We start from the raw sequence: 72,089 nt of genomic DNA on the forward strand, positions 1-72,089 counted from the left end.
TTTTTCAAAACAGGATTTGCAAAAAGACATCAAAGTGCATGTTAGAGATCTAATTACTGGCCAGTGGAGTGGACCATGTGAATTATTAACCTGGGGCAGGGGTTATGCTTGTGTCTCTACAGATGCCGGCCCTCGCTGGGTTCCTGCTCGGTGTGTTCGGCCTGTGCTGGAACCTGCATCAGGCTGAAGGATGGGTAGTTCCACAACCCAAACAGAATGTCTGGGTGACTCTGCATTGAAAAAACTAACAAAGTTGGGATGTTGGCTTAGCAAACAGACTAACGCTACTTCTTTAGCTTTAAGTGGTCTTTTAACTGATGTTGATAGTGTTAGACATGCTACTTTACAGAACAGGGCTGCAATTGACTTTTTGCTTTTAGCGCAAGGACATGGATGTGAAGATTTTGAAGGAATGTGTTGCATGAATTTGTCTGACCACTCAGAATCTATTTTTAAAAGTATACAGCAGCTGAAGGATGGTGTGAGGCGTCTAACAGAAGAGGACGGATTGGATTGGCTTACAAGGATGTTTAAAGGATGGGGACTTTCTGGATGGTTGATATCTCTGGTCAAAACTGTGGGGGTCATGATCTTGGTAATTGTGACTGTGCTTTTGATGTTGCCATGTCTTGTCAGTCTTCTGCAAAGGGCCCTGCAGAAGACTGTTTCTGCAATATTTCTAGCACAAATACAAAAAGGGGGAATTGTCGGGGGAGGCAGCGGGTCTGCCTCTAGCCTAACTGAAGAAGAATTTAACCTTGAAGAAATTCCAGTGTATCCATGAGAGGCGAGAAAGTCCTGAGAAGTGCCATGGAAACAAGATTAGAGAACTAAGATAAGAAGAACTGTCCTGACGATTCAGGCGAGAAACTATCACCCAATCGTGAACTGTTAGTTACTAAAGTAAACCAATCCTGTATGAACACCTACTTTGAAGAAGGTTATAAAAAAGCTTGTTAAAACAATAAAGGGGCTTTTGCAGCCATTTTGGTCGCTTTCACACAATCTGATGTTTGTCGTGTCCGTCTCAACTGCGACAATGGAAGAACTGAATGATTGGTGGATCAGGCTCACTTTGTCACTTTCAAGTTAGAAAGAATAAAATATCAATCTTTCTTTGTTGAAGAGTATAGGGGTACAACTCCATTTTACAGCCATGAAACTAGAGAAAAGACAGTATGAGAATCTGATCTTACAAGTCAGGATCTACAGAACTGAACTATGCATTATCCTTATGAAAAGACATTTCATGCTCAGACAATCTACTGGATAACAGCAGAGAAAACCATGTCAGAATTTGTTGCCACTGAACTGACTCACAGCACATTTAAGTTACAGTCACATAAAGAGGAAAGGAAAACTACTTCTACTAAAGAAATACTAATGACCATTTTTACGTTGATTTGCATTTTTAAAGGTATCACATTTGTTAAAACAAAACTGCAACAGGTATTCAAAGTCCCTTTTTTTCCCTCTCAAGAAAAACAACTTTAATCTCATGTTCAAGTCAATCTGATTCTTTTTGTCTTCAATCAAACAAAAGACAACAGAGAGCAGCAGTCCAAGAAAACAAACAGAAAACCCCACTTATAACTTAAATCATGGAATCATTTCAAAAGGACAGTAAAGTTGCAGCTGTACTATCAAAAATAAGCAGCACTTATCTGGCTGTATGAGCAAACTATCACTGCCTCTACAGACCAACTGGTTGTTGCTGATGAACCAGTATGGCTTGGAAGGAGGGAACAAAAAAAAAAATAAATCTCAGACTCAATGTTGACAGAGAATTTCTGAAAAATTTTTGTGGTCAAGACAATACCAAACCTCAAAATGCAATCCTGTAGACAAGATATTCTTCCTGTGGTGCTATACACGTGCAAAACAGACTGATAAGGAGTTCTTTAAACAAAGGCATCATAGAATCATATAGATGATGGGTGACAGACCAAAATAATCCAATAGTCCACGTAAAAACAGTGTTGTATGGTTGGCATTAATTCAAGAAAATAAAAATAAGAAAGCTGCATGAGCAACAAGTTAGAGTACCTGATCACTTACTGGGATTGTCTTGTTCCATCCATGCCAACAGCAGGTCCTTGTCAATGTAATTTCAGCTCTTTCTGAAAGGTGATCAGGACTGTTCCTCAAACAGTGCAAAATCCTATGAAATACAGTCACTGCCCGTGACTTAGGTAAATGCTACATTGGTGAAACCAAAAGGGTTTTAAATGTTTACTCAGTCACTGATTATAAGCTGAAACCTTACTACATATAGCTGTTCTAGTTGAGCAGAACTGGATGGTTGGAATAAAACGTCAAATGTCTGAGAGTGGGTCACTTTAATAGCAGATTATAATTATCTATGGATATTATAATCCCCAAAGAAATAATATTGCGCTTATAAATTCCTTTAGAAGAGTAAATAAAAGACAGTTAAACCACACCAGTGATAAAAAGCATATTTCTCCACATAGTGCCAATTCCTTTTTTTGTCACTTCACAGAATTTATTGCATACTCATATTTTTTTCATTAAAAGTTATGGTTGGTATATTGGCCAGCTGAAAAAAACAACTTAAACCATTCCACACAGGCATAGTTCTTACTGCACAATGGATAAATTATGAACACTTCCAGAGACACCATTCCTAAAAAAAAAATATTCAGACACAAACTTCTTGAACAGTATTTCAACTTTAATGGAATCAGAACAGTAACCCATCAGAACAATTCTATACATCTCTATAAACACTTTGGAGCATGACTAAGTACCTATTACTTCCTATATACAATCACCTGAAACAATACACTGTAAATATGCCTTAACTAAGAAAATACAAACATGCTTTTGCAAGATTATTTAGCTCTTTTTGAGCGTAGCTGTCGCTTGATGATTAGCTGATCGCTTTCCTTCTCTTTTTTTCTATAAAGACCTGAAAAAGATGATATTTCAAGAGTTACTCAGCATTTCTTCAGTGACAAATGACATGTACTTCTAGACCCATGTAACCAACAACATGTTTTTTCCCAGAAGCTGTTTTCAGAACGAATTTTGCCTATTATCTTCTAGTCAGAGGTCTCCAGAACAGAGACACCATTTTAGTGCATCATAATAAGCAAAAAATACTGGGAACATATGAAATCCCTTTTTTTGCTGAAACAAATATCAAAGTCCAAAGAAAACAGTGATCTGAAAGCAGCTCTCACTTCTTATCTCTAATACTCATTTTGTGAAACAAGAAGCGTTCAGAAAACATATTTTTAGCTTAAATTTCTTTAGCTTTCTGACTTTCCCAGGATTCAGTCTTTAACTTTTTCTTCCACTTCCAAGCTCCTTAGCTTCTTTTGCCCTGCCTTCCTGTCATTTCCTTCAGCCTCCTGTGGACAGCATTTTGGTTACTGCTGCATCTATTCATACAGTTTACAGAAAAGTCAACAGAATAACTCAGTATGGGCAAATGCTCACCAGAGCGAATGAAAAAGGACTGAACAGAATGAAGAGATGTACTTCTAACAGCCAGAGCACGCTCAGCACTTTAGTTACTGACAAAACCATAAAGCTGGATTTCAGAAACAGTCCATCAAGCCCTGGCCTATAAGACTCTCTATAGGCTGGTTTAGACAGGGCAACGCAATTTAAGCACACGCAGAAGACTACTGAAACTGTGCTTTGAAAAGCATGGGTGTATCCAAATCCTAAAGTAACCCTAATAGCAGCTGGGCAGAAAAGGAATCGGAAATTACCTCAGATGCTCACTTGCCCTGCAAAGTTAATCGTACATGCAGACCTTTCTCTTCAGTGTTTCAATCATGCTATTCCAAATCTATGGATTCCTTAATGGTCTCTATTTCTGTTATCCCTTCATGCTACTCTTAAATGAACACCAACTACTGGAAAAACAAATTAAGACTCAACTGCTGTACTAGAGGAAAAAGTAACACTCCACATACCACAGCTAAGGTATCTAAGACTCCAAATGTGAAGATATCGCCATGACTGCTATATAGGTGATACAACAAGTCAGCAGTCACACACAGAGAAGATAAGCGAGAAAACAGAGAAAATTAAAGTAACACATCAGGAAGAAAAGACCAAAAGAAATAAGTCAGTACTTTCAAATCTCTTCTGCAACTTGACTCAATCAGGTTTGTTCTGTCCCCCCAATAGCTTATTTTAAGCCCAGATTACAGAAATAGATTACAGCGGACAGAACACTAACCCGTAATCACTTACCGAAGAATCAGGGATATCTAGAGGGCAAGAACTGTCCGTTGAACACAGCTTTCTCTTAGATCGTTTTGGCTTGAGCTCCTTTCCTTTGACATTTTCTGGTTCTGCAGACTTGGGAGAGCTTATTGTTGCCATCAGCTTCTTTGCTACAAGAAAAAATTTATTGTAAATCAATGTCTTATTGGTTTTATGAGCCTCAAAATTAATGAATAAAGGTTTAATGAATAAAGGTTTATTAAAATCAGTTTAAAAATGAAACAGATGTAGTCTGAAATTTAAACATAAAAATTCAGACGTGGTATGTATTTGACTACCACAGTCTTCTATATCCTGAAACAGTTTTCTATAGCTTCAAATGCAAAAGCTTAAAGGACACATTTAAATAGCACCAAAAAAATCAATTGGGATTCAGATTTCACTGGATGTTAAATACAACAGGAATTGAAAACCAGGCTTAACTTCTTTGTACTGACAGAAGCACAAGGTTGAGTCAATTTTCTCTATGTACTTGTATAGTTTTATCAAACTAGTACCAGCTCTATGAAGAGATGAGTGTGTGCATCTTATGAGCTAGAAGGAAAGAAGAGATCCCAATCAATACTAAGTTATGCAAAGGAGGGAAAAAATACAGGACATGGTAATAAAGGTTACAAATTAGACCTCATTTGCTCAAATAAAGTATTTCCAGGGTGAAATTTTGATTACTCTGAATTTGGCTTCCATTGATAATGACATGTTGTCCTCATGGAACCACTCTGACAAATGTGAAAAATGTTAGAAATCCCACTATCTTAACTGTGCATCGTGAATAATGACTAACCTTGTTTTAACCAGCCAAATAGTAGTGTCTTTTAGAATTTAACACTGGTGATTCTTTGTGCCCTCTGCTAATTTTAATCTTTTTTTTTAAAAAAAACCCAGTAACTCAGAAATCATGTCTTACTGTAGGAAAGAATAAAAATATATTCTTCAATGGAAGGTCCTAGCAGTTAATTTTCCCAAGGCTATACTTAAACTTGAAATCCATTAACTGCTTCAGAGCTAGTTTATTGAACTCTTCCACATATTTTCTGGAGATACTGGCTTTCAGATTCTGTAGAACTAATCTTCCTCTCCTACATACATACTTCAAAAAACATTAATACAATTTCCACAGAAACAAAACAGGAAGTGGGGGGGAGATTGCTTATAGAACAAGGTCAGATCTGGGTTTGAATTCAACTCTTGATTTTTTTAGATCAACAGGTCAAGTTTCTGAAATTGCCTTTAACTGTTTTACTGTAAGCAAGAACAAAGTAACTCAGACATTTTGAGCTTATCATTGCTTTTATGATAAATTTATATGCACATAGTCCACACTGCATCCTTTCGCTCTACCTGGCTTACCTTTCACACTTAACCTAAACTTTAGAACCATGTGGTCCTTGTAATCCAGTCGGCCTCTTCTACTCTGCAAGATTCAGCAGAGCAGGCCCCAGCTCAGACTCCATTGTTTCATAAATGAAAGAACAACTGGATGCAGCAGACGTGGCCTTTAACAGCACATACATTAACAGATTACAGTAGAAAAAAGCTATTCTACAATACCCAGATAACATGGAATAAGCCTTATTTATTCTGTACAAACCTTTAGAGTGAAAAATAACAGGAGAACTTTGGAAAAAATCTCCAATTTTTTGTAGTGTTCCATCTTTCTTTTTAGCTGACTTTTTACGTGAAGTAGATTCTTGCTTTAAGGGGTATTCTTTTCTTTTCTTCTGTGTAGAAGACATCTGTACAGAAATACACAGTCATTGTTTAAGTCAAAAAGTTGACTTATCTTCAAGTTTAATTCCATTTTGTTTGGCTTCAATGTTATTTTCAAGCTGACATTTTGAGCTTTGCTACCGAAACCTCTGCTCATTAATGATACTGCCGCAGCAAGCAATGTAGACAACCTTATTTTATACCCAAAAGAAAAAAAATTGTCAGTTTCACAGAATACATCTAAGGGCATGAGTAATATAGGAAACAAATAGTTTCTTTTAAAAAAGTAGATTCAAAGTTTTAGAGTATTTCATTAGACTAGCTGTTCTAGTTATAAAACAGAAGAAAACTGATGGTGAAAATAAATCTTCTGTCCACCCTTTGAGCCTGCCCAGGTTACTACTAAGGCCTAAAATCATATTTTTATAGTTGTCATGCATATAGATGACACAAACCTTAGTTTTACTTCAAAAGGAATTGCCTATAACATGACATATGCTAAGAGTATGCTCAAACTAGTCTTCATAACTACTCAGCATGCAACATCCTTCCCTGGGAATCCCTGTACGCTGCAGCCAGTACACGTTCTGGGCAAATACAGACTGACTCTCCTTGGTTAGCTTAGAAAGTTTAGTAGGAAGACAACGTACGTGTTTAAGAATCCTATTAAAATACATAGATAAGGATTAAGATACTGCTGCATAAGAATGTTTGCTCCTTTCACAAGTCCACCTTTACAGAAAAGGTGGACTTATGAAAGGAGAAACTAACTTCAAAATTGAACAAAACCAAACTATTTTCTTGTTGCTTGTAGAAGGTGAATTAGTCATAGCAGGTTTTGCATTTTCTTGTTCTCACTTTTCACAAAATCCTAAGAAAATAAACATGACAAATTTTAACTAGGATTCTTCCGGAAAGAATAATGATTACCTATATTACAGAAGCAGCCACTATTTAAATGCTATGACTAACAGTAGGGAGGCATTGACTACTGCTGGATAGAGGTAACTATTCAAACGTGAAATAAACACTAAACAAACTTGTGGAAGGGAACTAGAAATGCCTGTAGTCAAACCATTCTGACATTTACTATTTTCTTCTCTCTGTTATTTCCTATACTTTTGACTTTAAGAGATTTGACAAGCCAACACCCAAATTGAAATTAATAAATCTAAGTGTAAATTTGGATTTATGGTGACAAGTATATAAAAAACAGGTTGGTAGCACAGTGCCATTGTTAAGCTGTCTTTTAATGACATCTTCTATCTTGTGAAGTGGTGCTGAGAGATTTCAGATAACCGACAGCCATACCAACTGATAACAGCATCAGAAAATGGAAAGAGGATTTTGTTCTTTAATTAGAAGGGAGCCTCTGAAAAAGATTTGGTTTTGTTTGTTTCTAAAACACCAGGGAGTTTGTTTCATTTTTAAAAAAATTTGACATGAGCAGTATGTGGTTATTTTAGCACTACAGGTTTCCCCTCAGTTTTAGTTTTCACAATGCTTTTCAGTTTTAGGAAATTTAAAAAAACAAACTGTGTCTTCAGTAGACTTGTAACAGTTAAAGTTACTGAATCATTTTATAATCTGTTTGGCATATGTAACATGAAGATAAATATTTAAATATTTAAATATGGGTACAGAAGGCCCCATATGCAGACCGGACCCGCTTCATAGGGAAGTCTGCTGCCTCCCTGGGGGCCGCGTCAATGACCTCAAGGCAAAACTCCCCACTCTAGTGAGACCCAAGGACTACTACCCTCTCCTGGTTTTTCAGGTAGGTAGTGACGACATTACTAGGAGAAGTCCTAAAGCAATGAAGAGAGATTTCAGGTCCTTGGGGAAAGTGATTAAGGGGTCGGGGGCACAAATTGTGTTCTCCTCCATCCCTTCAGTTGGAGGGATGGATGAAGAAGAACACAGGAGAACTCAACAGATGAGCTTGTGGCTCCAAGACTGGTGTTACAGTCAGGGCTTTGGATTTTTCAATCATGGGTTGGTATACAGGGCACCAGACCTTTTGGCATTAGATGGAATGCACCTGTCCCAGAGGGGGAAGAGGATCATGGGACAGGAGTTAGCTGGGCTCATTGACAGAGCTTTAAACTAGATTTGAAGGGGGAAGGGGGAAAACATCAGCCCATCTGAAGTACATGTATACCAATGCACACAGTATGGGTAACAAACAGGAGGAGCTTGAAGCCATGATGAAACAGGAAAATTATGATGTTGTGGCTATTACAGAAACATGGTGGGATGTCTCCCATGACTGGAGTGCGCCTGTTGATGGCTACAAGCTCTTTAGAAGGGACAGACAAGGAAGGAGAGGTGGTGGGGTGGCGCTGTATGTTAGGGACTGTTATGATTGCCTTGAGCACAAGTGTAGCGAAGACAGGGTAGAGTGTCTTTGCGTTAGAATCAGGGGGAAGGCCAACAGGGCAGATGTTGTAGTAGGAGTCTACTAGAGGCCACCCACCCAGGACAGAGAGGTGGATGAAATATTCTATAAGTATTTAGAAGAAATCTCATGATCGCTTGCCCTTGTTCTTGTGGGAGACTTCAACTTCCCAGACATCTGCTGGAAGTACAGTACAGCAGAGCGAGACCAGTCCCGGAGATTCCTGGAATGTGTGGGAGACAACTTCCTGACGCAACTGGTGAGAGAACCAACCAGAGAAGGTGCCCTGCTGGATCTCCTCTTTGTGAACAGAGAAGGACTGGTGGACAATGTGGCAGCTGGAGGCCGACTAGGGCACAGTGATCATGAAATAATAGAGTTCTCTATTCTTAGAGAGGCCAGGAGAGGGCTAAGCAGAACTGACATCCTGGACTTCAAAAGGGCTGACTTTGTATTGATTAGGCACCTGCTTGAAAGGATCCCTTGGGAGACAATCCTGAACAGTATAGGGGTCCAGGAAGGCTGGGCACTCTTTAAGAAGGAAGTGTTAATGGCTCAGGAACAGGCAGTCCCCAGGTGCTGTAAGAGAAGCCAGCGACAGAGAAGACCAACCTGGCTGAACAGGGAGCTTTGGCTGCAACTCAGGGAGAAAAGGAAAGTTTACAGCCTTTGGATGAAGGGACTAGCCACTCACAGTGATTACAAAGACACAGTGAGGCTATGCAGGGCAGAAATCAGGAGGTCTAAAGCCCAGCTGGAAATTACCCTGGCTTCAGCAATCAAGGATAACAAGAAATGTTTCTATAAGTATGTCAACAGCAAAAGAAAGACCAGGGAGAGTCTCCATCCCCTGCTGGATGCGGGGGGAAACATGGTAACAAGTGATGAGGAGAAGGCTGAGGTCCTTAATGCCTTCTTTGCCTCAGTCTTTAATAACAAGACTAGTTGGACTGAGGGAATCCAGCCTCCTCAGCCAGAGGACAGAGACTGGGAGAACGACCCCCCTGCAATCCAGGAGACAGTCAGTGACCTACTGCATCACATAGACACACACAAGTCTATGGGACCTGATGGGATACACCCGAGGGTGCTGAAGGAGCTGGCTGGGGTGCTCGCCAAGCCACTTTCCATCATTATCAGCAGTCCTGGCTGACCGGGGAGGTCCCGACAGATTGGAAACTGGCCAATGTGACGCCCATCTATAAGAAGAGTCGGAAGGATGATCCAGGAAATTACAGGCCTGTCAGCTTGACTTCAGTGCCCGGGAAGCTGATGGAGCACCTCATCCAGAGTACCATCACACAACACATGCAGGACAACCAGATGATCAGGCCCAGTCAGCATGGGTTTATGAAAGGCAGGTCCTGCTTGACAAACCTGATCTCCTTCTATGACAGGGTTGACCTGCTTATTGGATGAGGGAAAGGCTGTGGATGTAGTTTACCTCGACTTGAGTAGGGTCTTTGACACCGTTTCCCACAGCATTCTCCTGGTGAAATTGGCTGCTCGAGGCTTGGATGGTCGCACACGCTTTGCTGGGTAAAAAACTGGCTGGATGGCCAGGCCCAAAGAGTTGTGGTGCATGGAGTTAAATCCACTTGGTGGCTGGTCACGAGTGGTGTCCCCCAGGGCTCGGTTTTGGGGCCACTACTGTTTAAGATCTTTATTGATGATCTAGACGAGGGGATCGAGTGCACCCTCAGTAAGTCTGCAGATGACACCAAGTTGGGTGGGAGTGTTGATCTGCTCGAGGGTAGGGAGGCTCTGCAGAGAGATCTGGACAGGCTGGAGCGATGGGCTAAGGCCAACTGTATGAGCTTCAATAAGGCCAAATGCCGGGTGCTGCACTTGGGTCACAACAACCCCCAGCAACGCTACAGGCTTGGGGAGGAGTGGCTGGAGAGCTGCCAGTCAGAGAGGGACCTGGGGGTGTTGATTGACAGCCGGATAAACATGAGCCAGCAGTGTGCCCAGGTGGCCAAGAAGGCCAATGGTATCCTGGCTTGTATCAGAAATAGCGTGGCCAGCAGGGCCAGGGAAGTGATCTTGCCCCTGTACTTGGCACTGGTAAGGCCGCACCTCGATTACTGTGTTCAGTTTTGGGCCCCTCACTACAAAAAGGACATTGAATTATTCGAGTATGTCCAGAGAAGGGCAACGAAGCTGGTGAAGGGTCTGGAGCACATGTCGTACGAGAAATGGCTGAGGGAACTGGGGTTGTTTAGTTTGGAGAAGAGGAGGCTGAGGGGAGACCTCATCGCCCTCTACAACTACCTGAAAGGAGGGTGCAGAGAGCTGGGGATGAGTCTCTTTAACCAAGTAATAAGTGATAGGACAAGAGGTAATGGCCTCAAGTTGCACCAGGGAAGGTTTAGACTGGATATTAGGAAGTATTTCTTTCCAGAACGGGTTGTTGGGCGTTGGAATGGGCTGCCCAGGGAAGTGGTGGAGTCCCCATCCCTGGAGGTGTTTAAGAGTAGGGTCAACATAGCACTGGGGGATACGGTGTAGTTGGAAACTGCCAGTGCTAGGTTAACGGTTGGACTAGATGATCTTCAAGGTCCTTTCCAACCTAGATGATTCTGTGATTTAAGAGTAACATTCAGGTGAATAAAACAGCAATAAGATACTTCTAAAATTAGTTCCATGTTATTGAAAAATTACTTAGCTAAATGTTATCCCATCAGGATATGAACATCTACGCTATGAAAGGATTTATAAATGGATTGGTAAAACAGTCTTCTCAAAACATGGATAACTATGTTAGATGAAATATATTCATCTGTAGATAAGGTTCAGTACTTTTCCAGTGCCTTCAGAAGGATGGTTATTTTTACACTTACTTTTCCAGCAGCCTAAGAGAATACTCCTCTCAAAGAAAATTGGTTCAAGACATAGGAAGTTTAAATCAAATCTGGACATTATTCCAGAATGAAGCGTTCAATTCCAGATGAATTAACTTACACAACTTTTAACAGTTACTTTTGCAATCCAAGTTTAACAAAATGAGTTTATTGAAGTACTGTTGAACACTAATCACTGAAGTGACCGTTTCTCTTAACTATTTTACTAAGAGATTAAAAAAACATCACTTGAGAACACTTGAATGAGAATGCTAGAAAACCATCAGACACTTCACTCTCCAGCTGAGACAAACTCAGAGTGATCACTTGCCACTTATGCAAATGACCCACAGGTCATCTCCCTATACTCACCTGTCAGCTTCAGAAGTCCTTAGAAGTACAGAGATTCATAAGCCCCACAAGTAGGATTACAAGTAAGTACCACCACAATGAGGTATTAGGGTTTCATAGTCTTTGTGTCTTAGAAATAGCTCTGTTCATGCTAATGTTGATAAAAGTCAGAGGAAAGAAATGTGCGGTTCAAGTAGGAGCAGTGAAGATTTTTACCACCCTGAACTGCTGTGAAGCCTTAGTCTCGCACATAAACACCACAGCACACTAAGAACGCTGGCACATATAACCTAGCACAACTGAAGGAATTAAAGAGGAATTAAGTTCTACAGAAAACAGGGAGGTTCAGGTGCTCGTGCAATTAGTTCTGTATATTCCCTTTAAATACAAAAAGATCAAAGAAAACACAGACTGGACAAAAAGTCAAAGGAAGTGGTCTTGAAACTCTGAAATGCAATGATTAAGCCCAGAGGCTTAACTTTTAATTGCCTATTAGAAGAGGTTATAGTTGATACCAATGATTGCTTAAACCAAAAGAAGCAGTTCTATTGAACTGGTCTCTAATCCTGCAGATCACAGCTACAGACAGAAGCAAATAGTAAGAGCAAGGAGAGAGAAATGTAAAAGGTGAAGAGGAAGTACATATCAGGGACAAGCGTCCAGAGTCTGGATAAATTGAAATCTATGACTTTATTCAACATAGGCCAGAGATCCACACCTTGGCAGGAGGTGGGGGGTGGGGGGGAAAGAGGTTTAAATATTCTCTGTATATATCCTTAGGATCTCAGTGAGAATCAAAAGGATAGGATTTTAACAAATGATCAGAGTAATAAATTGAAAGACTACACAACACATTTTGTCAGTTGGTCTAGGTCATACCTCATCCCTCTCTTCACTTGTCCTTTTCTTTCTTGGCTTGAGCACTTTAACTGTAGCTGGTAAGGTGCTGCCCTGGTGTTTCACCTCCATCTTATCGGGTTCCAGAGGTGTGAACTGAATTTCCATCTCTGGTTTTGGGAACCGACTAGTATTTCCACTTTCTGTGGACACTTCTGAAGAGTCAAGGACAATTTCTGAATGCTCCTGCAAATACATGGAAATTTTAAGAACACAAGTTTTAAAATAACTGAGTTAAAAAACCCATAATACACATCTTTCCCCAATGGATTGCAAAGTAAGCATTCCATTTCCCAGCTTTCACTTTCAGAACACTTCTAATTGAAGGAATCTACTTCAACCATAGCAGAGTTTAACCCTTACTTTCTAAAACTTTTTTGTTACATTTTAAAAAGTTAACGTTTCTATCTACAGTGACAGAACTTGAACTCAGCCTGATACTTTGTTTCCAAGTCATTTTGCTCAAGGGCAGAGACAGTCACAGTTTTCACAAGTAGCAGTAGTAGAATGGACATGACTTTCATCTTAACTCTGCTGCTCCTTAGGAGCTAGGCAGTGATAGCAGCTTTTGAGAGAAAAGTATAACCTTTCTCTAGCCTATCTTTAAGGAATTTTCCCTTCCCCTTCTACACCAGAGAAGTTGTGTAAGTAACAAGGTCCAACTAGCAAGCTACAAGCCAAATTCAACCTATGAGAGGCTTCTACATCACTACCTGTTCTCTGGAGGAAGAGCAGGCATTAAGGCAGCCCGCAGCCCACAAGCTGAAAACCTTGTCTTGTACCTGCTTACAGCCAAACTGCAAGAACTGCACAGTGAGGGTGGGATGGAAAAATCAGTTTGACAATTCTTCTTCCTCAGCAGCACTTACCTTCCACCATCCACCCAACCTGTTTTTCTTAGCAAAACCAGCAAGTGAGAGCTGTGGTCCTCCCAGCTCCTGCATCTCTGTGGCAGCAGTTCAGCTGCTGGCTAGCATACAGGAATGGATTCAGCAGCTGTTTGAATGAAACCTGAAAGACAGGCTGCTGGGGTGGTTGGTGCTTAGAAACTGCAGGTGGCTGCTACTACTGCTGCTGGTGGGGTCCCAAACAGAGCAGCTGCTGTGGCTTCTCGAAGGGCACTCTCCTCCTCTCAAAAAGGAAAGTGATCAAAGCTCATGGAAAGCCCAGAGATAGTCACATTCTGCAACAGGCTCTGCTGGGATTCTGAGTAAGAATACAAGCACCACTGCATTCCCAAGAATGGAGTCGGCTAATAGAAACATTTTTCTTTATAACTGCTATTTCATGAGAGTTAGCCATCAAAAAGTTACACAGGAATGGCTAGTGTCATTAGCTAACACAGCTACACACAAGAATCCTGTAGTGGAAGAAAGCAAATCCAATTTGCCCTGCTACTGCTCATCCATTTAAAAGGGTTTATATATTTGTTTCAAGTGACTTATCTAATAATCAGCCACTTCATAAGCATTGGTGAGAGGTAGGATTTCAAGAGCATGCAGCTGAAGTCAGATATAGCTATTCACATGATTATGTTATACATCTTTTATTTCTACCAAAAGCCACTAAAATGAGGTGATCTGATCGCCAAGAAAGGTATTTGCAGAATAAAACTTTAGAATTATTCAGACAACAGGATACATTTTCTTCCCTATTCTGCATTTAGCAAAACCCATACAACTGCATAAAATTTTTAAATTTCAGTTTTGTACCAACCTCACTTAATGAAGAGGCACTGCCAGGACACTGAGATAATGAATAATTCCCTTTAACTGCGTCATATCTAACTGAAATACTTGACAAAGTATAGGATTAGTCCTGCTTTGTTTTTCTATAAACTGTAAATATTTAGAACGAGAAGAGATTATGCTAAACTGTAAACCTCAAAATATTTTGATTTTTCTAAAGCTACAATATAAAAGCTCAAGTGCAGACAGCTAATGAACACCTGGGCTGAGAGACAACACAAGTTTAAGGCAGTAACCTCTACTCACGATGCCATCATGAGATGTGCCCTGCTGGGTCTCACCAACAGTCCGTCTAGTTCAATATTCTGCCCCAAGAGTGGCAAAGGGAGATGCTATTTAAGGATAAGATAGTGATCCTGGTCACCTTGTCATCTGTCCTCTCCATACTCTCCCAGCATTCTTAGCTGTGCATTACAATTGTCAGAGTCTACACCACTGTCTAACCCTCAGAGTATCCATTTAAAAATATATTGATGGATTTCTACTACAAAATTTTTCTAATCCCTGCTGACAGTAACTGTTTCCACCACCTCCAGAAAATTACTAGCTGCTTCATATAGGAATATGTTATTTTAGCTGTCTTAAAATTATTTCCTATTAGTTTCACGAAGTGCTGCCCAGTTCTTGCAGGATTTTAACAAGGACAGTTCTGCCTTCTGTTTACCCACCGCAACCATGATTTTGTAAACCTCAGCCCCACAACCCTCTGGTGGCCTTAACCTCTCCTAATCACAGTGCCAGCTTCTTAGCCTCTCCTCACAAGGCAGGAGACACACATCGTCTTGATCACCTTAGATTTTCTTCTTTATCTCCACTATATCTTTCCTGAGAATTATTTGACTTCCCCCCAAAACTCTACCCCATTCACTTCACACCATAACAGTTTATCACATGATAATCCTGGTAGTAGCCTCTCCTTATTCATAACATCAAGTACTGTGGCTACTGGCTTGAGGTAAATACTTCAGCACCAACTGTTCACAACAATTCTTCTCTGTAACTAATTTTATAGCAAAAATAACTAACTTTATGGTGCTCTCTTAGCTGCCATTACAAAGCTGTATAAAGCAATAACCATTCTGAGAGCTCCTCTCTACTCCCTCATACATCACAAGCTTTATCTATACGGCACCAGCTGAATTGATGAAGTAGCAAGAAACTGGCCAGTCTTATTTGGCAGTAGACAGGAGAGAGATGAAGAGATGCATTTCATCATTCAGTCCAGTTCTGCCACAAGAGGAGAATCGCATCTTCTAGCAGCCAGGGGAGGGTCTGCTAGGAAATCCATGTTCAGCTCTCTTCATTACTAGTTAGCAATGGAGTCACGGAGCATTAATTCAGTTTGGGAGGAAAACTACCTCACTGAATACTGCTCACGTAGCACACAGGGATTTGGTCAGAATCAGAAGGCTCAGTACAGGTGCAAGCCTTTCAATTTTTGTTCAGGAAATATGCAAAGTCGATCTTTTCTTTGTGTAAACTTCAAATATTGTTTTGTTTTTAAGTAAGATGCAAGATACCGTTCTGTTCTTGTGAACCCCATACGGGCTGGCAGCTCTAATTACAGAACCATCTCTACTACCACACTATAGGTGGTATCAGGAAAGTTGTCTGAGCTGAAATCCCCTTAGCACTGACATAACCAAACAGAGGTGACATCACAAATATTATGTCTTCAAATCTCTAGAATCTGGATTAGTTAACTAGTTTTTCCCTCAGGTACAGAAGTTTTATAGTGTATAGAGAGGTGGTATTCTCTTAACTAAAGTACTTCTTTTTCTGAGAGGGAACTTGAAAGAGGGAGAGAGAAGAATAAACAAGAACTCAGAATTAATGATATAGTTAAAGTACGAAGAACTACAGAAAGTAACTTTTGGGAGATTCCCCACATTGCTGAAATATATACTGAGAAAACAACAAAACAAAGATGTTACTAACAACATATCATTAGTACATACTTTCTATAAATATAACAAACATACCTCTTTGTTTACAGACTGATCTATTTTATCTTGTCCTTCAGGTAAAGGTACTTCTGCCAAAGACTGAAGACTTTTATGGTTAACGCCTTGTTTCAATTCCTTTATAAAGTCATCTTTCTCAGCCAGCTGTTTTCTTAGTTCTTCTGTATCAGTTCCCTCATCCTAATAAACATAGCAAAAATTGCCACAAATTGCAGGATTGGCAAAAGAAATTAACATGTGCATGAGCATCATTACAATTACTCAGTAGCACCAGTTTTAGAATTGCAGGCTCAAACAGCCAGCTGTCCAACAAAAAGCCAACAACTTCATGTATGAGTGGCCTCTACTTAAAGCCAAGAAAGGTCATACAACAGCCTGGGAAGATGCAATGCAAAATTTTTATTTTAATCTACTTATGTAGGGTTATAAATTTCACCTCCCATTGTTTGTGAAGTTCTTGGTTCTGTGCAAAAGGCAGCTGATGTGATAGTTGTTTCAGATTTCCAGTCTAATCAAATTGCAATCAAATGATCAAATAGACTTGAGTGTTTATTTGAACTACTAAGTTTTTTGAAACTTCAGTTACTGTTACAAATTCAGTTTCAGAAAAGCATAAAGCTTTTTTTTTTTTGTATTAGCTGCAAACAATTTCAATATGTTTGGAATAGAGCCAAAACATAGTGTTTTGCAGAGTTAGTGAATAACAAAAGAAAAATCACAAAAACAACTGAAAAAAAAAATCCCACAGAAACAACAGAAAGAATGAGAGAGGACCTTTCCTGAATCATTTACTGCAGCTTATTTCAGTTCTGCTATTTCTTTATCTTTTTGTATGGTGATAGAAGCCAAAGTCTTGAGCTGTACTTCCAAAGCTTCTATTAATTTATTTCTTTCTTCACGCCACTTTTGAAGATTGTTGTCCTTTTCTACCAGCTGTGCAGCAAGTCTTTCCTGAATGGGGGAAAAAATAGGTTAGAATTGAACACCACTTCTACAAACCATCTGAACTGTTCTGACAGCTTAGTTTGGCATAGTCAGTACTATTTTATGGCCTCAGTAGACTTGAGAGCCTATGTAGATCTTAAAAAGCTCACACAGAACTAGTTTCACTACAAATATACAAAAGCAAACCATGCTTCAAATGAGAAAAAACTGTATCTATATTTATACTGTTTGTGAAGAGAATTTTTGTCAAGAACCACCACTCCTGCTTGCCCACTTACTGATTTTATTACTGGAAAGTCTCAGGCAAGCAAAGTCACAGACAAAGTGAAAGTAGTCCCAAGCTCCTAACATCCCCCTGTACTGATTGCAGGTCCAGAAGGTCATTGCTAACTACTTCTAGATGCAAGTACAGTTTTAGATTGCACAGATTCATACAATAATTTCATATGCTTAAGAAATTACAACCTTGATACAGCCCAGTGACCAGGCAAGGTATCCACCTTGTTATTAACTATCAGTCACTCTACTTTGAAAGTGGTATGGGAGCAAAACCACTAGCATTTTGACCAAGTATTTTTACTGGAAAGATCTGGAAAGAGGCTTTTTTTGTCAACTACTGCTTGCTTCTTCTCTTCCTTCTAAAGCCTCATAGGCTTCTCCCCCCCCCCCCCTTTTTTTTTTTTCAGAAAAGCCAAGCAACAAATCTTGTTTTTCAAAGTATGTTTTCTTAGCTTCATTAAGTAGCAATTCATTTAAGCATAGGTTACTTATTGGTGTTTTACACACAAGATGAATTTTGAAGAAGGTGGTGGTGGTGATAGGATAGAAAGGAACAGGCACACTAACTTCCATTACGTATTACGCTTTTTCATTTTGTGACACTCCTATTCTTCCCTTTCACATTGAGATGATCTCATGTAGGCTTTGTCATGTGATAAATGAGGGGACTTTGACAAAGGCCAGCTCCCCTCAAGCACCCACACTGTTAACACTTGACACGAGATCTGCTCTGTACTAACGACTTACGCTAGAGGACTCTGACGAGACCTCCAGTCACTTACAATTTCTGCTTGCTGCTCTACATAACGTTCTCTGTCATCCGCAAATTTTCTCATTTCTCTGTTGTGATGGCTCTCAGCTTCTTTCACTTCACTCATGAGTCTCATTTTTTCCTCCAGCCAATTCTTTTTATCAGTTTGATACTTTGTCTCACTTTCCTATTTTAGTGGAACCAGAAATAAAGCCATAGGCAGAGATTAAGCAACAAAAAAAAGAAGTCTTAAAATCCAGATTACCATTAAACTCATTAATTTCAAAAAGATAACAGAAATACTAGCACAGTTTTACTCCAGCATATTCCCAAGTGCAAGTATTATATTCTCATTTGTTCCTTTCCAGTTAAAAAAATTGTTCAGCAGTTCTCAGAACTTATTATTCGGACTGGCACATCTTCAGGGAACAGACTTTTTTCCCTCTAAAAAATGCTCTGGGTAGGTCACAAACACTATTAAAGTTACACCAAAGGTAATGGCAAAAAGACCCTTTTTACTTACAAATTCCCAATCTTTTATACTTGCAGAACATGTTAAAAAACCTACTTCAAGACTGAAAGGCAAAAAATGCAGCAAAATTTGAATGGTAAACAGAGAGAGTGTGTAACTAAGAATGTCGCTTCAATCACAGCAACTTTGCCTCCTTCTCTGCCACAATCAAACCTCTTGTCAGACATTCTCCCACATAGGACCTGAAAAGCTGCTTGAGAAAAAAGTCTACTTTCTAATCCAAGGAGAATTAAGAGGTAAATCCTTAGTCTAACAGGAAGGACTTACAGGTCACACAGCAAGCACAAGATCTTTAAACAGTCTGATTTATTTGCCCAAGCAACTGACGGGAAAAAGGCTTGAAACAATCCAACTCTTGACATCTGTTCAAGACAATTTTAAGAGGAGCCCAGCTAGAGAAGCACCGTCCATGGTAGCATAACATAGTGAAGGGTGCACTCCATTATGGAGCATCAGTGATGCTGTATATTACAAAGACACCACATCCAGACTTTGCTGCACTGATGCACGGCAGTTTTTAGAGGAGGTTTCCTTTACCAGAACTTGCCACATTGTGCCCTAGTTCTTGAAGATAGCAACACAAAAAAAATTTAGACTCCTAAATGAAAGTTATGGCTTTAAACCTAAGTATGAATTACATCACCATGTTTTACCTTCAGTTCTTTTCGCAGCTTTATTAATTCCTCATTTTCATCTATGTTTTTTTCTGTGGTTTTGCTCATCTTTTGCTGCCAGTCACTATTGCTCTGGTTATCCAGCTCTCTATATCTCTGCTTCCATGCTTCCAGTTCTAGTCAGCACACAAAATGAGGTTATATAACATCGTCTTAAATGCATATTTGACCACATTCACATCCTTCTACTAAAGTTACTTGGATTTATCAGCCATGACCACAGAGGGACAACAGAAGCCTTTAACTGTTAGAAGTTTGTTATGTACTATATAAAATTAATGCCTAAATAACACTCAGCAAATCAAAACAGAGATTTAAAGCAGCTATCACAATACATCCAAAACAATTTTGTCTCCTTGCTCCCTTTCCATGGAGAGATTACCCCAAACTAATCTGTTGGTCTCTTCTAATTTGGTTTCAATCACTTGATCTTGTTTAATATGAGTCTGTTCTTGTTCTTCTAATGTCATCCGCATATCTTCAATTATTTTTTCCTTTGCACACAGATCTGAAAATATATTTACAGATGAGCCCCCATCCTAGTTCCCACCATTCTCTCCCAAAGTGCCTTCATCACAAGTAATTTCCCCCATTTCCTGAGATCTAAAGCTCTATTAGAAAGAAATAGAGTATCTCTACTAAACTTTCCAAATCCAAAATTCTGAAGTGATTCTCATCAACTTGATTTAGGTGAGCATTTCATTGTTAATGTCAGACTAAGGCTTGTATTATACGAAAACCTAACTATTGTTCCACTGCTAAATGTTTATCAAACCTGCAAAAACTGTTATTGTGCTAGTTCATGTTTCAGGGTTTGACTTTTTCCACAATAGGCTTACTTTCAGAGCAACGTTTTCTTCCCACTTTCAATAGAGTTTCCTCACAATCCTTGAATTGGCTGCTTTCAATCAGTTCATTAGAGTTCTTTTCTGCCAATTTTCTTTTAATGGTAGTTACAGTGTTGTCCTGTGTTAAAATAAGATAAATTACTTTGAAGTTTTACAAAGTGAGCACTTAATAGGCTTAGTAATCTTTTAGATGCAAATATTTTTACAAATCTATCTGGGTAACCTGTATATGGGTTGTCAGAAGAACAAGTCAGTTACAGATCAGTTGCTTAAACAAAAAGCAGGTACACCTTCAGACAGTAATAAGCACAATGCTTTGCACTGTACAGAAAGTAGAGCAAGAGACTAGGAAACTACGAAATGCAAAAGGAGTTTACCACCTGAAGTATCCAGTGTCAAAAGAGTTGAGGAAATCCATGATTTGCTCAAAGGGCCAATGGTCAGCTCTACAAGTTCATCACTTTCTTGTCATAGTTGGTAGAGCTGGGAGTCTTAACCACCTTCAGCAAAGCCACAGATCATTTTTATCATGAAAGATCTGATGCAATTTGAAAGCCTAGTCAGTTCTGTCATACATACTTTAGACTATGTATTTGACCAAGAATAAAGTTTCTTTACTCACAAGATGACACAAGTGGCAAGCCATGCCGGTTGCCAAGGACCAATCACTCATCTAAGTAATTCATTAAAAGAAATAATGATCTATAGAACAGACTTGAGGTTTGTTGTCACATTTTAAGTTTCATCCCACACAGTCTCATAGAAACACTGGACAGAGCTAGAGCCTGTCTCTTGGAAGGAGCAGTGATAGGAAGCAGTCATCACAACTGTTACCACTCTGAGCATTAATACTATTGAAAAGCTAAGTTGCTCAGAGGCAGAGAGGGAATAGAAGATTAAGTATGGTCAAAGCTTTAAGTTCACAGTGGAAGAGAAAAATGGATCAGAGCGCTGCCTAAGTTTAACTTAAAATGTTCTCAGAACTACATTTCAGGTTACAGGGCATCAGGCTCAAAAAAACACCTAACCGCATGTTTTGATTTTTTTTTTTTTTAACCTGTGTACATGTAGCCAAGCCAGCCTTTTGGCATTCAGCAGCCAGCAGCAGACTAGCCAGCTGCAAATTTTATTGATCGCATTAAAAGCGGAGATACCCTGGCCATCCACTCTTAGATCAAACTCTGCTCAATACATTCATATTATTGCTCTGCCTTAGAAAGTTTGTGTGCATCATGGTAGTAGGTGGGACACACTGATTTTTGTTGCCAATTTACACAACCACTGTCCTTCTCACACTAACTTCTAACTTCAATTAAATTTGAGCTTTTGCTGCAGCAAAACCTCCTTTCCTTCCTCTTCCATTCAGGCAAAAATAAAAAAGACAGTGACATAATCCCTCTCTTCCCACAGCTGGAGTCCTCCCAGTTTGAGTGTTGTTTTTTTCTTTAGAGTGGCTCTTCATAGTCTCATCGACAGTCCTCCAATAGTAACTCCAGATCACTGCTTCCAGAAATCCTATTTTCCACACACACCTCTGCACACATTTTGCCGTAACTTCAGTTGTAATGCCAACTTCGCCTGCTACCATTTCAAGAAAGTAGCAATTACTTACAGAAAATTTCAATTTTCCAAAATAGTCAAGTCCGTTATAAGCACAGATTTAATTTTTTTGTAAACAGAAAATTGAGATGTCTAAGACTTACATAGTCTTTTATGGTTTCTTCTAAACAGGATATCAAATCTTGCAGTCTCGTGATAGCATCATCTTTTTGCTCTGCGATGTCCATTAGTTCTTGAATCCTTTTATTCTGCGTATTCATTTTCTTAGAAAAGAAAGTAGTTCAGTCAATGCTAAATTCTTGAACTATACAATGCATTTAGAAGCAAGATCAGTTAAGCTAAGCTTGATATAAAAAAAGCTAGAAACATACTACAATAGCATTTTAAGCTACTGAAATTTTGTACTAAAGCAAGTAATTTTGCACAAGTTTTTTTTGAGAAAGTTACCTCAGTTGCTTCTTTAAGCTGCTCAGCAGCCTCATCCGATTTAATCATCTGCATTTCAAAGTCTGTAACAGGAAGAGAAGCCTGCATCAAATAAGTGGCTATTACATAGTTTACTCAGTAATCCATTTTTCCAGATCTTCTGGTACTTTAGTAGCTTTTGAATAGACTCATTTATTTTTGTGTTGGCTTCTACTTACAGGACACATTTCAAAAGTTCAGGTTTTTTTGAACAGAATTGGGCCCTGTAACCCGTATAAAATATAGATCATGTCAAGAGACTTCTGCTGAAATCATATTATGAGGTATTGATACTTTTATCTATGAATGTTCCACAGAATACCTGAAAACACTGCATCAGCAAAATGTGAAGTGCTGGGATCACAATATAACCATGAAATCAAGAATAAATAATGTTGACATGTTACCCCCACAATTCAGAAGTCTTCAACTGACAGTTCTAAGTTTTGTCTTAAAAATGAAATAATCAAGGCCTGTGGAATTGTTCAACCCAAACATACACAAAACAATTGATTACCACCTATAGAGGTAACATACGATTTGGTTCCAAAATCCTGCTCAACTGGATTATTTCTATTTTACAGTGTCATTTCTTTTTTCTTTCACATCACACACACACCCAGCTCACCTTTGGTTTTCTGTGTCAGCTGTTCTTCAATTTTGATTAGTTCATTGGTTTTCTCTGTCAGCTTTTCTTTGGTCTGAGTTAGTTCAGTGCTAGTTTTTCCCAGTCGCTTTTCAAGCCAACCTATAGCTTCCTGTGGGTCCTCCAGAGACACAATGTATCTGTATGTTTCTTCCGCCTGCTTTTTGGTATCAACGACATCATTCTGCAGAGAATCAATAACATCCTCAAGATCAATGTAGGTGCCTGGCCTTATGCCATGTTCTCCATCCTGAAAGATAATTTATATCCATTTAGAAGTAGCAAATAGTTACACAATATCCATTATTTCTACTGAAAATTTCAAAGAACGTTATGTACTCAAACATCTAAGTACAGTTAATTCTGACTTCAAAGCCATCTTGTAGGTTCACAGGCAATTTGATTGCCAGTTTCTCTCTACCTTCACACAGAATTCTCCAGCATCAAGTAACAGCTACTTTATTTTTAAAGCATTTAACGGCCCACCATCACATTCCCTTTTATACCACCACAAAAGCATCCCCTCCAAATTTAATATAAAAGCTAGCATTTTTACCCGATGAGAACACTGAATGAACACAGCAAGCAAACAGTTTTAGAAGGAATACATCTGAAATTTTCAAATATCAGTAAAAGTTTGTGAGGTCAAATAAGTTTGTGGTAACTTATCAAATTAAGCTGTACTTAAAACACTGACTTTCTTTCCTCCTTGTTTTTTTAAAAACAAAGGGTTCGAAACTCACAAGAACCAGCCTCAACTTCAGAGTTTAGTTATGCTTAAGTGTATATACAATTCTCATTGCTTCAGTTGTAGCCACAATAGCCTTAAGAGGAAAGAAGTCTCTGGGACCACTCCAGTACCATCCATATATGGGGTCTTAGAAGTCAGCTTCAAATACCTTAAACAGGCACTCAATGCAACAGTTTATAGCATAATTGCAGCTTTTCCCCCAGTTTCTTTGTACACAGTAATTCTCACTTTGTGTTGCAGAAATGCAGAAAACCCCAGATTCCTAAATGCATGTCCGAGGCACAGCAACTACTCCTATTGAACATGATAAATATATCTTGCTGAGGATACAGTTAGGCAGCATGCAATTCCTTGAAACCATTCTTCTAATTCTTGAGACGTACCATCACCATAACAGGTAGTTAGTGAAAGGGATGTTATCAGGGGCATAATACCAGAGGTCCAGCTTGTTCACTGCAAGGCTTATCCTTTAGTTCATTTTCTTCATCCATGTCTTCAAGATCACCATTTACAAGTTCCTTGAAGATTTCCAGGCGTCTGTCAGAATCTTCTTGAAGCCGTTCTCGTTCATAAGAAAGGAACTCACTATAGTAGGGAAAATAAGTCAGATAAAAGCTAGCTAGTATGAGCTGCTACAAAGTTATTAGTACAGCTGCCTATAAACAAAGATGTTTTTTTCTTTATTTTGGCACAATAAAACAATACACAAAATGGTGTTGCTACACCAGAGTACGCACACTCCTGAAGAATGAGGGGGAGACATATATACACAGATATGGCTAACACTTGACTACAAGCATTTTTTCTAAGCTTCTTGAGCCAGAATACCCATCTGAAGTATCACTAAGACTGCAGTAACCAAAGAATTTGCAAGTGTCACTCTTTCTACAGACATCCTATCAAAGCTCTTCTGTTAGGGAGAGCTCTACAGGAACACTGCTGACAGATTACACACACACACACACACACCCTATGTGCCCCAAATCAAAGCCTTTCCTACACAGTATTTTTCCTGAACTCATAGTCCAAACAGAAACTGATCTATTAACAGAGGCAGTAAGTCTAGCAGAAGAGTGTGGTCTCTTATAGCCAAGAGACAGATTTAAGAAATAAATGAATGGAATTTAATTTTTTTTAATCATTAACTTTAAAAACCACTTAAAGCTAACTTACTTGAAATATATTTCCTGCTCAGCAAAATATTGGGCAAATTCCTGCATCACCTCTTCACGAATCTTTAGTTCCAGCAGTAACTTATTCTTCTTTTCAGCAATAAGTTTGTTCTTCAACTCTTCTATGAGATTCAGCAGCATCTAGAATTACCATTAGTATTAAGTTTTTCATAACGACATGGTTTCCCATAAGTGAGATTTTTCTCATTCCTCAAACACTACAACACCACTTTACCCTTCCACCTGACAAAATTTCTTCCAGTTCTTTTATTAGCTTATTCATAAACAGGAAGATTTATGAGTAGATCAGAAGATCTCTTTGGTACTAAACACAGCAGTTTATAAGTTTGCACAGAGCAGGCATTTGTAAAGAACATCCATTTTATTACAAGAATTCTTGAAGTTGTCTTAAACAGGCTTAAGCTCCACAGGATTTGGCTCTTGTTTTCCAGGTGCTCATTTTTGGGACAATATTAATGAAACCTCCACAAAAGAGTTTCTAGTCCTCAGTTCCCTCCTCATCTTCCCTAGAAGTGACTAAATTTGCTGTTCCTTAAGGAACAGTTTTCAGCATTTTCTTGTACACAGAATACAGAGAAACAGTCTTCTGTATTGCTAAAAGCAGGTAATACTTGCTGTGCATTGACCACAGGCTACCAAAAGGAGAGAAAGCCAAATCTGCAATTCTTACTGCTTGGTCTATATTCAGACACATTATAGAGTTTTCCCACAACAGGCATCATCACATCATGAGTAATCCCACTTTTAGTTCTTAATGCTGGATTTAGATAAAATAAGGGTGATCAGAAAAAAAGGTGAGAGGGGGGAAAACCAGAATAATACCTTGCTTCAAGACTCCATGCTACGCTAATTCTTAACATACCCCTGGCACATACCATGTACTCTTTTTTTCCCATAATAACTTTATTATCTTCATGTTTCTGCACTGCTTCTTCTCCTGACATATGCTGTTCCTCCATCTCATTATCATCTTCAATCACATCTTCTAAGCTCCTGTCCCATAGGACAGTAACTCTTTTCCTTGAAATTGGCATTTTAATGTGACTAAGTAGTGATGATGTTGTTGATTTCTGGTCAAATGACTGATCTTGGACAAAAACAGATGTGTCCATAGCTAAAACCTACCCAGAAAACAAAGAATAAAGTCTTCAGTATTTTTTAATCCTCTACTGGCACTTCCAAGATATACCCGCTGCACTTCCCTATAGGTCTCCTGAGCACAGTACTCCCCCAGTCTATCATCTGTTCAGAGTCACTACTTCAACTGGTTTCCAGCTAGAGTATAAAGGAGTCACTTTAGAGTCTAACCCTTCTTTTGATTGCAGGAACACCAAGTTTCACTAGCTTGACAACGTACAAGAGGGTTGCCACCTCATGCACCTTCAGATTTCTGTATTTCCTATACTTTGAGTTTCTAGTTGCATTACACAAATGCCATCCAACAAATTCTGTTTGTTTTAGTGTTGTACTTAACCCATTTAGATGAGCCCACATTCTAATGGCCTGGATCTCTTGTCCTTTGAACATATTTAACTGTCAACAGAAGTTTTCCATGGTTTCCATTAAGGCTGCAGCACTGATCCCCAATACTTTTGTCTTCCAACTCCACCAGGGTTCTATCCCTGCACTTACTCCTACTCATTCTGCTTAACCTCCACCTTCCCACTGAAGCTCCTGAGGACATAAAGACAACCTTTCAAATTCTCTTTGGTGCTCAACCTACATACCTCAGGTGAGCAATATTCCACATTAAGATAGCAGTAGTATATGGGGCAGCTAGACTTGCTACTAGGTGAGAGCATGCTATGACTACAGAAGAAAAATTCACCCAGATCTCATGGAATTTCTTCCAAATATAGCAAGTGTCTTGTCAGGCTGGATATTTTATGGGAATTACGGATTTTTAATAGGAAATATATGTCCCAACAAAGCCTTTTTAAAAGCTTTACAAGGAAATAAAGCCTGACTAGGAGCAATCAGAAAATACGATTGCAACATGAGACAGAAAAACCCAGTCACTAAATTCATATTCTTAGGAGAGAGGGAACCTGCTCTTTAAAGGCAAATCAGAAGTACTGATCAAGATAAACTGCAACACACTTACTTTTTGTGCAATGGCCGAGAACTTTAACACATGGAGTGTTTCATCGTACGTTGAAGCACATTGGCTTATGTTTACTATCATGTATACACTCCCCTTTCCACTGAAGAATCCTTGAAGGAAATGAGTTAGTTTACTTTCCCGAAAGGGTATGTGCTGCTGCGACCTTTAAAGACAAAAGAACAGATGACCAGATGTTTAATAATTTCCAGTCAGTGTAAAAGCTACCCAGCATGAAGACTTAAAAATATTTATTAAAGTAGTAGTCATTAAATAAATTAAAATTGTTTTGGACTAGATGCAGCTGTTTGTAGAGAGACCATGTGGCTGTTGTGACTGTGGCTTTAGCCATTATCTTAGATAGGCTATAGCAATATAACCAATGGGAGCACTTAAACTGAAAGTGTTCAACGTTTAGCCGTGGGCAGGTCACACAGCCTCATGCTACACCAAACTATACCCCAACCTCTCTCTTCCCTTCCACATTAATGAAGAGAACATATCTAGTTCTAGGCATGCAGTATCCAACATCATCAGAGATCTCTCTCACTCGGTATCCGGCCTCTGAGAATGGACAAGAGCAAGTGCCTAGGCAAGAAAATGAGCATACACCAAACACATGGAGATACTTTTCAGAACTTTCTTCCTAATCTCCCAGCAGTTTGGCACTTCCTAAAAAAAAAAAAAAAAAAAAAATCACAATTTGTGCCCTTGAATTTAACAGCTGGGGATGTAGTTTTTGATGCTTATAGGAAATTTTATGAGAATTCCTAAAACATGACTGAACGCACACTTGCCACCAAATAGGTTGCCTGCATTTTGGACACATAACAGCTATTCAGTTACATGGACAGTGCTACAGAACTCAGGAAGGCAGCGACACTCCTACCAGAGTACATAGACAGCTCATAAGTAGCTTTGCTGCAGGACTGGTAGTCCAAAATAATTTTAAGAAAGTTTCTATTTCCTATTCAACTTGCAAAGGGCATGTATTAACACTTTAACAATATAGAAGAAATGCTCTGAAGCATGATCTCTTAAAATTCCAAGTTATTGGGATCAGAAGAAGTCATTCTGAATACATTAACAGCCCTCTAAGCAGCCGCTAGTTTTAATGCATCCTTCCTATCTGGAAAGAACAGAAAAATAAGACAGACTGTAAATTCACAGAACATAATCAGGAACACACGCTAGCAAAGCTTCTTCATCTTAAGGTGTTACAGACTTTGAACAGGCTGTCAGGAAGAGTGCTACGGGGTAAGTGAATTTGGCAAAGCACATCCATCAGCAGACTGGGTTCATTTAACTTCTGGGACAGAAATAGAGCTGCAAATGAGAACATGTGGAGAAAGCAGTTCCTGGACAGTTATATCCAGCTGTGACTATATATTGTACTGTTTTTTAGACAACTAGCTTCTTGTATTATTTCACTCTTATTTAGATCCCCAAGGTAGGGCATAAATAGCAGGAAGGCTTTCTTTTGTCTGCATATGGTTAGCTGGATCAGGAGGAGAGTGTTAAAAGTTATGTCAGTATTTATTAAAAAACAGACAAATTTTGTCAAATGGTGCACAGTTATGATAGCACAGCAATGTTCTGCTGATGAAAAAATGTTACACTAGAAGTATTAGACAGTTGAGTTAGTTCGTAAGGAGTAATAAAAGGCTAAAAATTTGACACTTACTATGACACTGGTGAAAAGGGGGGTTTAAACTTATTCCAAAGTTTGATTTTTTGATAAACCAAGCTCAGAGGAGTAAAGTTAAATTGCTAAAATATACAATAGCATGCTTAAAGGAGATTAGAATTGATGATTTAAAGAGCAGAACAAGGCAAGTTTAAGATAACTTTGGTAGATCAACAAGTCTATACATCATTTCCACCAAAAACTTAGTATTAGCATTGCATATTTTAAACATTGTAGGTAATACCTAAAAGCCACAACCAGTTTGCAATTCGTACAAGGACTTACTTTGACTGTTGAGAATTCTTGAGTGCGTTAATACACTTGCCTAGAATCAGAAGAGAGGTGTTTATATTTCCACTCTCTTTCAATCTATGACCTTCATTGTGGGTCTTGGCATATCTTTCTGAACCAGCAAGATCACACAGTGACAATCTGAAAACAGATAAGGAAAACTCCCTTTATTTACCTTAGAACATGCACAAATTATTCACTTTTTAAAATGATCACTGTTTTTAGAGGAAGAATTTCTTGATCTTCATCTGCACAAACACTTCCATTCTTTTCAGTGTTGCTTTCCCAATCAAATTTTACATTACTTCCTGACAAATCTTTTCCCAACACACTTCTTATTTCCCCTCCCCCCCCCCACCATCCTCTTCCTTTTGAGGACTTAGACGAGTTCAGGTATATAGCAGGCTAACAGAAACTTGTGCTGAACAGAGGGGACAAGATATAGAACAGCACTGCAACCTGATGGCTGGAGATAGAGGGCCAAGTACTGCATGATTGTAGAAAGTGGGGAAAAGGAGTGGGAAGTGGGTAGAAAGTGCATGAGCTTCTACCAGGAAGCACTGGGTATATAGTCAGTACCAGTACACCAACACAGAAGATAACTGACAACTTCATCACAAAAGAAGAGAGGGTCTCTGCTCTGAACTTACTCATTGACTCGGGTGACTTGTGGGGCTCCTGAATCTTCAATTTTTAGTATCTTAACTGTGAATATGCTGTGACTAAAAGGAAAAGTTTAAATCAGCAGAGAAGATAAAGTAGACTAATACCTTCAAAATATTTTTAGCCTCCACAACATCTGTTCAAAACACTGTTGAATCTGTCAACTTGTCTCAGCATATACTCTATCAGATACAAACTTTTAAAGAGATGCTGGTGTAGCCTTTATTTTGCTTTTTCCTCAGACATTTAGATGGAATAAAGCTAAGTGCTTTTGCTTGAAGGACAGTATTTGATAAATCTGTTAGCTTTTGTACAGGTTCATCTTACTGACGGATTGAATCCTTTTGACTAAAAACATTGGGTCACACAGTGCTAAAGGATGCCAAACCTAGATATCTAGACCCTGTTAAAGCCTCTTCCCCTCCTAAAAGCCACAATCCATATTTTAGTTCCCCCTTCCTCCCAGACACCATCCTATGCCCAGTGCTATTCAAAAAGTTTCTCACCTTCTGCTGGAGAAAGTATTTAGCTTCGTGCTTGCGATACTCTGGTGTTTCAACCCCAGTTTTAGAAGTCTAAAAGCTTCTTTAGAATCAGAAATCTGAACCCACTGCAGACCTTTAGGAAGAACAAACACAGTAATCTTGTAAATATCATTATCAAAAAGAAAGAAGGGATTAGGGGATAACGTATGCACACCAAGAATAATACGTTTATTTGAGACAAAAACATTTTACTAAGCATGCTTCAGACAGAAATTATGTGACGACAAAATCAAGATTCTTCCTTCCATGGGAAAGGAAGGGCACATATCTCTCATCATTTCATCCTATTAGCACACAGAAATATGCTCCATCCAAATTAAGTGAGCAACCTTAGCCTCCACTCTGAAAAGCCAAAGCACAGGGTCTAATATGAGCATGAATGCCCTATGTTCATACTCATCAAGGCAGAATTCTACCTGGACAGCTTCTCTGGTTTAGCCTACGATTTTGAGGGTGCGGGGGGAAAATCACCTAGACATCTTTCAGGGCCATCAAGTTAAAAAAAAAAAAAAAAAAAAAAAAAGAAAATCAGTGAAGAATTTTGTCTGCAATATGATGACTGTATATCACCTTGGTATGGGCTAGAGTAAATACCTACAACCCTACTAATGGAACTTTATGGCCTCTGTTAAACTAGAGGTCACCAAAATTGTACTAGCAAAAATACCAGCTGTGAGGAAGAAAAATAAGAAAATCATCAGCTGGTTTTCCTCAAGAACATCAGGAACAGCCTTATACCTCCAAATGTTATAAAAAGAGATTATGCTGAAGCATAGCTCAAAGCAGACTATTTCCTACTTCACACCTCTTCTAGTCTTTGAAGAAATGAAGGAGTTGGGTTTATCATCTGATTCAGCTTTTTGAATTATAATTTGGCATATAAAAGATAAAAGGAGCAGGCCAAACACCTCCAAAAAAGCCTTTAATCTAGAATTGGTGTCTTGATTTTCCAAAGAACCTATAAATCAAATAGGATTTGAAACCTGTTATTTCCATGGCCAGAAACAAACACTGAACTGTTAGAGTTCTGCTAACCCCCCGCCTCCCCCAACCCACAACAAATCACATCACAGGCTTCATTAGAGTACTGTAAAATGTAATTTGCAGTCAGACTGAACTTTCTCACATATTCTCTGAAAATACTAACAAAATAGAACTGTTGAGCCAATTATAACTATAGGTAAGAATTTGGAGTCTTTTTTAAGAAAATGGAAAAAATCAAAACACTAAAAAATTTGTCAATTGTTCTCAATATTTCTCCCATTTCAGAGAAATATCAAGTCAGTGGAGTGCACGCAGGCTTTTAAGAGTTACAGTTAACAACAGAGAGAAAACACTATTAAAGGTACAGATACTTCTGTGTATGTAGATTGTTGCCTTTCATACCCAAGGCAGACATTTCTAGTGCCACAGTGAATACAGTTAGGAGTTTTCTAATCTAGAAATAAATATTATTACAGGAAGACTGACTTCTCAAATTACACGTTTGGCAATTTGCAATGTATTCTAATCACCTTTTACATAAGAACATCCCTTGATGTCTTGAGCAAGGCGTAGTGTTTTTCTTTTCTTGTCATTTGACATAGGAATCAGTAGATCATAAAAACATTCATTGTAAATCTCACAAAATGAAACCCAAAGAGAAAATTTCACGTGATTTTTCGCAGTTGTGCTAGATTGTTCTGAGCCTTTTAAGAGTTCTTCCAAATCTGTCAAGTACAAAATATTACAAGTCAGTATAGACCTTGTAAAATAAACTTTATTCAAAAAATTAATAAGTGAAGACTGATATTACAGCAGCCTTCTAAAAAGCACTTACCCCAGACAAAAATCCCTTGAAACTTTTCTCCCCTTTCTTAAATATCTGGAAGTCACATGCTTACCCTACATATCTGCCAGACACCTCATCTACCACTTCCTTTCCCACTTGCAAATTCTATCAAAAACATGCAGCTTTGTTAGAATTATTCAAGTCTCTTCAATGTCTTTAAAAGAATCAAACTGACAAGTACATATCATTCTAACATTTTAAAGCAAACCTAGTATTTAGGTAGTTTTTAAATGCTAGAATTAGGTTTATCTAATTACATACAGGGTCAGGATACCACTAGAAACCATAGCATAAGTAGTACTATTTTTCCTTGCCATAGTTTCATCTCATTTAATGTCTGTTCAGGTAAACTTCTAACCATTTTATCCTTGTGTTTTCTGGCCAGATAAATTGATCACTATCCAATTCACAGGCATATAAAAATGCCAAGCAGTCATTTTATTATTAACATAGGCCAGAAGTCAGTTGTTGACTTTAAGAAAGCTTCTTTGCCTGCTTTAATTGCAATTCTTTAATATAAAACATACCCTTACAACCAACTGGTGCTTTGCTGTTAGTGCTATCTTGATGGTCTACCTACAAAAGAGAACAGAGGCTTTAAGATACATCGTTGACAGTAGATCACCAGTTCCTTTTGTAACAGCTCCTACTAGACAGTAATACAGTGTAGTTGCAATATGCCAATACAAAGATCCTGACTAGGCATCATGTCTAGTTCGATGCACCTGTTCACTCCTATTGAAAGGATTGTTCTTACCTTAATACTCATCCCTGACACTTCCCTTACATCAGGCCCTATCACAGTACAGAGCACTTCAGCTCCCTGAGCCAGAGGAAAACTAGCCACAGAAAAATAGAGGGGTGGGACCCCACAGAGAAACAGGGTGATTTAACAGGATGATTTGCGGAACTCCAGTTGTAGTTTACACATTATTCTTAACCTGGTGAATCTAGAGAGTCTGGAAATTTTTTAGTATTGGTATTTTGCTAATTCAGGATTCCGTATCTTACAGCTTCCTAGGTCAACTCTCAGAAATAGAGGTAAATGTAGAACACTTGTTCACTTAAGAAATTAAGTGAACAACTTACTACTACATGATACAGGCTGTATCACAGTTGAAATAAAGCCCAGGTTTTAGAAAGAGAAGGAAAACTTCCTTCTGCTGAATTCTTAAAAAAAAAAAAACAAAAAAAAACCAAAGTAAAACAAATCCCTACAGATAGAGGTTAATACACACACACTCCATTCCCACTCTTAGTTTTGGTTGTTTGGTTTTTTTAGGCACAGAACTGCAAAGAAGTGCAACTCGTCTACCAAAACCAGTATGCTTAAGAGAAGAAACATGGATTAAAAAACAGGTGTGATTTGGGTTGGGTTTTTTTAATGTTTTGTCAAGAGCATATGTCATATAAAGCTGGGATTCCATAAAGCAATTCCTGAAATAGTTAAATACGTGTGTAATCAAAACTTTCAGGTTTAAGCTTTACGCATATAAAACACCCACCCAAACCTCTCTCTGTTGAAGTAGGTGCAAACTTTGAAAACTGTTGTTATAAGAACAATACTTCAGCTTAGAGATTTAGTGGCAAAACTACAGGGGACACATACATGATCGTTTTTTCTGAAGCCCTTAAAGACTGCTAGAGCTAGATAGAACATACGCCTGTGCTTTTGAAGTGAAGTCTTGAAGAACTCTGCTGCCACCTGCCTTCCACACTGGAGAATTCTAGTTAAGTAACTCGGATAAAAATCAAGGTAACAGATAGATTCCATCCCACAACAGCCACACCACTGTATTATAACCCAGCATACCACTAGGCAGATAATTCTTTTCACTAAAAATAAAAAATGCACTGCAATCCATTTCTAGTTCCAATTCCTAGCATATGCTCAGTTTTCTTACATTATTGCATTCATTTCAGAGTTAAAGACACCAGGAAAAAGATATGCTTATACAAAATACAAATCCCCACAACTGTAATTGGACTAAACAGCTTTAGAGTTCCAAGCAATTCATGAAACTGAAGTGTATTTCTGGACTACTCAATAGTGAACTGTTTAAGAATAAAGTCCAGCAGAAACCTGTTTGAATTCAAATCTTTAGAAATCCAACAGCTTTATAGCTCTGCTGTTCCAAAAAACCCTTTGCTTCCTTTGAGGTTATTGGCATAGACTGGAAGAGGGGAACAACCTCAAAATCATTCATTTCTTTCAAGTATCCTGGAAGAGAGTAAATTGTTTAAAGGAGCAGACCTACTAGCATCCCCGCAGATGGCGAGACTATTTGCATTCCATCCTTATTAAGCACCAGTAACCCCAGAGGATAAATTATCAGATGCTCAAACTATAGAAAAAAACCTTAGTGTTTACATTCTATAAAGTATTCAGCCACAAGGCAGAAATTCACAGAACAGGGTTCATCAGCAATATTGCTCACTTTGCTGCTCATCTGAAGAGCTACCTGACAGCAAAGACACTTCCATACTTAAATACAGAGAGTTGCTTCCCATTGAAAAATGAACATGGTAACATTGAGCTATCTAAAGATGCATGTACTCGTCAGTACAGAAAGAAGTGCTCCTCTACCTCTTTTGTTAGGCGAAGTATTGAATTTTTAATAGCAGTTTCTTCTTTCACTTGGTCTCTAGTCAGCCTTATATAATCTCTGCACCGATGGGGTTTGAAATCCATTGCTGTGTATAGCCTCCCTTGAATACTTTTAAACAACATATCCATAGTCCTTGGCAGAATACCGATGTCATCTTCTGTCCCTGAAAGCAACATACCAAAGAAAGACCCTAATTATTACTGTGAACAAGATATACAAATAAACAAAGACAGAAAGATAAGCAACTCTAATCTCAAGGCATACATGATGGATTTGGAGGCCACTTACAGCACGAAGCAGTGGGTTTTTTATTCTCAAGGTAATAGCAATGTCATTAGTGTTCTGAAAGGTATTTGGCTTTCAGCAACAGCTCATGCTCTACCCCTTAGACAGTAAGGGGCAGAACATAAAAACTGATGGGGTGTTCTGCATAAACTTAGCCTTAAGGAAAAAAAACAAAAAACAAACCAACCACAACCAACGCACATTCAATAGAGATTTGCAGTTTTTCAATTGCATTTCATAGGCTGCCTTCACTCTCTCTCTCAAGGAAGTAATCTGCAAATACAACTGATGACTCCTCTCTCAGCTGCAGTCCTGTACTAATTCCACAGACCCTACCAAAAAAGTTCTAGAAGCCTTGTGAAGACTCACTCCTTTCCCTGTCCCAGACCCTTTCCTACCAAAGCATCCTACTTTTGCACATGAAAGGCAAAAAGGAGTCAGATAAAAGCCTCAGTGAACACTTGATCTTTCTGAATCCAGATGCAAGTTTAAAAAGGGTTCACTTAACTTTGATTTCTAAACCGGAGAGGAAAGAGGGGAGAATGGAAGAGAAACAACTATCCTGTCTCAGACTGACAGCATTATCTTCCAGCCTCTGATAACTCCTACCGCTCCTGAGACAGATGGGCTTTCACCAGTTACAGCACTAGCTGTGTTGCCCAAGTCAGAACCTATGTAAAATCTAGCTGGCACTCAAACACCAAGCTAGGAACCAAATAACATACTAAAGTACTGTTGGATTACATTTGTTTCTCCTCATCTACTCGTAATTTTTTGTTTCTCGTAATGCCACTTGTAATTCAACCTCACATGAACAAAGTAGCAGTCACTGGCAAACAACAAACAGTCCTAAAAAACTGTTGCATCTTTCACTTAAGTCCCTTGCCATTGACTGAATACAGACTGCCATGTACTGCCAGAAAGGAAAGGCTATATTGACAATACTGGGAATAACAGAAGAGGAAATCATGGCACCCCGTAGGCAACATTCTGCCCTGACAGTTCTTATCACAAGTTGATAGTTAAGTCCTAGAAAAATATAATAGCATGAAAAAGTCTGCAGAGTCTGAAAAGACATGAATCAAAAAGTCTTGAAAACCCACACAATATAGCCCAAACTAGCTAAGCATGCGGGACTGTACACTTTAGGAATTTTGGGGGGTTGTTATTTACCTATTATTTATTAGGACAGAGCATGCCATCATTGACCCAGATTAATGATAACTGAAAATACTGGCAGTAGTCTTTAGTTATAATCTACCTAACAGAAGATCACTTAGAAGACAATGTCACTTCAATAAAGATCAATTTCATATGGCATAAGACATATTGTCCTTCTACTACTTCTGTGTATAAAATAAGCATTATAGAATCTAGAACTGCCATTTTATTATAGGAGAAATTGTTTCCATCTAAATCACGCCACCTTATTTGTTAAAATGTTTTGGAAAATAATTAAAGAATGACATCTTCCAACCAGAAAGGATATTGAGCTTTAACAGTACAGAAACAGTACATCAGGAGACAAGGTCTCCTAGGATATTATTGATAAACTCAGAAACTCGAGACAAGACAGAAATACTTGGAAGTACTCAAATATGTTTCAAAACATTTATGCTCTGCCTGTAATAATTGAAACGGACTCAAATACTATTCCTTATTTGGAGACAATGCATATAAGATGCATATGACCTTTATAATAATGATTAAGAAAATATGAGTCTGGACTTACACACTTTTCACATTCTGATATACAGAACACATATTTTCTTAACTCCCCCCTCCACCCTCTAGATACTTGGAGGAAAAAAGAAGTCACATACACCTGGTTGAAATTATTACAGCCTTACAAAGCAATACCACTGTATGTTTACGTAAACTCTGGCAGTGACTGTCAGTTGGCAGTTTAGTGATATTGGTTATGGAAGGAGACTTTCAAAGGCTATTTATTATTATTATTATTCAAGAGAAGCCAATGTACAGGGCCTACAGCTTAAATAAAGGAAAGAGTTATAATATTTCTGCTAGAAGTAATCCTCTCAAAAAAAAAAAAAAAAAAGGAATTTCATTCAAGAACACATTTCTACTTATACCTTGGAATGTGTAGGTTTTCCCAGCATTTGTAACGCCATATGTAAAAATAAGATGATTATATCCATCTAAGAAGTCTTGCACTGGTTGCTTCATGGTGCCTTCAAAAAATTCTTCTTGAGTTGTTTCAGGGGCAAACACCTGAGCATTACCAAGAAACATCTTTATTTTGTTTCAGCAATCATTAGAGACTTTTAAAGAATCCTTTAAATTCTGTATGTTTATAATCTTAAAGACTATTGACAGTTTAAAAATCTAGTTGGATTGCTATTTAATAATATAAAGTTAAACAAATTTTTCCAGGAAAAGATTAAAAATTTTTAAAGACAATTCATTTACTTGTGAAAAAGTGAACTTCTGTCCAACAGTTTTTTCACTCAGTCGACTCAAAGAATATTGGGGTGGCTTCAGTATGACACTTGTTGAATCTTCAATCGAAACACAGCTCTATTAAAAGGAACCAGAAACAATGCAGGCATGAAAAGTGTATGAAAAGCTCAGCTTAGAGGAAAAAACAAACCAAAAACCCCAAGCATACATTTAAGGTATTTTCAAGTTATATAAATGTCACACCTGCAATTCATTTTCTCTCTCCAACGATGTAAATGGCCTAATACGCAGGCAAACTTGTATGTGTCCCTTAGGCTCCAAAACGTTCCTCTTAAATAAAAAAAAAATAAGGAAGTTAGAAATTTGACTAGCTTCTTTGTTGGATAGCTAGCATCTTAAGGCAGTTTTATTTTCACCAGGCTACTTTGAACAGACTTATTTGATGACAAGAGAAGCAAAAGTAATTCACTACATCAGTTTTCACAAGTGCTTAGGCCTCTGCAGAAGTTCGCTGTGATAACTTAAGAGTTCATAATCTTGCAGCATATATATATACACACACACACGACACTAAGGCAATGAGAAATCAAGAATGAAACCCACAAAAACATTCTATGATTAAGCTGCTCCAAGACTGATGCGCCCAATAAGGTATCAATGCAGTGCCACACAACTTAGTCTAATCCTATCTATCTCCTCCAAATTAAAAACATACTAAAGATGCTTTTCATCTTCTCTGTAAAATTCTGATTATTCGTATTGATGAAAAGACTAAGCTTATTAAAAAATATCCAAACAATGCAAACGTTAAAGCTTTCTTACCTGGCTTGTGTCCGAGTCTGAAGAAACCAAAGAAAAATCACCAGAGAGATCTGTTTTAAGGTCTTCCACACTTACTGGCCCTGTTCTTTGAAGTGGCTCAGCACTAGCAATATAGGATGGTCTGAAAAATTCCTCTTTATCCAAATTTGGTTCCATCCTGCGAGATAAAATAAAATCCTTCTTTTGTTTTCTGATCACATAACATAGAGCTTCTGAAGTCTCTTATATAAGACAAGCCAATTTGAAACTGATAGCTGCAGTTTCTTTAAGGAGAAAGCTTTCTTTATCCTATTCAAAATTTACACAGCAAGTTTCTGATAGCTGGGGAGAGGGTCTGCAATGGAGTTCACATCACGATGAAACAAGACCAGCCATTCTTCTTTCAATGCAAAGCAACTGTTTACGAGGGAAAAAGCCTTACACATATACCACAACCTTGCTAAAACCCATGTTTGACAAGGAAGATAGAATTAAAAAATAAAAACACCAAACAATCATATTGTTCCACATCCGTTTCTCCATCATCCCATTATTGTGTCCATTTAGAATAAAAGTTCATTGCAAGAGTAACCCAGACTTCATGGTTATCTCTGCAGGACCTGATAAATAATTGGTATTATAAATATAACACAATGTAGCTTAATGCATGACAGAGTTCAGAAAATATAGAAGACTAGCTATTAAGGGGACACTAGAAAATTAGACCTCATGCCAGAGGGCAAGTTACAGAATTGCTTTTTAGTAACTTTTTCAGTCATTTTATAGATCAGCAATTCATCTATTAATCCAAAATTTAATGATTTTTGTGCATCTCAGAATCTGGGCAGTGAAAATTTGCTATAGAAAATGAAAGTAAATTGATTCAGCGTTGATAGTAGACAGGTAGATTTCAAAATAATCTTTAAAAAGTGCATTTTATTTCAAAATATTGGCGTATTTTGTCTGCCCTTCACTCTCCAGTTGCTTTTTCCTGTGATGTTACAGACGTGGCTTGGCAGCTTTTGTTATAAATTAAGTTTAACTCATTGGGCTCACAGACTATGACAGCAACTCACTGGGCTCATAGACTATGGCAGCAAGCATTCCAGCAATTAGACATCTACCACATGGTCTCCTACAGTTTTGAAGCTTTGGACATGATGAGTCAATGGTCTAATACTACATTCCCATGTCTATGCTACAGCCACGTATATATATTTTGTCTCTAAATACTAATGGAGAACACACAGCATTCATTAAAACAGTGGACAGACCAGGGCTGGTTCGAAAAGGTGTTGCCTATTAAGCAGTCGTAATATTTTTGTTCCGCCCAGCAAAAAACCTGAAATATGCCAGCACTTTGGTGTCAAAACATTTAACAGTTCAGCCTGACTATCTAGCTTGTAAAAGGCAGATACAAGGCTTCATGAAGCCAGACAAACTTCACCAAGAGGCAAATGAGGTAAAGCTATACATAAACTAAGCAGCAATGTTTAGTTTAATCTACAGTTCTTATTTTGTCAGACAACTATATGAAAACCAGGAAAAACTTGGCCTGAAATACTGACAAAGCTTGAACAAACACCAAGTTGGGAATAAGCTACTACTGGAAAGAAACATACCTGTGCTCTCATGATCTAGAAGTCTTCCTCATCAGCTACACAAAGTCACAGGGCAAAACTCTTACCAGACCTTGACAGGAAACATAGTTGTTAGGTAACTGACAGTTTAGTTGTTTTAAATATAAGCTTATTTTAAAGTGTGATTTGTCGAGATTATGCTCTCACTCTGTGCTTTTTTACCTAAGGGGCAAAATACAAACATTAAGCTATGTATGTAAAGCTGGAATTCAAAGCATTCATATGAGCCCAGCATTCAGATAAGTCAGGTTGAACCACTAATAGCATGTAAAACACAAGATGCAAACTGTCCATCTGTCTGCACATTGTGTCATACAGCACTGTAATTACCTTAGATGTTCTGGGGTAAACAGGTATACTGCCCGGCTGTAGCCTCTAAAATGTACTTGTATACTGGGATACGTTATTGTAATTCTGCTTATCGTGACAACAGAGTTTAGAGCTGCAGACACCTTAAGAGAAGGGTATCCAGAATGGCACACAAAGCAAAACCTGGTCACGGTACACACACAACCTGTAGCACTGTCAGACAGCACAAGGGTTGAAAAGGCTCCAAACCTCACAGCTGGCAGCTTATAAAGAAACATAACGCATCAGTACTTACACTTTAAAAAATTTAAAAGAAAAGTTTTCCTCCGCAATTACCAATCTCTCACTGCAAGGCTTCGCAGTGTTGTCCCGTTCTTACGGGACACTGTCGCATGGCCTGGTCATAGCCCTGGACGCTACCCGTGACTTGCACGCCCCTCAGCAGTACCTAAAAGTTTTCACACACACATCCCCCGCTCCACAAGTTTTCACCCATCGTAGTGCCAGGGGAGAAGCGAGGGGAAGAGGCCTCAGCACCGCCTGCCACGCAGACCCCTCAGCACCGCCCGCCACGCAGACCCCCCACCACCGCTTCCCAGCTCCGCGACCCCGAGGTCGAAACCGCCGCCTCCTTCCCTCCTCTAGCGAGCGGCCGGCAGTCCGACAGCCCCACAACCCCTTACCGGAGAGCGCACGGCAGGCTGAGCGAGCCCAGCCACCGACCTCCGCCAGGCGAGAGCCGCTCGGCTCTGCTGAGCGGCCCTAGCAACCGTTGCGACTCACCAACAAAACTAAGGCACGGCCGCGATTCTTTTCAAATCTGACCAATGGCAGAGCTCGGCGCCGTCACGCGACCGCCGGCGAGGGAGGGCGGACGTTGCCGCGGCGAAAGGCTCGGCGGGAAATGTAGTCTGGGGGGGGCACGCGGCGGGGCCGGGCCGGGCCGGGCCGGGCAGCCCGGCTGGCGGTGCGGGGGGGAGGTTTCCTCTGAGGCGGCGGCTGGGCTTCGCAGTGGGGGCGCGCTGCGCTGCGAGGGGTGTTCTCTGAGGCTTCTGTGTTGCAGGCACCCAGAGTATGGAAATGTACGGATTTAGGTAACAAAAATCACCATAAGTTTCTCTTTAGACTCAGACAGGAATTCTTTGAACTTTAATAAAGAATGTCTGCCTGTTTTAAATTGAAATAAAAGGAAAAGTAACTTGAAAGTAGTCAATAACTACCAAAACCAAACGTTTGTCTTTCATTTGAAGAAAATGCCAGCTAGTGCAAGCAATTCTGTAAAAGAATAATTCTACACAGATCCTGTATCAGCTGCTTTGATGAGGTTGTCTTTAAGATTATATCCCATCTTTCGTTAAACAGAGGTTGTGTCGTATCAGTAAGAGATGTGTGCTTGATTTCAGTTCAGATGCAGGCCATGTTGCAAGAGTCGGTGTGTTTTAACAGCAGAAAGTGATGCGATTTTGGATTTGAAATTGCTTGCCAAACAAAACCGAAAAGCTCTTGTAGACATTCTTTAAGACTTAGGCTAACTTTTTAAAAAGTATTTTAGTTTCTATCCTGAACAGAACAGTGAATTCAAACTACTGAACTAACCTAATGCCAAACCACCTTTTTCATACCAGGAAGGGACTGAGAATGGTTCTCAAATAAAGGGGAAAATTAGCTCCTGCGAGCAAACCTGAAAGTTGTTCTCTTCTACTTGTTGAAAAGGAAAACTGAAGATCTTCTCGGAATATTTTTCAAGGTATATTCCTAAAAATGTTGGGTGCTGTTTTCTGCAGAACTTGGGGCATAACAAAGCTCATAGTACAAGCAGTATTTTGGTTTTGTTTGAATATTAGATTTCTGAAACTGATTTTAAAATACTGCACATGCTGCGTAATTTAAACTAGTATCTCAAAGGACTACCATCAACATACTAAAAGAGCAAAACACAATCTAACATGTGCTCCTAGCCTCACACAAACCATGATAAAGAAAACATTACATCAGCATAACCAACCCAGCCTGTTTTGGAGTGGGAGATGATGAAACTCTATCTATGTAAATAACCTATATGGCTTTTCACCAATATATTCTCCTTAAAGTAGTTTATGCAAGGACAGCCAGTTGCAACAAAAATATCTGCTGCCAAAAGTGTTAACTCATTAGCTCCTGAAATTATGTTTCTTTTTAAGTCCTCTATAACTTGTGGAGCAAGGTTGCCACTCTGCAAGGGGAAAAGATTTTTTTTATGAATTACGTGTTACAGCTCTCATCATTACCCTTAGAAACTTATGCTCCTTATATTTGGGACAGGATTGAAAAGTTGTGGATAGTCTCCTCATCAGAGTGATGAGATGATGCCCTCTGAGACAGCGTATCTCGGGTAGCTTTTACACTGCTGTCAGAAGAAATTAGAGACACAGTCAACACTTCTGGGACTTGGCCCAGCATCCTTCAGCACATCTGAGCAGCAGCCAAACCAGAACTGGCTTCAGCGTCTTTGTACTCAACTCATCTTCCCCGGGGAACTGACAAAGCACTTCAGTTTCCCCTCAGCACTCCTGGTTCTGCTGCGCTTCCCTGTGCCCTGACAGCGCTGCCTTCCCATCCTGGTTGGAGGAGAGTCCTTCTTCTGCAGGGCTTGTTTGGAGCTGACTGGCAGGAAAGCTCCCGTTCCTTGTCACAGAGGTGCCTTGGAGGAAAATGGTGTGCTGCGTTACCTTCTTGGTAGTCTGCCATATCAGCCCCTTTTCACCTGTCTTTCAGGGCAGTGCGTGTCATTGATCTTGTGATTTGCACAGTCCTGTGGGTGCATTTCACACTGCCTTTAATTTGAACCTATATAGTGGTACCCTCGTTGGCCCCGTGCCATCAGTTGCCTTCAGGTGACATTATTTCTAAGTCATATACAGCTGATTTTGTGAACTCATGACTTTGCAGGCTGTTGATTTGTGCATTCTTCTTTACTGATATAGGTATATTTTCCTTTATGTCTTTTAAGCAATAAGCTGCTTCTTCAGTCTCACATTTCCCAGTTCATCCAATATATTTTTTCCACAGCTGACTTTCAATTCTTCAACTATTTGCTTGTTTCCTGCTCAAGATTAGCTTTAAAGGCACAAACTTAAGAGAAAAATGACTTGAGTTTGTCCGTGTAATCGTTGTGCATCAGCGTGCATACGTTCAAGCCTTCCCTTGAACCGAGGGGCGCAGAGGCAGTCACTGGCAAGCAGACGATATTCACGTTGCGGTCCGGTGTCAGTCGGCCAGCACAGCGTCTCTTCCTTCAAAGGGACCTGAACTTACGTCAAATTAACGACGGGAGACAAGGTGACGGGGCCCGGAGCGCGAGGCCCGCCGTAACGTCCAGCCGTAGCACCTCGGCCCCACCGTCAAGGCCCCACCGGCCCCGCTGGCCCGGCAGCGCTGGCGGAAGCCGCCTCGGCGTGAAGCGAGGCCACAGACCACCCGCCGCCGCCCCGACCCCGCCGGGCCCTCGCACCCAGCCCCGGCAGAAGGCGCCCGGCCTGGGGGCTGCCGCGGGCGCTCCCCAGCTCGGGAGGCGTCACCCTGGGGGCAGGTGACGGCGTCGAGGCCCGGGAGATCCGAGCGGGGCTGGGCGTCCCCGGCCGGGAGCAGGCGGGGTCCAGCCCTGCAGGGTGGGGGGCGGCTGGCTGGAGCCCCACGGCAGTGTGGGGCCGGAGCCGCAGCCGTCCCCGGCGGTATCTGTAGTCAGGGCCCTTTCCCCAGGGGCAGGGGCTTTCTGCCAGCCGCCGGCCTCCAAATGCTGCGGCTGTTTCGTGGGTAATTTGGTTAACTGAGTAATTGCGGGAGTTCGGGCAGGGTGGGAGGAAGGAGTTGGCGGATGGTCATGAGGCCGCTCCCTTGAGGTGCTCTGGAAGCATAAAATACAGTCTGGAAAATGAATCCCAGACCCACCGGCAAAGAGGGGGCTTGAGCAGCACATGGCAGTGTGAAATAGCCAGCCGGGGGCCTGGGGAGGAAGGAGGGGATCGCTGATGGGCTGCTGGAGGCAAGCCATAGCGCCTGGTGCTGGACTCGGGCCTTGACACTTGGCCTCTGGCGGCTTCCCAGCGCCAGGGCTGGCTGCTGTGGCAAGTAAGGTGTTGGGGTTGCCTGTTGCCCTGTGGTCGTTTAAAGTCATTCACTGAGAAGAGAAGAGACAGGGAGCTCACAGCTGGAGGCATGGTTGTGTTAAGGCATGTTTAGGTACTGCTGCATGTGTGCTTTTCATAGATGCATTGAGGCCACCTGGTCCCATGACAGGGTTTTGTGTTATAAAAATGTGCTACATGTGCTCAGCATATAATTTTCAAATCTTCATAGCTTCATTTGAAAGCATGTACATGGCAAACATAGTATTACTCCTTGAGCAGGAGCTGTATTGTTTTACATAGGAGAAGATTTGAACTATATTTACTAAGATGTATGTTGTTCAATTTGAATAACTCAAGACTTAGTCCTTGGAAAGAGTGCAACTGAGACAAAAAAGCTATTGCTGTTTCTCCCTCCACCCTGGTTATTCATTCTACCCTTTGATTTATTGCATAATTCTCTGATGAGCTAAAGAGATCATTTCAGCTTTAACCAACCTTTTAATCTTGTAATTAAACCAAATAGTTTCAAAATCGATTATTCTCTGCAATACGTAATATAAATGATTACTGTTTTGAAGGTCAGATCTAGCATTTTGAAATCAGAAACTTCTATCTCTCATCAACAGGCTTAAAAATGTACCTGAAAACATAATTGTGTGTCTTGGATCATTACGCTTACCAAGTGTATGAGTGTACTTAGGTTCTCAGGTCACTTTAATTCGAACAGCTCTTAAAGAAGCGTGTGTAACCAAGTGCCTCACAGTAATAGTGTTCTATACTGGCTCTAGCAACTAAAATAAGTGAATGGCTTGGATATTTTGAGGAATTAGTAATGCAGTTTTTTTCAGTATTAGTGTGCTGTATATTTTTTACATCCATCCATCCATCCATCCATCCATCCATCCATCCATCCATCCATCCATCCATTTAAATCTTTTGTTACTATGATTAGGAAGCTTTTCAAGGCAGGATCATTAGGGCCTTCCATTAGCGCAGTTGTACTCATGTTTGCCTAATACAGTGCATTCTTAACCTCACAGGAGCTTTTTAACATCATCACAGCATAAATGATGATAAAGTATGTTTCTTAAATGTTTCTGTGACATACCCTACTCATTTAAACTGCCAATCTGGAGTAAAATTTAATAGACTCTCAAGATGAATAATAATTGAGAAATATTTTGTGTATGTATGTGCGTATATATATATTTATATGTTTTACTACCAAAGGAAACTGAAGCTTTACTAACTGGAGGGGAAAAAAACCCAACTTTTATTTTTCTTCTGCGTTTTCTACGGTCTTTCTGTAACTCTGGCACAGATGCTGTAAGACCACCAGTGATGGCTAAGTATTTTACTTCTTTATTGCTGAAAGGGGCTGAAGCATTTAGACAGGAGTTGGCTGATCAGGCCAAACAACACAGTATCACAGTAGTCAATGTAACAGCAAAAGTGGCCTCCGTTGGAGAAAATGGTAAGAACTGTTTTCACATTGTGACACAAGTATTTGTCCTGTAAATGTTTTGTCTGTTTGATTCATTTTGTTTGTCAGTGTCAATGTCTGATGCAATTTGTTGTCAAATGTCAAAACATTCAGTCTGTTTTGTCTGACTGATTCATAGTCATGTAGCAAATAGCTTAGCTATCAGGTATTTAAGATACATGTTGTGAATAGTAAAACTATTGTTTAAAAAATATACGGTCAAAGGTTTTTTTGTGAAAGTGTATTTATACAAGAAAAGATGACTGCTCTTAAATTGCGTGCTGTCTTATTTTTAAGAAAAGTCTGCATAGATGGCTTTTCCGTAGAACTGGTTGCTAAATATAGTTTCTGGGGCATTTGTGATGTGCCCCAGAAAATTAACTCCATCCCAGCCAGAGCCGGTACACTGTCTCACTTTGGGTTGTGATCATGCTGAATCATGTAAACCAGGCATTTTTGAGTTACTGGTAATCACATAACTGAAAACCTTGCCATAGAAAGCACAAGCAGAAAGAGTGACGGTTGGTATCAACTAGGTGTGTAATATTCTTCTCTCCTAGCCGACATTCTACTGATGTCTCAGGACATACTGTTAGAAATAGCTATACAGCTGGAATAATAAATCGAATCCTGTACTTAGAGAAGTCAGTATGAGCTTTGCCGCTGTTTTCACACAGCCATCTTAGTTTTCCTATGGGTTTCAAGGTTACATCCTTTGGACATAAAAATAGAGTGGTATGGTTAATGCAGAAGGACAGATACAGTACAGGAACACTGGCTACTTCAGAAAATGTTTTTTATATGTGCTGCTTATATTTCATGAAGGGTGTTTGAACTGTGTATCCAAATATTGTTTGGTTCCCTAAAATGTCCCCTTTTTTCTTTTTCTTTTTTTTTTTTTTTAATTTCTAAACCTGTGCCTATGTTCTGCAAATATTTGCATAATGTCTTTTTATCTCTAAGTCTGGGACTAGGCCTGTTTTGCACTTTTTGCCATACATGATGTTAATTATTTTTTTTTGCAGACAGTATGTTAGCTTGAAACCTCCAGGTTAAGGGCTGGGCATGAATTCCAAATCTTACTAGTAAAACTATTTCTCTCCATGTGTTGTTGATTCTTTTTCAATCATCCACAGAGCTGTGTAAATACCAACATGGGTAACCATTATTTAAAGGTAAAAATCTCAGGATTGACTTTCCTGAAATGAAACATATGTTTGAATTTTATTTCAACTGAGGTTTCAGAAGTTTTATTTCAGTTCCAGGCTGCTTATGGAAATTCTTCATGGTGTAAGAAATTCAAGCTTTAATCCTTAGGATTACTTTTTTGAGAATACTGTTTCTTCTTTTGTAGTGTTATGTAAAACAGAGGCTGTAAATAGCTGTCTAATGGTCCCAGAGCCCTCAGAACAGCCCAGAAAACTTTACCAAAGGCATTCTGTTGCTCGTTACATTCTCAACTGTTGCTGTCCTCTTACTAGAAGCTTACCAAGATAAATAAATTGGAACATGAAGTCAATACATATCTAGAGTCATGCCATTCTGAAATGGGGAAACTGGCCAAGATACCAAGATATATCTAAATAAATATCAGATATTTATCTGATAGCTGAAGAAACTGAAAGATCTCCACTAAAGGGGGGGGGGTGTGTACATATATATATATATATATATAGTTCTGTGTAGAAGCCAGAAGACTGGACACTTCTGTGTCTCAAAAATATAAGGTGCCTCAAAAAGATGTGGTTCAAGAGTAAGAAGCTTACTGCTCATGTAACATAGGCTAAATCCAAGGAGCAGGATATGTTACAGTGCAGCCATTACAGTATTTCAGTGTAGTATTACTCATCTTTCTGGCTCTGACACCCAAGACAGAGCTTCTTTTATCCTTGGCAAGTGTCAACTGTCTGTCTTGACCTCAGAAACTAGTGCCATTCTCTGATGTTATGTACCATTCCTCGGAATGTCATCATGGTTTTGGGCACTCAGGGCTTCTCCTTGAACTTAAGTGAAGATGTGACTGGAGTGGGATAGTCATGCCACTGACCTTCAGATGTTTTAACTTGGGCTTCCTGTAGAGCCAGTGGTGAGAAATGCTCAGAATAGTTTCAGGCCTAAGTTAAACTCTTGTTCTTTCCAGTTATGCTACATGGTACAGCTAAGCAATATAACCATAACCTGAATTGCCCCCTGGAGGAACCTTGCTTTCTAGCCGCTTAGTTTAGATGTTAAATTTAATGTCTAATATTGGGTAACACAGTTATCCTAAAGCATGATAAAAGGGCAAGGAATTAACATTTAGAAAACAAATTTCTTAACCAGTCACATCTTTAAAGGACTTGAAAATAATGGCTCTTTGACAATAACAAATGGCCCAGGGCATTTCCTGTTTTGGTCTGAGCTCATCTTCCTTTTTTTTTCTTTTGTAAGCTTATGTTTTAGTAGTATTTCAGGCTGGCCATTGCCCATCCTGTAGGAAAAACAGAAGGCAGGGAGCTTAATACACACTAGACATCTGCCCTGCATAGAATGAAGTCATACTCCTGAAAAGAAGAGCCTGTATTTGTGCCATGCGATGGGACTACAGTGTTCTTTGCAGTCCTTGAAGAGAAGCACAGTCTTCTTCCCTGAAAGTGCACCAGCAGATGAAAGATGATGAAAACTCATGAAGTCTCTGTTGCTTCTCAAAGGGTTGATTAATGAGCAGCTAGTTTTTTAAACATGTTTTTATACCATTATTTTCAGCCAAATCAGCAAGTAGATCCATGTGGCCAAACAGGTGCTGGGACAGCAGAAGAGCAGGCAGAAATGCTGGTGGGACAAAAGAGCAGGGCTGCTTCTCATCTATTAGGCAGTCTTAGATTGGCTAAATTGCTTCTGAAGTTGCATCTTTGGCAATTCTTCAGCAAGGAGTCAAATATGCAGGAGGCTGGCTGGATTGCAGCCTTTGGGCATATCCAGACTTGCAGAGTTAGAGAGAGTATTTCCAAATGTTGTTCAGCATAAAGTTCTCCATTTAATGCTGCCCTGATGTTGTCACAACATGCTGCAGCCAAGGATGAGAAGAGTTTTGAAGCAGGCCAGGCTTCCTTACTGAAAGTTTGCTCACAGCTGAAATCTGAAGAAATTGAAAGGTTTCCACTGAAATGATGAGTGTTACCAAGCACTGGCTGATCTGACCCTCTGTAGTCAGAATAAACCCCATTTTGCAAAAACTGAGCTGTAAACAGCAAAATTCTGTTGTTAGTAATTCAGTTTTGTGCATCTGAGTTTCCCTTTGCTGTTTCAACAGATTATAGGATCTGACTGCAGTTCCAGTCAGGTGCTTTTGTATAGTGTTGCCAAGTACTGTCATGTACTGCATCATGTATGTGGGTGCACTGAAGAATACACAGACATTTATAAAGCACCGTAAGATCTTTCTGGGTGAATGGCGTTATAAACCTAAGATAATTATTCCAACAATCCAAAAATTCTGTATAAAGCAGATTTTGGCATTGTGAAAAGAAACAAAACATGCAACAATTTAGGGGTAAGGGAGGAATCCTTTTATTTTAAGGATAATATTAGTATAAAGTTAGAAATGAGTAATTTTCTAACTCATTTCTAACTGGGTGACTCATGCTCTTGGCAAATTAATTATCCAAGACAAATGATTCAGAAATAGATGCTATAGTTTTATTATTTTTTTAATCAGATGGCTATTGCTGTTACAAATAAACATGAGGCTTGATTTCAGGTATAACAAATGTAGCTATACGCTGCAAATTATGCCACAGTGCTGCTTGAGTATGTGTTACACATGCCAATTTTTCTTATCTGATGTTTTGGTTTCAGTTTTAGGTGAATGCTGTAGTAGCTACTGGGTGTCTAAAGCAGCTGTGGCCACCAAGAATCTCAGCAGTGAACTTTGACAAGGGAAGTCTAATGTGGTATGTATTTCTTTCCATACAGGAACTGTGATTTATTAAAGCCTCATCACAGGAACATTCCTATGAACAAACTTTTCACCTCAGAATTCTTAATAAATTGTTTGATGAATATTATTGAGAACATTGACATGGGGATGATAGAAGATCCATGCCATCTTTGCTTGGGATGGATATATTGTATTGTTGGCTGTAACCCCCTGTCTCTGTTCTCTTTCTTTTTTTCTCCCTGCCCTGCCCCTCTTCCTTGGCTGCAGTTTGTAAGGGAATATCACAATGCAGGTCTGATCTGTTGAAACCACAGCTAATGCCCATGCCTGCCTCTGATGGGAAGAGAACACAGACCACAAGTTTGGGATTTCTGGCCTCTTTTTAGGCAAGTCTGTTGCTTATCTTCCCCTTTGCCCCCCAGTTCCCTTTGTTCCTGCCCTTCCTCTGTATCATTAATTCATATCAAAGTTCAGTGTTATTGGTTGCTGGGAACGCAGTTTCATTTGGCTATACGTACACTCTTCCCTAAAAAAAGTCAGATACTACCTCCACATTGCATGTTCATCGTGCAGTGAAAATATGGAGCATGATTTTATTGTAGTAGTTCTGAATGATTTTCAGCTGAAGTAATGAAGAGGAAAGTCAGGCACATTTTTGTGAGGTGTTCATGTTTCTCGACTATGATTCTTAAATTGGAAGTTTTGAGTTTTTAATAACATTAGAAATTATTCATGTTCATTGCAGATACCTATACATCCTTATTCTTAAAAGGTAGGATATTTGCTAGCATAGCTGAAATTATTCCTGTAGTGAGACAGGAGAATGTCTAAGGAAAACTGCATTGAGTAATAGTTTCTATTCTCTTTATTTTGTTCAGTTGTAAATATAGTAGACAACAGATGAAATAGCTATTGACGTAGAGAATAACACAAATTACGTCAAACAAGGACTTCGAACAGCGTGTTTTGAGGTCAGTAACCTGTGTGCCTAGAACTTTGGTCACACTGGTGACAGCCAGCTGACATAACTTATGTGGATGTACATGCAAAGATAAATAGGTAGCTTTTTGCTGAATTTTCCAAGCAGAACAGCAAGATGTCAGTGAAGGTGTATGTTTCTAATAGGCTCAAGGTGCTTCAACAAAGGAAGCTGTTATAGGTAAATTCTCAAATTGATGTGAGACAGGGCCAATAAAAATTCCAATTGTTTATTTAGCAAGCGGCAACAAGCAAAACAGCGCTGGGCGGCCGGGGAGTTCAACTCCACCAACGGCGCACACTTTCCAAGTTTTTTCGTCTTGCTTATGTGTTACAAAGTGATGTATATTAATGAAACTCTCATATATATTCATAATCTATCCCCGCCTACCCCCGCTTCATATTTTAATGAGGTTTCTCTGCGAAGTAAACTTCAACAGTTCTGGGCGGTGGTCGCAGAGTCCTGAATAGTGGTCGTAGAGATGAAGTATCTCCTCTTCCTCGCCGTTGAACTTTTCACCCCAAGGTTCTGCGCAGCCTCTGTAGTTCTCTGACATGTCTCTGCTTGCCTCTTGTCTCTACATGTCTCTGTTAAAGCTCTGATAAGGACGCACCACTATATCTTCTACCTACCCCCTACACAGCCTTGATTTATTATGTTAGTTAAGCTAAGGCTTGCTGTTAGTCGGTTAGTTTTATACAATGTAGCAATATTAGCTTTACATAGCTCAGGTGGTGATTTACTTCTCCATTGTTTTAACTGAATTTGATGAATAAATAGTTTACTATCTATCACAGAAGCCAATACTGATGAGTTAACTTGCTGAAACTGCAAGAGGTTTTTTTTGCTTGTTTGTTTGGTTTTTATACCTAAATGGATCCTGTTTTCAATAAACAGCATGAAGGAGGAGTCTTTCCAGGGCTCTGCCATATCAAATAGAAGACAGCATGTTCTGTCTGATGAAATGTAGGTTTGACTGCTAATCGGCCAACGCAAAGCACTGCTAAATTAATAGCCAATTTTGCTGAGAATACAACTTCTCAGGAACTGAAGGTGTTTCCTGAATCTGTGACTGGCTGAGAAAAATGGGAATTCCTTTTAAGAAAATCAGGATATTCTGATTTTTTCAAACAGAAGTCTTTCATATTTCCATGTCAGCACTGATCCTGCCTAGGCAAATGAGTTAAAAATCGGAGAATGACTCTGGAATACTGCAACTGAATTTTCCAGTTGGGGGGCATGGATATTTTAATTTTCATTTTGGGTCAAACTGATCCAAATACATGTTTCGGTTTGGAGGTGAGACCTGTCTGCAAGTCCTTTCTCAGCTCTCTCACTACTTTTTGTTTTAGCATTGTTGCTTTTGTTTCTTTAAATGGGAGATGAGAAGAGCAGTTATTCACACTTTATGAAGTGTCTGAAGACCTCTGGGTACAGAGCACTACATTAGTGCAAAGTATTTAAATGTAGAACTATGTCTTCTTCCTTTTTCCTTATGCCAGTCTGTGCTGTGACTGAAATCAGTCTGCTTACAATCAAATTTAATAGGGGCAGAGAATATTTTTTTTATGTTTTAACCACAGACTTTCTCATTCAGTGAAAGTAGGGTTCCAGCCTATTTCTCTCTGCAGGAAATTCATATATATATATATTTTTTAATGTTTTAATTGATTAGGTAGTTTTTGCTACTCCTATGAAAACAGTCATGATGTGTCTATCCAGTGCTGTTTGCATTTGCTTCAAAATATGGGAATTAATCCATGCTAAAAATTACTTGGTTTATGTGTGCGTTGTTTAGTTTATATGTTCTGGGAGGATCTAAGGACTGAAAACTGGCAATAATAAGGAGGTCATAAATCAGGCAGCTTTTCTTGGTTTAGGATTTTAGGTCAGGCGTATCAATTCCAGCTTATGCTAGATTGCAGCTGTGCTTGTGAATGGAGACTAGATCATGTCATGTAATTTGTGGGGATTTTCTCACTTGCAATCCATGACCACTGATGCCTCATAACCACTGCAGCAGGGGTAGCTGTACCTTCCTGTCTGGTTTGTGTGCTTGTTCTCTTTCTTTTTTTCTTTCTTTTTTTTTTTTTTTTTTTTTTTCCTTCTAAGAGGAAATGAAATTAAGATAGATGTCTCCTTTGGTATTTTAAGTAAATTTTATAAAGGGAGGAAACGCAAATCAGTTGGTGCTTGCCACATATAGAGCAGTCAGACAAAAAGTATGAGGGGTTGATGTCTTAGCACTATCAGTTCTGTTTTCAGTGGATATACAGAGGTTTTGTAAACAAAAAAGGTATCTCTGTCTCCTGTTGTACAGGAGTTACACAATGCTTTTGTTTTCTTTTCCCGTGTGTGAAATGTCTGGCACCAAAGTAACTCCGAGGCTTCTTTATCTGACTTCTCTGTCAAAATTAAGGATAAATACAGCAAATTTGATTAGCAGTGTTCATGAGATCAAGGAGTCTGTTTTACCATTCTGGGTTAAAAAGAATGATAAATGTGTATAATTAGGACTTTATGTGTGTCAAAATAATGCTTTGGTCCCAAGGTGTTCAGTCATACGTTGTGAGATAATAGAACATCATCTATGCTCTGTGGTACTTGGCATATATGTTTCTTAGACCCTTTCAGGTTAATCATTGATTCAAAGAACTTGTTTCAATGACCCAGATGGTCTCTTTGAGTCTTAAATTCCCATTAGACCAAGTGTGTGTATTAGTTATGTTTTATTGCAAGAAAACAAAGATTTTGGTGACACTAAAGTTCCTGCAGTGAAATGCAAATTGCCTTCTGTGTGGGAGAGATCCTGGAAGTTCCTTTCTATTGTTTTGGGTTTTTTTCACAGTGTATCTAATGAAAAGACAGAAGTCTGTGTAGTTCTGTTTTTCTTTTTTTGTGTGTACATAGATTGTATTGACCTTGTGAAAACCTGAAAGCACTAAATTGGCCTCTTGAACAAAATGAAATGCATTTCACAGAACAGACTATTCCCTGTAGTATTTATTCTGAAAGGTCACCAGTCACAGAAACATCAGAGGATGTAACTATGGCAAACCAACCCAATGTTAGCATAATGTTTGGTTATTTCCCTTCTTTGTTACTAGGTAATTGGAGCCTTTAGGAACACATTTGTCATTTATAGCACAGCCCCTTCCTACACAAGACTCTGATTCTTTGCAAACATGGATAAAAAAGGTATTTTTAAAAAGATTAGCATTTGAGTTTTATTGTCTGTGGTTTCAGCTTAATTTCACAAGGACATATTAAATGTTGTTCAGCATCAAAAACCTAAGCAAATGTTTGTTTTATCTATCAGAAAGCAAAGTCATGTTGTTCAAGTACTAAAGTCTTAACTCTAGATTAGTTGTGGTGTTTGGACTTAACTCTGTGCTTAAATGCTCTTTCAGACATACACTTCCCTGCTACTGAAGGTGATTGAGGAGCAAAACCAAAGGTGTGGTGTGTTTCTGTTTTGCACCGATTCCCATCAGTGGACTAGTTTGGAAGAAGGAAAATAGAAGCTCTGTGACCTTTCTAGCCTCTGATGGACACTGTGTGTTCCCTCCTGGGTTAGAGGAGTAAGCCAGTTTTGTCTGGTTTGGAGGTATGTATGTCTAGCTAGAATAGTTCAGAGAGATGCTTTTTTTCCCTCTTCCACATACAGACATAGAAAGTCTGGTTCCCTGTTGTAATAAAACATATATGGTATTTGTTATTCAAATCTCAAGGGGAAAAAGAAGTTGTAGTCAGGATGTTGTGGCAGAACAGTTTTGTAATTCTCTTATGTAAATAAGAAATAAGATATATGTATATAGTTTCTATTGTTAAAATCAGTTGTTAGAAGGGAGCTAAAATGGCCCCCATCTCCAAGCCACTACAAAAACACTTGTGCTGAGTCATCCCCCCTTCTGTGACGGAAACCTGAGAAAAGCCCGCAAAAACAGGAGAAAAGCCCGGGAAACTTGTTTACAACTTTGCAGACCCCTCAGGGTACGCCCATCATGAATATGGATGAAGCCTACACTATAAAGGGACTCAGTGCTGTCCTGTAAGGTGTGTGTCTTGGTAGAGCAGAGACTCCCGGCACACCCAGCACTGTTTTGCTCACTCGCCGCTTGCTAATAAAATTTTATTCATCACTAAAAATTGAGAAGTGGTTATTTCCCACTAAATTACAATTAATCAATAACACCTGTTCTTATCTGATTCATAATCATTAATATCCATGGGAATTTCGTGTCAGCATTTAAACTCTGGGAATACAGACCAACGCAAGTGAAAAACCTCCATGCAGCTGAGTACTGATAGGAGAACCAGTTTCTCCTCCTCTTCAGATGTGGTAGTGCTGAATAAGGAAGAGCGAGTCTTTTGTAATTGTCAGCCATTCTGTTACTGTCTTTCAAAGTGCTTGTTTTGAAGCTGTTACTTCCCTCCTGATGGCATTATGAAGGTCCATATAAAAATGCTGAGTTGGAAAAAAAGTGAAGACATTCAGCCGAGCAAAACCAGTAGTTTACATACATGAGGGTAATTGTCTGTGGGGGAGCAGTCAGGAACAAAGGCTTTTCTCTACCAAGTTCTCTCTACCAAATGCTCTGTCACTTGTTACAATCATTTTTATGATGATGAACAGTAATTCTCAATCTCTGGGTTGTTAACTTGCCTGTTTTTCAATTACATTTTGTATATTTAAGTTTGATAGTTAAAGATAAGCAGCAGTACACTGAGCCAAATACTTAGGTACAAGGTAGACTGGATGGGAGCAAAGGACAGTGTATTTGAAATGAGATTTTTAGCTTTTTTACATACCTAATAGTTTGAATCAATTACCTGGCTTTTCCTTTTTTACAAACTCTCTGCAGAATAGAACTTATGGCATGGAAAAGAGATGATTCACCTCTTAACACCTACTTTATCTTCACTGGCTTGTAATCCTAAGCAATAATCAAGGACTAGATTCTAAATGTTTACTAATTTGTGGAGTTTATTTGAAATGTCTGAACTAAGGCACTGAAGGTTTTTGTTTCCTACCAAAGATGGGCAACCAACAGCTCTGCCAGGGATCAGTTAAAGTTGTGGAGAGTAAATGCACCTGCAAATTAAGTTGTGATTGTCTAGTTGGACACAGAGAAACAGAGGTATCGGCAGGAAAAGCTTTAGAAGGAAAAGGTTCTTGCTGTTTTGTGACTGCTGCATGCTTTTTTTCAGTTGGGATGAAAGACGGCAACCACAATCTCTAACCACATCTCAGCACTGCCAGAGAATAACTGTAGAAACCACTTGGGCCACGACAAAGTCTGGCCGCAGGGATGGGCAGGCTGGTAAGACCAGGATACACCTGTGTACTCTTCTGACTGTTATTCCCTAGTCTTGGCTATTGTTGTTATGTTCTAGTCCAGACAGCTTTTTCCAGGTAGCGTTCATACCTCCTTTCCTGGACATTCAGCTTGGCACTTGGGCCAGGAGATCTATCTATGCCCTATTTGTCATCAGTGAAGTGAAAGAACATGCCTCCTGAGGGCTGTTCAGACTGCCAAAGCTAAACTCCCGCTTAGACAGGAGTGCCTTTCTCCATCTTTCTCATCCTTGATGAAAGTGAAGGGGAGATGAGCTTCAACTCTGTGCAGGGGAACCGGGCTTTTTATTAAATCAACAGGTTTTGTTTAAGTGTCACAGAAGGCATAATTGAAAGGAGCCTGCACTGGGAGGTGGGTGGGGAGAAAAGGAAAGGAACTGATGGTCTCAATATAATCTTTCTTGGCCTCAATCTGTCAAAGATTTAGGCATATGACTAAATTTATGCCCTTCACTTCCTCTATCATCTGCAATCAGTTTCCCCTCTCAGATGCGTTAGTGTTGGGGGAAAGCAGAATTCTCGTGCTAGCTAGCTGTTGTCATAGTAAGGCTTAGCTTTCCTGTGATGGCACTGATAATACTAGAGCACTTTGGGTCCCTTTCTAAGTACTTTGTCATTGCATTTTCCAGATAAGAATTCTACACAGTTTTAGAGCTGGTTTTGTCCCGTTTGATTTACACATTTATCATATGTCATTATATAGTTATGTTTGACTGTTAGTCTTCTAGTCCTGCAATTTAAAGGGAGAAAGAGCATTAAAACATATTTCAAACAGGTGTCTACCTAAGGCTAGTTGTTTTTAGTACGTTTTTTTCCCAGTTCTGAAAAGAAATTAGGAAGAAATACTGAACTCCTAGATGTGGTTCTTTCCTTTTGATACATGTGATATGTGAATATACCTAAGCCAACAGTATCTGATTTTTTGCAAGAAATGCTATTAATATTTTCATGTTACTTTATTAAGCTGTACTGTATTTGCTTTATTTTCAAAGGGGAAAAAATGAATAAGAACTAGTATGACTTTCCTGTAATATAGAAACAGGGTAAACATAGAATAGAAATATAAACAGAAATGGCAGAGTGCCAGCAACCCCTTGAACATAAATCTGCCAGCAGCTGTGCCAGAAGTCTGTTTCATTACACTCTTGGCATTGGTTAATAGAGTTTGTGTAAATTGAGAAGATGTGTACATGCTCCTCATTGCTACTTCTCTCCAAAATACGACCAAAGCTTTGTATCTGCATGGCTTTGAATTAGAATAACACCACTGGTGCTCTGTAAGATTTTTTTTTTGGTTCTTGGGTAATGGATTTACCTGTGGACTGCACCTGTTTGGTGCTTATTTTAGCTTAGTCTCAGACCAGGGACATAGGAGGTCCACAGAATGAGGGAGGACGAGCCTAAAAATTTCAGGCCAGGTTGCCTGTGATAACATGCCTGAAAGGGTGTTTTGGTTTGGTTTGGGTTTTGGGGTTTTTTTTCAGTTCCATTGGTTTTGAAACTGTAAGGGCTGGAGCACAGCATATTTGATCCTGTGGCAGAGTATCTTAACCCCAGGGTAGTCATTAGTTTGCTGAAGCTGACTTGTAGAGTTAGAGAATTGCAGCCTGGCTCTCTGTGTTTATAAACAAATAAATAGAGGTGACAAAAAGCTGGGAGTCTGAAGTGCAGGCGGGGATGGAATAATCCAGGAAGTGTTTGCTGTGCAAATGTGTAATACGCAGTGAGTCAGTGTAGCAGACTTGTTCACTGTTCTGAGTCCATTTGTGTCCTGGATTTCTTCAGCGTACTACGTGTTTGTAGTCCTCTTCCCACCAGATTGCTAGTGAAATATATAGGAAAATATTTTAAAATAAGCAAGTAGTTTCCACCTACTCCTGTTCAGAAAAGAAAACAGAAATCCTGAGTAAACGTTAATATTGAAAGAACTGTAAGCATCCTCAATTTTGTTTGCCAATATTGCATCTCTACCTGGATTGTTGTCTTGCAGGTTAGACTGAAAACTGAAGTGGCTCACAGGGTTTATTTATAAAGTTAGGATAAAAGGAAGAGGAAAACTTCACTTTGGTTGCACCAAAGGGTTAGAAATTCAACCTGTAATACATGCCATGACTTCATTGACGGGTGTTGTAGTTCTACCTAGTTCTTGATTTGCAACAACTTATATATATATAAAATATACAGAAATTAATATAAAGGGATGTAGAGTAGACATTAATATACTGAATGTGTATCTGTGGTATAAAGGCAAGAGAGTGCAGTACCTCTTAAAAACAATACCTGCTTTCAGCCAGTTGTGCTGTGATGCATCATCTCATAAATAGTATGGATAAAAAACCAGCAGACAGCAGGTCTGGAGCCAATGGCTCAACTGTGAGAGTAGCAGGATAGTTTATTTCTGCTTTTTGTCCTGTTTTGAAGAGGTGACATTATCACTTCCATCATATCTCTTCTGGATTGTGTTTTCTAAGACATTCCAGATTTTCAAACACTAAGTATAATGTGAGACCTTCACATCACCAATCTAGCTCCAGTGCAGAATATGAGAAGAGCACAGGGTGTCTACATCAGGCAATGAGTTCATGAAATGCTGTACTGTGGTTCTACCTGTGGCTCACAGCTGATGCAGAATAGGGTGAACAATTCATCTGCTCCCAGTTTCAACTTTATTAATGCAAAAGGCTCAGGTCTTTTTGCCCTGAATGCCAAATGGATTGCACTGTAGTTTGCTTGTGCCCAGAACAAGCAATGCTATATACACCTGAGAACATGAGATTACTTCATTTTAAACCCTTACAGATGATCCCGTAATACATCAAACACTCTAGTTTTATTCCCGTTGTCTTAGTTTACATTGCAGAAGAGCTGAAGAATTCTGAAATCAACTGAAGAGGGTATGTAAAACCTTTCATTTCAAAATTCAACAAGTGTAAACAAAAATTATATGTAAAAGGTGATACTTTGCAGTGCAGAAATCAGTTCATGTGATATTCGCCAGTACAAGAGTCTGAAACTGTTTTGATAAAGCAGCACCTTGGTCTGAAACTTGATATTTCCACAACAATACAAAATGTTAGGAAAGTGTTTTCTTCCATTCGTGCTGGAGAGCTTACAAGATCAGGGAAACTTGCTCACTTAGAGGACTCACTCACAAGGACTCATCTGTCCTTGTACATAAAACCTGTCAACTGATTTGGACCATCTTTAATGTTGCTCTGTTTCTTATTTTCTCCAGCATTATTTGATGTGACATTTGTTGTTGTTATGTGCCATTGGTCTACACTGCCCCTGAACTTTTCAGTGACCTGAGCATAATTGTGCAATATTTACAGCAAAATATTAGGGAAATATTTAATTAGAAATAAAAGATTGGAAAGAACCTCAGTAAGGTGTCTAGGCCATGCCTTTTCCTTGCTTTAAGTCAGGATCAGCTCGACCTAGACTGTTCCTCACAGATATTTAATTTTTCCTAAAAATTTGCGGCAATGGACATTTGAGTCTTCCGGTGCAGTCTAATGCTTGTCTAACTTCATTCTAGGAAATGCCTGAAGTCTAAAGTGAATTTCCCTTACTGCAGTTACTGCTTAGGAATTCCTTCTAGTTTCTCAGCAACTGTGATATATCTCCTTTGCTGTTAGCTGTTCCAGATTTGAATATCTCTTCAAATCTTTCATTTCCTAGACTAAAACTTGATGTTTTCATTTAATCCTTTGTTAGTTATTCCAGAAGTTTACTGCCTGAAATTGAGCACAGCACTTGAAACAGGTACTGTATTCCATTGCAGAGCCAGCGGGCTGCTATCCTACCACGAGGGAATGTAAGCGTGCAGTTAAAGGTGACTTCCTTTTGTTGCACTAAGGTAAAAAGTTGCCACCCTTCAGCTGAGATACAGTAACTGCCTATCTGTCTGCTCTGCAGTTGCAGAGAAAAACAGATTTGCAGGAATGATCCCCTGTTCTGCATCGGGTGGGTTGGTTGTGGAGTCAGTTTCTGTGTCAGACATAGAGAAAGGGGCAACCGTTACCAGCTGGGGACAGAGCAGCAAGGATTCCTCATGCCCTGAGAGGTCTGAATTAACAAGGAAAGTTGGCAAAGCGTAACCAGCCAGCTGCCTAGAACTGCTAACAAGTGGTATGAAGGTCCCTGCCAGTCAAGGCAGCGGCCACCTTGTTTTTAGTTTAAACATAATTCAGTAAGTTAGGGAGTTCTCAAAGAATTTCACAGGTTTGGAAGCACTACAGCTCCTTCTAGCAGTAAACATACATAGCATGCTTGCCTTCCTGCCCTCTTCAGGGCAATCGCGTTTGGGCTAGCAATTACAACAGTTGCTTATGCATTAGGATATGAGGAAAAGGAAAATTTGGAGTGTTTTAATCATCAGAACACTAGTTACTGGTTTTTAGGGAGAAAATTCTACTTGTTCTTTGTTCTCAAACGTGCTTTCTTCGTTTCCCCAGCTTCATGCGCCTGTTTTTCTGTGGCTTGCTCCCAGTTACCTAAATATAATGTTGTGTCCCTAGCCCAGAAGGGGAGAGAATGTCACATTACCTCTTAGGAAGCAGTTGCTTAATACAATGTCCCTTTCTGGAGGCAATTAGAATAGCTCTTCATTCTTTGTAGGTGTTTTTCAGGGGAGGGCCTGTGTCCTGTACTAATTTTAGGTGTAAGGAGGAGAGACGATGTGACCTGGTTTTAGTTTAAGAACAATCATCCATGTAGGGACTGGCAGTTTGTGTGAAGAAATGACCTTCATGTGCAGGGCCAGAATTCAATTACCGCTTCTTTTCAAGTACACGCATGGCACCACAGCACAGCTCACCCGGTTTTATGTCCACTTGATATTTAATATATTTCATTCAGAAAATGGTGTTTTTACACTTGGCTGTCTCAAGGGTCAGAGAGTAAATCAGTGTCACAGGATTACCAGTGCTGCACAGGGAAAGCCAAGATACTAAAAAAGCACGAGGTCAGACGCATTCAAGGTCACACTAGCCCCACTAAGCTGTTGAGGAAACAACGTGACTACGCAGACAAAAACTTGAACGTTGATGCTGATGCCCAAGTAACTTTTTGTGCGGGGTACAAGGCACACCTCGAGTCACAGGAGCGTGCGGGTGGGTGCCCTGAAGCGAAAATGACCCCGCAGCCGGTTACTGGGGCCAGGGGTGCCGGCTGCCGGGGGGACCGTGCGAGTGGGGGCCGCCCCAGCGCCCCCCGCCCCGGCGCGCTCCCGGAGCCCCGCAGGTGCCGGCGGCGGCCGGGAACGCGCATGTTAGCCAGGCGTTGGGGAGGGGGGGGGTCGCCGCCGTGTCCCCGGCGGAGGACGGCGACCGCCCCTCTGCAGCGCGCTGCGGGCAGGACGCCTGCGCCGTGCGCTGCCGGCGGCGGAGGGCGGGCGCCGCATCCCCAGCGCTCGGAGCTGCGGGCACGGGCGCCGGCATGAGCGGAGGCTCCACCGCGCCCAGCCGGAGCTGAGCCGGGAGACAAAGGGGAGAGGTCTGCCGCCATGGGGGAGCCGTTCCGTGCCCAGGCCGCCGCCCCGGCGGGGCCGCCATCGCCCGCCGCCTCCTGCTCGCTGCTCGGCGGGCTGCTGCAGAACGGCTTCCACCCCCCGAGCCAGCCGCTGAGCCACGGCGGCTGCGGGGAGGCGCTGCACCCGCTGCTGCTCCGCCCGGAGCTGCCGCCGCTCAGCCACGGCTCCGTGGCCAAGAAATGCCGGCTGCGCCGGAGGGTGGACTCGGGCCGGCGGCACAGGCCACGTAAGTGATGAGCGCGGCGGGCTCAGCGCGGCAGCACTGCGGGGCGGCCCCCTCCGTGCGGCGCTGCCGCGGCCCGGCCGGGCCGGCGTCGCCATCGGCCCCGCTGTCAGGCGGCCGTGGGTCCTGCCCTGCAGATCGCCGCCCGGCCGGGGCTGGCGGCCACCCGGCTCCCGCGCCGCGGGCGTTCCCCCCCGCCGGTGGCGGCCCGGGCGGGCGGAGCGAGGGCCCCCGGTGCCGGCCAATGCGGCGGCGGCGCCCGGGCACAGCCCCGCTGCCGCGTGGGCCGGGCCCGCCCTGCGCCAATGGGGCGGCGGCGGGCAGGGAGCGGCGGCCCGGCACAAACGCGGGCGGGCGGCGGGCGGCATCTTCGTGCCGTGCTGTGCCGTGTCCCGCGTCGGGCGGCGCCCAGGGTCCTGCCGGCCTCCGCCGCCTCCTGGACGCGCCCATGAAGCTCATAGAGCCCAAGCAGCGCTGTGAGTAGCGCCTGGGCGGGCGGGGGTCGGCCTGGGTGCCGCTGTGCGGCGGGAGGGCGCAGCGGTCTTGGTACAATGCGCCTTCTTCCCCAGAGGCTGGCAGAATTAAGAAAAAAGTAGACCTGGGAGCTGAGTGCAAATCATTCGGACTGAGGCGGGGGGGGGGGGGGGGGGAGTATATTGCAAACACGATAAATTTGTAATACACTCCTTACGGTCATTGCTTGTGGCTTTGGTTGGTTTGGGAGATGTTCATGAACTGGCTGCTCATGTTTTGTTGCAAGGCTGTGAGTCTCAGACATCCATATTTGTAATGTACTTAATTGTATAAAGTTTGTTGATTAATGGTATGTTTTACTTACTTGATTACAGCTGACTTCTTACATTTAGGTATGGAGCTATTCAATAATTTCATGGTGAAACTCTACAAGTAAAGCAATCCCATGGAATTGGAGTACTCTGTTTCTTTACAGTCTCACTTTGCTAGCCCTTCAAATAAAGCAAACGAATGTTTTCTTCTTTGTTAAAAGTTCAGCATGTTCCAAAAGGGTAATCAAGGATAGTCAGGATCGCAGCTACCTGCTGCCAAAACTTAAAGATGTTTCTTACTCAGTAGGAAGTAGTGTGCATTCAGCTAGTCTGGATTACTACTTTTTTCTTTCTTTTGAAATGAATACTTAAAAAACTTTTCTGTATAAGTCAGAAGAATAGTCAGAAGGAGCCTTGAAGAGCTGCAGCTTTCACAAGGCTACTTATTAGCCAGTGCCTTCTCTGGCGTTTTTAAATGTTTTTGCTGAGCTACACATGCTATTTTACCTTAGAATGTTCTCAGTATTGATTAATCATACATAGTATTTGTAGATATTTAATTTAGTCTTCTACCAAATTTAGCGTATTGGTGACAAAATCATTCTCTGACACAAACTGGTTTTGTAGTCTTTGTCTAGCTTCACACTTTCATTCAGGAACAAAAACTGCAGAACTTGGACTAACTTATGTTTTGATTTGGTGTAACTAAGAAGGGTCAGCACTTGCATATCAAACTCTTCATAATGTTAAAAACTATTTTGAAACAAAGAACGAGGCTTTTATGTATTCATGTAATCACTTGAATAAGAAAGAATGGGGAATTTGGTATTTCCCTCATGTTACCGAAAAACTCGGAATAAAACTTATCAACACCAATTTGATGCAGATAAGCAGACACTTCTTTATTAACGGCCGGGTGCACGGGTGAATCCTTTCACCAACGACGCACACCATGCACCAAAATCATACATCTTATGTGGAAGTACTCATACATATTCATTAAGTATTCATGCATAAACATAACAATTCCTGGAAATCATTATCATACTCTCCTCCTATTTCCGATTCTGCACAGTAGAGTCCAGAAGCACCTGGAAATGGGTCTGGGGTGTAATGTGAGTCGGTGGGTAATGAGTCGGTGGTCGCGATCTCCCCCTGTCGGAGTTACCTATTGCCTGAGGACACTGTTTCTTGGCTTAAACTTACATGTTGCTTCAGCCGATTTCCCCATTTTCCCATTAATTTGGATTCTGACATCTCTCTGCATTCTTTCAGGTTATTAAATACCTTATAAGTAAAATTATCTTGAATCTTAAGCCTGTTATCTATAGTTCTAAATGTTCCTACTAGGTGATTCTGACCAATTCTTTCGGCCTTGGTACAGGGCTGTACAGGGGAGTTCGTAGTAGCCTCGGTTCCTGTATAGAGTGCAAATGCAGCATAGGATTTTTACTAAATATCTCTTATAATTCTATATTCCTATTAAAATTAAATTAATACTAATCTATATTAAATCAATAACATATCAAATCAGTAACATTGGTATACTGCTGTTGGATTGGGGTGTATTTATTTATTTAAAGTCTCATGAACAGCAGCTTGTAGTTGGCACCACCTGTCAGCTTTTCAGTGACCAGTATAAAAGGAGCTGATGGTTTGTTTCTTTGGGTGGAGGTAAGCCTGGGGTGTTTGTCATCTCTGCTGGAATCTGCTCTTAATACCTGTTTAACAGAGCATCTTGTCTCAGGGACTTCTTTTCTAATGCATATTAGGTGATGATTGCTGGGAGTTCTGTGTTGTTACTTCATATCAAACTAGTTGTCAACAAAATCCCTTTGAATATTGGAGCATTTTTAAGAAAGAAAAGAATGTGGTAGAATTTTCTTCAAGCAATTGCAGTAGAAGCCCTAAAAGCATAGATCTAGAACAAAAAAAAAAAAAAATTTTGAAAAACATGGCAAAAAATGAAAGGCGAAGCATTGAAGAAGTGGTCATAGGACTCGGAACTGACCTTGTTTTGGTTCTGTTGTTCTGACTTACCAAAAATATTCTGAAAATAAGAATTCAAAACAGTAAGTGGAAACATGCATATACTGATTATCCTTAAAGATTCTGTAAAATGTAGGGAAATTTTATTACAGCTGTGCTCATAGAACAGGAAGAGGAAGATGTATCCTCAGGATATTTTCCTGCAATTTTGGAGCGTTTTTGCCAGACTTCCAACAGTGATGTGATAAAAGCTTCCAGACCTCTCTGTTTGGAAGAGCTCTGTCTTGGGTAATTTTCCTGCCATCCTCAGCATGGGCCAAGGGGAGCTGGGGGGGCTGAAGCTTTGGCAAGAGCATGGTTTTTTTTTTTTCCCCCTGCAACTTTCTCAAATGGCCCTCAAGAAAAATAGCCTTCGCTTGTGCCTTAGACCCAGAGCCAGCACATGGTTCATCAAATGCATCTGTTATCTAAGTGCAGTGAAAGGTGGGGAAGGAGGGAAGAAAACAGGTGAAAAAAAACAGAGTTTGTTTTTTGTGGGTTTTTTGTTTGTTTGTTTGTGGTGATGTGGGTGTGTTCGGGGTTTTTTTAATAACTAATTAAGTTCTCTGATTTGATTTCTTCTATGCCCAGGTAGCACCCATGCCAGCAGGAAAGGGTGAGGGGGCGATGAGGCCCCTGGGTGGGAGAGGAGGCCAGAGCCCACCTGGGGAGGCAGGAGGGGTTGAAGTGTCTCACAACTGTTGGCTGGGGGATTTGGCAGGCCTGACAGCAAACAAAAAGGAAAATCAATATTGTGTTTTGTTTCTACCCTTAAGAAAGGAAATATTTTAAAAGGAAAAAAAAATCAAGAAAAACGATGAATGTATTTCTTTCAGTACTGAAAACAAGAACCAGATTCATACTGCCAGATTCGGTCTGCAATCACCCTTCCTTTACTTTTTGAATATTATTGAGGTACACACGTTTATGACTGATGAGCTTTCTTAATGGAAAGCACCATGTCTGGCAGCAGTGTGACAGCCGCAGGGATTTCCAGCTGGTGCCCCGGCTGAGTAGGTAAATGGCTTAGGATGCAGGTTGCACCCCCCTGCAGATGTTGTTCTGAGCCCTCTGCAGTTCCAGACTGCACTGCACTCTTCGTGCTGGTCTTAGAGCCCTTCCCTCAGCTGGCCTCATGTGAAGGATTGCAGCAGAGGAGTGGGAGGCTCCATGGGAATTTCCTTTGCTGAGCCATCAGGGCTGGTCTGACCTGTGCTGTTGTGTTTTAGGGCACTGCCAAGCACAGGAGTGTTCTTCTGCCTGGCTGGGGCATTCCTGCCACGTAGCATTCCCATTTCTTAGTCTGAAGGACTCTGTTTCAACAACCCAGTGAAGTTTTGTAAGATGTATTTAACACTTAGTAAACAAGCCCTTGAGCTGGCTCGTGTTTTTGCAGTTAATTTAGTACTTTACTAGGCACAGCTACACTGTTGGTTTCTAAATCTGGTGCATTCGGTGTCTTTTTTTGTCCATACAGCACATTTGAGAAGGGTTTTACTAATTGCAGTTCAGTAGTTCAGACCTGTTGTATGTTGAGATCACTCTAATTGCATTCTCAGAGTATGCATAGAGCTTGATGGTGACGCTTATGACTTTATTTCGTTGAAATTGCTACTCCCATCTCATCCATAGAAATGCTTTCTGTCTGAAACACAGCTGCATTATGATTTGCTGTGATAAATGTTAATTGATAAATGAGAGTCAGCGTCTCTTGTTTGAACCTTATTACAGATTCCAAATTAAAACTCAGAAAGCATTTTTCTGGATGCATGAATGGTAAAAGGTATGGGGAAGAATAGGTTTTGGAAAATATGTAGAAGATCCCACAACTGGACAGGCATCATGTTTTTAGCACGGACTGATTCTTGCATTAATCATTAAAGCGAACACTAAAGTGACTCCCGTGCTAATGGATTAAAGCAATGCACTTAACAATATGTATTCCCTGCTCATTGATGTGTGAAAAATCTTTGTTTCCAGCTTTTGTGAATATATTTAGGAAGGAGGTGATTGATGCTCCTGCTACATGCAGTTTTATTGCAACTCAGAGCTGCAGCTGCCTCAAGTTCAGCAAACAGAATCTCCAAGTAAAGATTAAAAGCAGTTTCCGTCTGTGGGAATACAGTATTTCCTGAACTGGGAGAGGTCTGGGTCCCAGTGCTGGTGACCAGATCTCAAAATCATTGCACTTCAGCCAGCAGTGGGAGCTCTCTGGAGCAGATTTCTGTTTGTGTTCATTTATTAGCTAATGTGTGCAGCTTCATTTTGCATGGATGATGTAGCTGATGCATGTGAGGTCCACAGTGCCTCACAGTCAGGTCTTCACATGTTTATCCGCATTAGGAACCTTGTGGTGGGAGTACAAATGCACCATGATCACTTGGAAGACTTACGAAATGACACAGCAGCTCTGATCTGTCAGTCCAGTTCATGATTTCAGTCATTGTCAGTGCAAGATCTGCTGGATTCATACAAAGGTGTATTTCAACACCAGGTTTGTTTAGAAAGGGTAGGAGAGTGAATTTGTACTGATGTATATTCAAACTGTCCTGGCACCAGACTCTTCTGTTGATTTAACTCACCTTAATGCCATAATTCATTAGAACCAACTCCATGGATACGTGTACAGTAAGTGATGCTTTGTACTGAGCAGTGGCAAAGAGCAAGGGTTGTTTTCTGTTTAACACGTGTACAGCACACACAGGTTTGCTAGTCTAATTCTACGTACGTATGGATCTATCTTAAGGTTAATTTTTTTTTTAGATGAACACCTGTAGTTCTGCATAGTGGAGCCTGTTGACTTCAGAAAGTATAATTGCATGTGAAATGTCACACAACCCTTTCCACTTAGTTCTGTTTAAGAATTTTGCAGTAAGCAGGGTGCTTTATCCCAGCCTGTGAGATAGCGATGTTGGTTTGAGTTTAATAGGAGTGTGTTTAGTGTATGTGTTCAGAATGTAATATGTGTGTTTTTGTGGATGTTGACAGTGCTTATGTATTGTATAATGAGCGTTGTCTGTTTTAAAGATTGGATAGAGGATTGCTAGGTTTTAAGAATGAGGGGGAATTGTTTCTGTTACTATTTGGTGCATCAACGTCCCTTCCTTATGCCTCTGCATTGTCTATGTTTCTCTGTTTTTACTCTCTTCATTTATTGTAGAATGTGCTTCTTCCAAAAATTGTGTTCAGAAGACCGCTTAGAATATGGAATTTAATGGCATAGGAATGAAAGACTAATTAAAATGAATGGATTGTGAGGATGTGGGCTTGGGCTGGAGGAGAAGGAATGGGCGTACGTGGCAGGTGAACAAGGAGGCGGTGGGTGATACGGAGCTGTGGATGAGGTTGTGCTGTTCTGATAATGCCTTCTGTGTCCTTACCATTGATCAAACTGCTGTGGATTTTAGAAGGTGACTCAGGCTTTGTTTCTGTGGTCTAGTCTGTACAGATGTACAAGTGCAGTGTTTGGTTAAATTTGTGCCAGCTCCATGTAGGTGCTGGGATCTGTCCATGGGCAGCTGACAGGAGGTGGATTGGAGATACCTGAGCTTCAAACATAGAGTGAGGAAAACAGAATTCTGCCTCTGCACTGCTCTGCTAGCAGTAAGGCTTTTGCTTTTTCTCTCTCTCAAATGGTTTCTTCTAATATTCCTCACTCTCCTCTCTGTAAGATCACTTTTGTCTATAAAACTTACTTTGCCTTATCATCATCTTTTTTCCTCTTTTTTTTCCCTCAATCCTCTTCTTTTCCTCAGGATTCTTGTAGGATTCTTAGCTGTAACCTTTCCTGCTGCCTCTGCTGGTTTGGCTTGCAGTCTCGTGATTGATGACTGTGCTTCTGACCTTACTCTTTAATTTCTACAAACCTGTGTGGCACCCCTCAGAAGTGCCTTTGAGTGGCTGGAGCTGAAACCTGGATGAACAGTTCTTACTGAACCTGTTTGCCTTCGGGTGGCCATCATGAGACCGTAGTTGGTGGAACTTGGTCAAGAAACTCTGGTTTTCATTGTAATATCCCTAAATAATTAAGTGTGCACACCAATCTGTGTGGACTAGAAACGCAGCACCATAATTTTCCATACCCTGTTGCTTCATTTATTTATACATTTTTAATTATATTTAAATTTAAAGCTCTGCTTTCTAGGAATACTTTTTCCATGACTTTTTTTTTATATTCCAACTACACTAATTTATTTCTTCATACGCTGTCCCGTTCTGCTTAATTCTGTAGTAAAACCTATGACAGACAACTTGCTTAAGAGCAGTACAGGTAAGGCCGTGTAGTTCAAAAGTAGTTACTTGTTTGAAAAGAATTTGTAACTTGAATGAGTATCATCTGACAGTATGTACAGTAAAACTTTAAGGTGGTTTGCTCTTTCTCTTGTTTGAAGTAGAATAAGATTTTGCTTTAGGAAATTGGCTTCTTTAGAGCAGTTGAGTACTTTCAGAAGTATTCAGTGTGCACATCTATATATTACTGAGAGTGAAGCAGCAATAGGACATTTATCAGCTGACTGATGCTGATTACAGACATCTCGTTCTGCAAATAATGTGTTTTCTTTCAGGTAAAAAATGAGGATACAGTAATTTTTCACCCAGTTAAATCCACAGTGTATTAACTTTCTTTGCCAGTATGGATTTTCTGTATCAATAGCGATTTTGAGAAGAGAGACCTTTTATTTGCTCGTGGAAGAGGCCAAGCAGCACACACTGACCCATTCCCTCATTCAGACTGCAGCTGGAATTGGGTAGTGAGGCTTGTAATGGACTAAATGAGCTGTCGGAACTTTGCACTCCCTGAATAAGATTCAGCAAGCTTTTTCCTAGTTTTTAGAAGAAAGAAGATACTGAAAATTGAGATCTTCATGTACTTTGTACAAGAAGTAAATTTAACTTAGGAGATCCACACATAGAGACGTACACGCAGTTGCTGAAGTTTTATTCTTTAACAATGAATGAGTCTGATTCTGAAAATTCCCAAGTTTGTGGGAAATCCCAAATTCTGAAGTTGGAAATGGCTTTAAACTCTGACGCTGTTCTGGTGTTTGACCATCAGCGAGAACCTTGTATAACTTTGTCTGAAGTTACCCTTCTGTAATGTCATTGTCTGTAGGGTGGGTGTGTGGCTCCGGTAACACCTACAAACCACCCAGGGCATTTGGATGAAAAAATTCTGAGAAGTCTTTGGATGATGATGATTTTACAAGGTAGTTTTTAAAATAGCACTTTGAGGTTTGAGTGGTGTGGGTGTTTTTGTTTGTTTGCTTTTTCTTTGTCTCCTCTTGAAACATTGTTTAAAATGGTGATAAAATGTGTTCCTCTGGCCTTGTGCAGTTTTTCTAAGTGTATGGGGTTTGGGGGGTTTTTTTGGTAATGGTCTTTACTGGAGGTTCTTTGTTGCTTGCAAAGTTCATTCTGTATGTCAGTTGAATCTGAATTTAGTTGTAAAACACGAGGCCTTGGTTTGTTCCTGTAAATTGCTGGGTCATCTTGGTTGACTATACTATGAAATCTAGTATTTGGTGAACTCTGTAAGATAACTCTGCGTTAGAACAATTAGAGACAGTGTGGTGCCACTGGCTCCTTGTGGACAAGCCCTTTGGAAGCTGCACTTCTGCTTTAGTTCAGGGGGTGGTTAAAGTGCTGCAGAGGCTCAGACAAGGCAAAGGCCTCCCAGGTTCTGCCACACAGTTCACACGATCTGCTACGCGCGGGGTTCTCCATCGTGCAGTGATGCAGTAGGATATTCACATCAACAAGGCTTTATTAAAATACTTGTCATTTGAATCCAAAGGTAACAGACAGACAACCTTCAGTTTTTTCAGGAAAAATATGTGTGGTCGTTTTATTATCAATTTAACATTGTCTTCTAAACCCAGACTCTGTTGTGGATTTAATTTTAAGTTGATCTCTGCTCAGTAAAATACTTAAACCTATGGTAGATTTTTGCTGCAAACAATGGCTTAGGTGAGACTTTTCTTTTTCATAATTGTTTTCTGTTATGAGAAAGTAGAGATGTAAAGAAAACCAGGGGTGTTCTATGTATTAAAGCATCCCTAACTGTCACACCACCCGGTGGTTCCCTTGTCTGCCTCCTGCAGTTCCAGGTTCTGAGCAGTACCAGGAATTTGGATGTTCAGATTGTCTGACGTGGTAGGAAGGAGTACTTGAGTGTGTGTTTTATCTTTACCACTTACCTGGAGTGAAACAAGAAATTTTTTTTTTTTTTTGCTTGTTCAGATTTATTTGAAGGAATAATGTAATTCTAGTAGTGAATCAAAGGCAATTTTTTTACCCATTTCCTGAAGCCATAGTTATAGGCAAATAATAGTGTTTTTATCTGCAGTGAGAACATGTGTACATTGTGAGTGGTCCTGGTACAATGAAGTGTTGATTTCAACTATTTCACTTGTTCTGATTTCTGCTGTCATTTAGCTTGTGCCTTAAGTACTTAGTGAGCAGCCTTTTATTTATTTATTTTCTAAAAAAGGTACTGTTATACTCTTAAAGACGAAGCATTGCAAGTATTAAGTGATTGTGAATGTAGTGTCAGAGGATTAAAGCCCGGAGCTCACTTTCCCTGTGCAGATACAGTGGTTCCTTGTTCTGGTCAGTGTGATGCCGTGGAAGAGACTGATCACTGCAGTATCTCCCTGCACAAACTGCCCTGAGATCCTGCTGATGGCCAGGCTGCAGCATCAGGCTTCAAGTCTCTTGATGTGAGTCCTTCTGTTTGAAACCCTCAGGGAAGAAGTGTACCTGTGATAGTGCCTGGAAGAGTTAACTTGTTCAGTTTTGAAATTAGGGCAATTTTTCTAATTGTGCTACTTCCAAGAGCTGTTCTGTTGTTGGTTTACCTTTCATATATGGGAGGTTCTGCTTTTGAGAGGCAAAAAAGTTCTGTAGGATTTAAAAAGATCAGTTTTTATAACACCGATTTCTGATCAGGTGTACATAGGGAGGTGGCCAAAGGTAATACCAGCAGTGGTGACTCTGAAAATCTTGGAGTAAAAAGCCTTGTTCACATTTTTTAATATTTGATTAAACAGCTTAGAAGGATTTCCTGGTACAGTTATTTGGGCACTAACAAATGGTCAGGCTATTGTAATATGTATGTTAAGCTCTCTCCAACGTTCAGGTGTAATCAGGATCCTGAACCTGGTATTAGCCCTCTCACTGATCATATGGGCCGGGTATATCGATGGAGTGACACTGAATGTCTGCAGGTGCCTGACTTGTCACACACACGGCACCTCTGGGCATGTGAAGCAGGTGGAGTCTGCAGGTGTGCAAGGGTCAGCAGGTGTGTATTGTATGAAAAAGGACCTGTCAGTCACACAGTGTGTTCCCTGGGTTTCGGTGAGAGCATTTCATGGGTAGAGCATTACACCAATGATCCTTCTCCCAGAGGCAGGGAAGGCGAATCACCGGGACACTGGTACCTGCCTAAAGTCACCAGAGAGTCCGCTGGCAGGAGCTGCCTCTGCATCTCATAAATCTCTTGTCCATTTTATGTCCACACAACCACAAGAAGACATTCGTATTGAATTATTTTCTTAAAAACTCTGGAAGTGCTGCTCTATTGTTACAGGCATTGTATTTCAGAATGCTTTCAGGTGTTTTCAAGCGTTATAATTCTCCATATTCAGAGAAAAGAGGAAAAACGCAGA

At 40.2% G+C, this 72,089-nt stretch overlaps 2 long non-coding RNA genes and 1 pseudogene across 3 annotated transcripts in view; 2 read left to right on the top strand and 1 right to left on the bottom strand.

The window, feature by feature from the left end:
• The window catches only part of LOC141938509 (uncharacterized), a 5,516-nt gene extending 4,792 nt beyond the window's left edge, over positions 1-724 (top strand). The window contains exon 3 of the long non-coding RNA XR_012627320.1: positions 123-724. This is a non-coding gene — a long non-coding RNA (uncharacterized LOC141938509). The remainder of the gene's footprint in view (positions 1-122) is intronic.
• Positions 725-2,674: 1,950 nt separating this feature from the next.
• On the bottom strand, positions 2,675-38,232 carry LOC141938510 (kinesin-like protein KIF20B; annotated as a pseudogene).
• A 7,183-nt stretch (positions 38,233-45,415) lies between these two features.
• LOC141938508 (uncharacterized) lies at positions 45,416-55,736 on the top strand. 2 transcript variants are annotated; one of them, XR_012627319.1, is made up of 5 exons: positions 45,416-45,584; positions 49,431-49,525; positions 49,780-49,898; positions 53,902-54,098; positions 55,703-55,736. It is a non-coding gene; the product is annotated as an uncharacterized LOC141938508 (long non-coding RNA). The 2 variants fall into 2 exon arrangements; XR_012627318.1 differs by lacking the exon at positions 55,703-55,736 and having other exon boundaries at positions 53,902-54,528.
• The last annotated feature ends 16,353 nt before the right edge of the window (positions 55,737-72,089 follow it).

The sequence above is a fragment of the Strix uralensis genome, unplaced genomic scaffold (assembly GCF_047716275.1).
Source record: "Strix uralensis isolate ZFMK-TIS-50842 unplaced genomic scaffold, bStrUra1 scaffold_126, whole genome shotgun sequence".
NCBI lineage: Eukaryota > Metazoa > Chordata > Aves > Strigiformes > Strigidae > Strix > Strix uralensis.